The following is a 72,089-nucleotide window of genomic DNA, read 5'->3' on the forward strand; positions in this document are numbered from 1 at the left end:
GCAAAACCTTTCATTCCAAATTTTTCTCCTTCCTTCCCCATATGCCCCTCACCTAGACAGCAAGTATATGTTAAACATGTACAATTCTTCTAAACATATTTCCATTCTCATCATGTTGTGCAGGAAAAATCATATCAAACGGGGAAAAAATGAAAAAGAAAAAACAAGAAAGCAAATGACCATCACAACAACAACAAAAAAAAAAAGTTGAAAATACTATGTTGTGATCCCCAGTCAGTTCCCATAGTCTTCTCTCTGGATGCATATAGCTCTCTCCATCACAAGTCTATTGGAATTACACTGAATTACCTTATTGTTGAAAAGAGCGAGCCCAGTCCATCACAGCTGATCATCATATAATCTTGTTGTCGCTGTCCACAATGTTCTCAATGTTCTACTCACTTCACTTAGCATCAGTTCACATGAGTCTCTCCAGCCCTTTCTGAAATTAGCCTGCTGACCATTTCTTATAGAACAATAATATTCTATTACATACATACATATACCATAATTTAATCAATAATTTCCCAACTGATAGGCATCCACTCAGTTTCCAGTTTCTTGCCACTACAAAAAGGATTAGTTGCACATGTGGGTTCTTTTCCTTTTTTATGATCTTTTTGGGATACAGATCCAGTAGAGACACTGTTGGATCAAAGGGTATGGATAGTTTGACAGCTGTTTTGGCATAGTTCCAAATTGTTCTCCAAAATGCTTGAATCACTTCGCAACTCCACCAAAATGTATATGCATCCCAGTTTTCCCACAACCCTTCCAACATTTATTATTATATTTTCCTAACATATTAGCAGGTCTGAGAGGTGTGAAGTGATACTTGAGAGTTGTCTTAATTTGCATTTCTTTAACATATAGTGATTTAGAGCATTTCTTTTTCATATGGCTACAAATGGTTTTAATTTATTCATCTGAAAATTGTTTATATCCTTTGGCCATTTATCAGTTGGAAAATGGCTTGTATTCTTATAAATTTAAGTCAACTCTCTACATAATTTAGAAATGATGCCTTTATCAGCTTGGATGTAAAATTTTTCTCCCAGTGCTTCCCTTCTAATCTTAGCTGCATTGGTTTTGTTTATAACAAAACTTTTTAAATTTAATATACCCAAAATTATCCATTTTGCACTCATGATATTCTCTGGTTCTTCTTTGGCCATAGATTTCTTCCTTCTCTACAGATCTAAGAGGTAGACTATCCCTTTTTTTCCCCTAATTTGCTTAGAGTATTGCCATTTATGATCCCATTTTATGAACCCATTTTGACCTTATCTTGATATGAGGTAGTTTCTCCCATACTATTTTCCAATTGTTCCAGTAATTTTTAATCAAGTAATGAGTTCTTATCTCAAAAGCTAGAGTCTTTAAGTCTACCAAACACTACACTACAATAGCCATCAACTATTGTGTCTTGTGAGTCTAACTTATTCTGCTGATCCACTACTCTTTTTCTTAGATGATTTTGATGACCCTGCTTTATAATATAATTTTATTTCTGTTCCAGATAAGCCCCATTCATTTTCATTATTTTCATTAATTCCATTGAAATTTTTGACTTTTTGTTCTTGCAGATGAATTGTTTTTTTGTTTTGTTTTGTTTGTTTGTTTTTTCTAGCTCTATAAAACAATTTCTTGGCAGTTCGATTGGTATGGCGCTGAATTAGTGATTAATTTAGGTAAAATTGTCACTATTATATTAGCTTTACCTATCCATGAGCACTTTATATTCTTCCAATTGTTTAGATCCCACTTTATTTGTGGGAAAATATTTTGTAATCGTGTTCATATGGTTCCTGGTTTTGTCTTGTCAGGTCGACTCCCAAATATTTTATATTATCTATAATTATTTTAAATGGGATTTCTCTTTCTATATCTCTTTGCTGGTCTTTTTTGGTAATATATAGAAATGCCAATGATTTATGTGGGGTTTTTTTATGTTCTGCAACTTTTACTAAAGTTGTTAATTATTTCAAGTAGTTTTTAGTTGATTCTCTAAGTATACCATCATATCTGCAAAGAGTGATAATTTTGTTTTCTCATTACCTACTCTGATTCTTTTCATTTCTTTTTTCTTTTCTTATTGCTAAAAATAGCATTTCTAAAACAATATTGAATAGCAATGGTGATGATGGGCAACATTGTTTTATCCCTGATCTTATTGGCAATGTTTCTAGTTTATCCTCATTACAAATGATGCTTGCTAATGGTTTTAGATACATGCTACTTATCATTTTAAGAGAAACTTCATTTATTCCTATACTCTAGTGATTGTAATAGGAGCAGATATTGTATTTTGTCAAATGCTTTTTCTGCATCTATTGATATAATAATATGATTTGTTATAGTTTGGTTATTTATAGTTAATTATGTTAATAGTTTTCCTGATATTGAATCAGCCTTGCATTCCTGGTATAAATTCTACTTGCTCATAATGTATTATCCTGTTGATATGTTGCTGTCATCTCTTTGCTAATAGTTTATTTAAAATTTTTGAATCAATATTTATTAAGGAAATTAGTCTATACTTTTCTTTCTCTGTTTTGGCCCTTCTGGTTTTAGATATCAGCACTATATCTGTGTCATAAAAGAAATTTGGTAGAATTCCTTCCCCTATTTTCCCAAATGGTTTGTATAATATTTAGAATTAATTGTTCTTTAGATGTTTGACAGAATTAACTTGTAAATCCATCTACAGCTAGACAGTCTTATCAGAGATACATAAAAGAATAATGAATTAGGAACAAACTTTTGCTTACTACTTATCTCTTTTCTAAGATTCATTTAAGCATTAGTTTTGATTAGATTTTTTTTTATGAACACAGATAAAATCACAAATAAGGGGTTTACCACAAAACACTAAAATATGAAAGGTACTTGGAATGCTTTGTATTATTTGTGGCAATTCAAACAACAGCTTAGAATCCAGTGAGCAAGAATAATTAGCAAAAATAAGAAGTTTCCTAGTCCTGCAGATTTCTCTCTTAGTCATTCAGCTCTTTAACCCTATCCATCAAGGTCCTAGAAATGTCTCTTTTCCTTTCAGGTGTTGTGCCTTCTGAGCCTTGTGTCTCTAGGGCTGAAGTTGCTGTCTATGGTCTCCTTTCAGTCATTATCATGCAGGCTCAAGATCTTTCCCATGACCCTCCTCTCATCACTTGAGTTTTCCTCCGGTGCCTTAGTTGCTAATTCCAAATGACCCAACTTCATTTAATGAGCCAAGAAAAATGATAAAGCAATTTTAATTCTTTATATCAAACTCAGTGTCCAGGTTTCAATTAAGAAAATAAAGTTGAGAGACAAGAAATAAATCAGGGGAAAAACTGTAGAATCAAAAGATATGAAATTTATAATGCACCTAAAATTATTCGCCTAATTGTTTCTGGTTTCTTTTTTTTTTTTTTTTTTTTTCAGAACTTCTATGTCTAAAGCCTGAAAGATAAATATGAATTCTTCAAAAATTATTTTTTTTATTATATATATATATTTTATAATATTATCCCTTGTATTCATTTTTTCCAAATTACCCCCCCTCCCTCTATTCCCTCCCCCCGACGACAGGCAATACCATACATTTTACATGTGTTACAATATAGTCTAGATACAATACATGTGTGTGAATATCATTTTCTTGTTGCACAATAAACATTAGAATCCGAAGGTACATGCAACCTGGGCAGACAGATATTAGTGCTAACAATTTTCATTCCCCTCCCAGTGTTTCTTCTCTGGGTGTAGCTACCCCTGTCCATCATTGATCAACTGGAAGTGAGTTGGATCTTCTTTATGTTGAAGATTTCCACTTCCATCAGAATACATCCCCATACAGTATTGTTGTTGAAGTGTACAGTGATCTTCTGGTTCTGCTCATTTCACTCAGCATCAGTTGATTTAAGTCTCTCCAGGCCTCTCTATATTCCTCCTGCTGGTCATTTCTTACCGAGCAATAATATTCCATAACCTTCATATACCACAATTTACCCAACCATTCTCCAACTGATGGACATCCATTCATCTTCCAGCTTCTAGCTACAACAAAAAGAGCTGCCACAAACATTTTGGCACATATATGTCTCTTTCCGCTCTTTAGTATTTCTTTGGGATATAATCCCAGTAGTAGCGCTGCTGGGTCAAAGGGTATGCACAGTTTGATAACTTTTTGGGCATAATTCCAGATTGCTCTCCAGAATGGCTGGATTCTTTCACAACTCCACCAGCAATGTATTAGTGTCCCAATTTCCCCACATCCCCTCCAACATTTGTCATTATTTGTTCCTGTCATCTTAGCCAATCTGACAGGTGTGTAGTGGTATCTCAGAGTGGTCTTAATTTGCATTTCTCTGATCAGTAGTGATTTGGAACACTCTTTCATGTGAGTGGATATAGTTTCAATTTCTTCTTCTGATAATTGTCTGTTCATATCCTTTGACCATTTATCAATTGGAGAATGGTTCGGTTTCTTATAAATTATGGTCAGTTCTCTATATATTTTGGAAATGAGACCTTTGTCAGAACCTTTGTTTTTAAAAATATTTTCCCAATTTGTTACTTCCCTTCTAATCTTGTTTGCATTAGTATTATTTGTACAGAAACTTTTTAGTTTGATGTAATCAAAATCTTCTATTTTGTGATCAATAATGATCTCTAGTTCTCCTCTGGTCATAAATTCCTTCCTCCTCCACAAGTCTGAGAGGTAGATTATCCTCTGTTCCTCTAATCTATTTATTATCTCCCTCTTTATGCCTAAATCATGGACCCATTTTGATCTTATCTTGGTATATGGTGTTAAGTGTGGATCCATATCTAATTTCTGCCATACTAATTTCCAGTTTTCCCAACAGTTTTTTCCGAATAATGAATTTTTATCCCTAATGTTGGAATCTTTGGGTTTGTCAAAGATTAGATTGCTATAGATGTACCCTTTTTTGTCCTTTGTATCTAATCTGTTCCACTGATCTACCGGTCTATTTCGTAGCCAATACCAAATGGTTTTGGTGACTGCTGCTATATAATATAGCTTTAGATCAGGTACACTTAGACCACCTTCCTCTGAGTTTTTTTTCATTAGTTCCCTTGCAATTCTTGACCTTTTATTCTTCCATATGAATTGTTTCTGGTTTCTTTAAAAAAATTTTATTTTTTCCCCAAATTTATTTTATTTGAAGAAACAACATAAGAAAAAAGAAAAACAGAAAAGCAGTACAACATTAAACAAAACAAAAGAGAACATTTTATGTGCCCGGCAGAACATCAGAAAGGATTCAAAATATATAACAACAAATACCAATTTAAGAAAGTATATATATATATATATATATATATATATATATATATATATATATATATATATATAGGTAGATAGATAGATTCATGAGTATCTGACTTTTTTTTTACTTACTTGTAAATTATTCTTTTATTCTCTGCTGTGTACCTTATTTACTTTATTCTTTCCCCCATTTTATTCCCCTCACCTTTAAGCTAGCTATAGTTAAGAAATGATGTACACATACACACACACACACACACACACACACACACACACACACACACACACAATTTCCCTTTCATCTCCCTACCACCCCTAAGAAAGCTACAGTTAAGAAAATATATATTTATGAATATATATACATACCCCCCCACACACACACACACTCACAGACATACTCCACATATACACATCTTTTCTATCCCTTGTGACTCTCATTAAATTCTGCTCTGTAATTTTCACCTCCCCCTACCCAGAAATCCCTCCCTTGTCTTTTTCTCTCACCCTTTGCTTTCTCATCCATCTATTCCTATGCTCTTATTTCTTTAAAGATTTTGGAGAGTGCTATATCCTTCATGGTACATATAGTGTTGCCTATTGAACCTATTCCAGATGTAAGTAGATTTTCAGAACTATGAGCCTTCCTCCCCTATCTAATACCTATGTCTATTCTTCTTCTATACCTCATTTGTATAATGATTACTATTTTTACCTTTACTCTGCCAAATCTTAAACATAAAATATACATTTCTCATCTTAAAAAAAAAACCCATAAACAATTTGTCCATGTTTAAACAGTTTGTCCATGTTGAGTTCCTTTTCTGCCAAGTTCTGGTTTGGTTGAAAGTTCTGAAAATCTGTGAGTTGGTTGAATGTCCATTTTTCCTCATTAAAAATTATAGATAATTTTGCTGGATGTGATTTTTGGCTCCAGGCCTAGTCTTTTTGCTTGTGTGTAATATGATTTCAAGAATTGTAGTCTTTTGTTATAGCTGCTGCTAAGTCTTATATGATTCTAATTGCAGTTCTAGTATATCTGAATTGATTTTTCCCCTTATTTCTTGCAAAATTTCTTCTTTGATCTGAGGGCTTGAAATTTGGCAATAATATTCCTATATGTTTTCCACAAAGGATCTCTTTGAGGTGGTGATTGGTGGATTTTTTTTCTATTTCTTTTTTCCCCTCAACTTCTATGACACCAGTACAATTTTCTAGGATTAATTCCTGAATTATTGTGTGAGGTTCTCTTTTTGAACACAAGTTTCTGGCAGTCCAGTTATTCTTATATTTTCTCTTCTTGATCTGTTCTCCAGATGTGTTATTTTATAAGAAAAATATATAAGATGTTTCACAATTCTATTCTGTTTTCTCATTCTTTATAATTTGTTTTGTTATTTGTTGGTCTCTTATAGCTTCACTGGCTTCCTTGCCCAATTCTAATTTTAAAAGTTATTTTCATCTTTAAGATTCTGTACCTCCTTTTCTAATTGGTTAACTTTTTTTCATAAACTTCTTATTTTTCATGGATATATTTTTTTCCTTTAATGTTTCTTCAATGTCTCTCATTTGATTTTTGAATTTTTTGGGGAGTTCTTCTATAAAGTCTCTCTGGGCAAGGAGTCATTTCACTTTACTCTTTGGGGCAGATGATTTTGGTTTTTACTAAAGTTTCCTTTTCTGAAGATGAATCCTGATCTTCCCTGTTCATATAATATGTTTCAACGGTGGAGTTCTTTCTTTGCCAATTCATTTTTTAAAAATAAAAAGTATTAGTGTAAGCACCTCTAATTGTGGAGGGGGGAATGGTGCCTCAAGCTTCCCTTCAGCTCTCCACTCTGACCAGGAATCCCAAACCCAAGAGCTCCACCCTCCTGCAAGTGCCCATAGCCAACAGTGCCCCACTGCTTCTGCACTCACCAGGTGCTGGTTCCTTCTCATCCAGGGCCACATCTCAGCAGCATAGCTGGTTCTGCTGTTCCCAATCATCTGAGGTTCACTTTATTTTTGCAGAATAGTCCATGAGGTGAAAGTGTTTGTGGTTTCAGCTGATGCCCTAGCCACAACCAGCTAGCCTGAGGCGTCCCCAGTTGTTGTGGAACTAACCTGGAGGTATTTGCTTTTAAGACAGGTTATTCCTGGCCCAGGGTCTTTCTTCAGATGTTGTTGGGTTGTATCAGGAGGATCTCTGTTTTGTCCCAAGTCTTCTTGATTTTTCACCAGCCTGTATTTGTCCTCAGGCATAAATTTGTTCTATTTGTGGGGCAAATCTGGAGAGCTTGAAATCTACTAACCTATTCTGCCATCTTCCCAGAATCCTCCCCCTTGTCTCTGATTTCTTAGAGAAAATTTGATGACTAGGTTTTTAAGGCAATAACAACCAGCTCAGCATGGCTTAGCTAATACAAAAAAAGATAGGAGATTTTGGTCTCAAAACCTGAATTGGGCAGATTTCTATCCTACTTTTAAAGTTGTGTGTGTGTGTGTGTGTGTGTGTGTGTGTGTGTGTGTGTGTGTCTTTATGGGCTTCTATGGAGACTCCTGTGGTTCTTGTTGATGCGTTCTCTTGGTTACCTGTCTGTGTAAGTTCTTGTTCTTTCTCTTGAGCATTTTAACAGTTTAGCATTTGAAAATAGTCCAAGCAGCTGGTTAAATAGGTCAAAAAGAGGTAAGAATGGAAGTATGTGTGGAAATAAGTAACAGCTGTGTTTAAAAAAAAAAAAAAAGAGAGAGAATCTTGGGAAAGGCAATTTAAAGTAGGAGTGGGTTTATATGCTTTTTCTTTAAAGGGATTTGGGATAGGAATGAGTAATAATTGTAAAAAAAAAAAAAAGATAGGGCTAGGAATAATTCTGATTATTATAGATGAAAAAATTTTGAGATTTTAAAAATATATGAATATGGCATTTCTTTGATTAAGAAGAAGTAGACAACCTTTTCTGAACTTGATCTTCAAAACCTCCTTTCTTTGCCCTAAGTTATATATGACTTTCTACTCAAATCACCCTGGGAGAATGCTGAGGTTGTGTGGTTTCACACTGATAAGTTGCTGAAATTCTAACTATAGCTAAGGACTGATTTCTCCTAGAGGCAATTGGCCATATTTCTAGTAATTCTTAGAGAAACCTATTATTATTTTCACTGTTCTTGAAGGAGGGAATTGAGTATACTATTGACTTTTGCCAGTCTTGTAAAGATAAGTAACTTTGAAAGACTTAAGAACTCTGATCATCACTGCACTGACAAACCATGAGCAGACTAATGATGAAGTATGCTACCCAACTCTTAGCAGAGAATTGATAGACTCAGAGTGCAAAATGAGACATAAATTTTTTGCAGGAATTTGTTTTTCTTGATTGTGCATATTTAATTTAAAAAACAAATCTTTTCTTTCTTTTATTTTATTTTTTTAATTCAATGGGAGGGATAGGTGGAAACAAGAGAAAAGAGACTTTTGTTGATAGAAAATTATACTTAAGAAAAAGAAATTCTTTTTTGTAGGTAGGCACAATATAAATAATATTCCTTTGTGTTTCTGTTGTATATTGAACTTTTAAAATATCACCAAGAACATTGTGAGGAAGATCGTGAAATGAAAATTGCTCCCATTGGTCTGAGATGATGAAATGGATATTTGGAGAATTTGTTAATATAGATTTACTTAGCCCCTTACATGAAAGCAGTCTAATGGTATTTAGAAAGTCAGTTTATATTTTAATGAGCTTCTGAGAAGTTTGACTATTTCCTATTGCTTGTATGTACATTTCTCCCCAGTGAAATTTTCCTTGATACACTTCCTACATGTCCCAAGACATCTCAATTTCAACCTGTTAAAAATGTAATTCATTATCTTTCCCTACTTCAAACATGCCACTCCTGTAAACATCTTTGTTTCTACTGAGGGTACTACCATTTTTCTCAATACTCAAATTCTTAACTTCAGAGTTATGTTTAACTCAGCAACAAGTGGGCAGTAGAAGAGTAGCTAGAATGCTGATTTTAAAATTAGTAAAACTTGAGTTCAAATTCAGCCTTAGACACTTACCTGTGTGATTCTGAGCAAATCTCTGAAGGTAATAAATGGGGATAATAATAGCATCTATTTGACAGGATTGTTGTGAAGATCAAATGAAATACCATAAAAAAACAAAACCAAAACCACCTGGCACAAAGTGAGGCACGACAAAAATGCTTATAAAAGTAACAACTTTACTTCTTCATATTTTCCATATCCAATCAGTTTCCAAGTCTTTCAATTTTATCTTTGATGAGATATCTTACACATCTTTTTCTTCACTATTCATCCCATCTTTCACTACTCCCACTGCCTGAATTATTGCAGTAGAACCAAAATGGTTTTACTACTTCTAGTCTCTTTCCTTTCAAATCCATGCTCTATATAGATTCTAAAATAACATTCTTACATATGGCTTTGCCCATATGATCACTCTATTTTAGAATATTCAATGGCTCCCCACTGCCTCTTAGAAAAAAATAGAAACTCCTTGATTTGTAAGTTATAGTCCTTCACATTCTAACTTCTATTTACCTTTACAAACTTATCCACAATGATTCCCCCTTAGGTATTTTGTGTTTTAGCCAAAGTGGTCTTGTTTTTCACTTATTTGCATTCAGCATGATGCTTTCGTGGAGTATATTCTTTACTCACCTCCACCTCTTGGAATTCTCACTTTTCTTCAAGGCTCCATTAGTCATATTTAAAAGCCATTCTTTCCTCCTACCCTATACAAGCACAGGAGTTTTGGATCCCAGGCCATGGTTTACCAACTGGTTCAAAGGAAAGCGTTGGCCTTTGCCAGTTCTCCTCTAATGAGTCCCCCCTCCTCAAATAATCTTGTTTTTAACCTATTTTATATGTGCTATATCCCCTAAAGGAAATGTAAACTCCTTGAGAACAGGCATCTCTCTTTTTTAAAAATTTGTCTTATTTCTATGATTCTGATGCTGTGCCTTTCATGTAACAGCTGTTCAATGCACATTTGTTGAACTGAATTAACTTGAATTTGTTCTCTTTAAATAAGTAGATAGTAATAACCCTTTTATCTTTTGGTAGTTATTTGCATTTTTTGAAGGGGAAATGCCCATACCATCAAGTTGTTTCTAAGTTCATACTGATAGTATCAGATCAATACTAATTTGCAGTATTGAAGTACTTTTATCACATGCTACAGTATTTCTTGAGGGCCACTGAATGCTCACAGTCTAACCAACCTCTGCTTTGGAGTGTGGGGAACAGAATAGAACAAACAAGGCAAATGACCAAGAGGATACTTGTATTTCTTCAGTACTACTGTTTTTATGGTATCCTGTTTATTTTCTCTTTTGTGATTCTTAACTTCTTATTGAGAGAGCCTCACAATCAACTATCATTTTATTTATTGAACAATAGCATTTCCTTTATTGAACCTAATTTAGTCTCCTTCAATGCTTAGTCCATTTGCCATGCCCTCTGAGAAGCCTTTCCTGATTCCCTTAGTTATGACTATATTTCCTTCTCAAATTATTATGCCTATACCATCCTTGCTTACGTGTAGCAGTAAAATGGGAACTTTCTGAGGGCAGGGATTCGTTTTCCTTATATCATTATATTCCTAGCATCAGACAATCCCTTTCACATAGTAGGCACTTAATGAATGCTTATTGGATTGGAAAATAGAATGATTTGGCTCTATTTATCTTCTCTTCCCTGCCAAGGAGGATGATTTTTGAAATAAAGATAGCTTTAAAATGGTGAAATAGGAAACTGAAATCTAAGCTTCCTATACCTAAGCACACCTGAGGTATTATCTCTTAGAAAGCCTCTAGTTGTTATTGCTATCACCTTTTTGAAATCACTGTGTATTATATTGTTTATACTTTATACATTCCTCCACACAACAGAATATGATTTTTTTCCTTGAGGCATTTGGGGTTAAATGACTTGCCCTGGATCTCACAGCCAGGAAGTGTTGTGTCTAAGACCACATTTGAACTCAAGTCCTCCTGACTTCAGGGCTGGTGCTCTATTCAATGTGCCACCTAGCTACCCCTAGAATATAATATTCCTGAGGGCAGGGGCTATTTTATTTTGTCTTTGTGCCTAGCATAGAGGCCTGTATATACTAAGTGCTTAATAAATGCTTGCTAAATTTAATTGAATAGCAACCTCAATTTTTCAGGTGCTTTGTTTATTTTGATGTGTACACATTGTAATTTGGAATGGATTTTATTATTCTTCATAGGTTTACTTATATTCTCTTGAGCAATCTTACAATTTATACATTAATCATAGCTAATATTTTTATAGTACAATTGACTCTTATAACAACCTAGATAGATAGCTAGATAGACAAATAGATGCTATTATTATTTCCATTTTAATAATGAGGCAACTTTGGTTGGGAGAACTTACATATTTACACAACTAATAAGTGACTGAGGTAATATTTGAACCTGTTTTCTTGACTACTAGAGATGCATTCTATTCATTATACCAAACTGCTTCTCATTGATTCTATCATCCCCCAAACTCTTTATATATTTTTAATAACTAGTTACCGATGAGATGGATTGATTTCAGCCTAATGTATATTTCTGTGAGTTGCTTCAGACCAATGTCTGTTTGCATGCATTCCACCAGAGAATTTTATAGATTTTATAATTTCATGAATTTTTTGTCCCTGTTATTTGCTTCCAGGTAACAGGAGCCAAGTTATCATTGTTTCTCAAGCATCACATATAAATTTTAAGTATCCATAGGTTGAGGACATCCCAAAATATATTAGAAAGAATATTTCAATAGCCCCTCTCTCCACTAATTTGAAGTTGTACTCATTTACCAAAATACTCATTTTCAGAGATTTCTAAAGTATATGAAACTTTGTCCCTTGCTGAAGGTCAATTATTCATGGGGATCTCATTTGAATGTAGAAACCATTATGATTTAATTTCATAACACAACAAAACCAAATTGTATGAATATTCCTGAGCAAGAGAGGTTATTTGAGTAGGTTTCCTCTAGGAATAAGGTACTTGGGTAGAAAATCTGGGTCCCTTCTTCACAGCTAATCTCCTGGATTAGGTTGGCCAGCTAGAACGTTGTAAGATCATGACCAATTTTGGATACGACATTTTAGAAAGTACACTAATAAGATAGAAAAGGTTTGTGGGAAGGCAGAATGGTGAAGAGCCTCCAGATTAAGAAATGTGAGAGTCACTTGAAATTATGGCTATCTTTAGATGTCATGTGGAAATGGGAATAGACTTTGGCCTCTGATGAATGAAGATGATAGAAGTTGAAAAGAGGGAGATAGTGGGTAACCCTCACTGAAAGGGAGTGTGTTATTGAGGATATATTTTTCTTTGTTACAAGTTGCTCTAGATCCTAGATTTTTAAACTTGTATCATGACCCCATATGCTCATAACTGAATTGGAGTTGTGAAATTATTATTTATTACCAGTAAATGTTTGATATTCTATTTTATATACTTTTATACCCAGGATCACATAAAAATTTTCCTATTGATAAGGGGTCATGAGAGAAAAAAAGTTTAAGAAGCTCTGGTCTAAATGACTTGTGTGGTTCCTTGGAAAATGGACACTGTGATCTTTGTCCCTTTGTCTCCTTATAGCTCCATGAATTAATTTGAAATTATTTTTTCCACTGTTGCTCTTTGATTTTATTTTCCTTTGATGTTAAATTATTATATTTGAGAAATTTTCTTCTCTTACTGCAAATTAATGTTTTCTAAAGTGGTTGGAAATATTTTAAAATCTCTTCCCCAAATGGCTGACGGTCTTCTTACCACATCTCTCTGGTTCACCTCGTGGGCAGGGTTCCATAAACTGTCTTCAAGGGCCTATAAAATAAGATGAGATTTACTGCAATGGCAGGTTTAAATGGAGCTAAAAATCACAGGCATGATGGGGGAACTTAATTCAAGGGAAGCAAAAGAGGGCCTGAAAGAGGGCAAAGGTCAGAATGAACTTGAATTACACTGTTCAGTGTAATTCGTAGCTAACATTTAAAAAATACTAAAAGTTTTAATGTGATTCAGCTCTTGATTAGGAAATGAAAGGCACGAATATCCATTTATAACTGTGAAGGTCTTTTCTTAATACTTAACCTCGAAAATACGTTTTGATCAAAGACGTCACTTGGATTTTCTCTTGCCCATCAGAAAGTAGCAATGGAGGTGATATTTTGGCATTACTGCAAGGTTGCCTGAATAGCATAGTAGGTTTGAAAAAAAGTCTTTTGTTTTGTTTTACTTTTTTTTTTTATTTACTGGTATTTGATTTGAGGGGGAGAGCAAGGAAGGAAGGGAGGCAGGAAGGAGAGAAAGAAGAAAAAAGGAAAGGAAGAAAAATTTAAAAAGGAAGGAAAGAGGAAGAAAAGATAGAATAAATAAAGGGAAGCAGGGAAGAGATAGAGAAGGAGAGAAAGAAAGGATGTACAGGAGAAAGCAAAGAAAAAAAGCAGGAAAGAAAAGATTCTTGTTCAGGAAAACAAATTCCGGCATCCATTTCAAAACATTGGAGGTGATCAGTGAACAGTTTTAGAGGGGAAAACTTTACAAAAACCTGCTTCTTTACCCCTTGTCCAGTTCTAAATATTCTCTATCCCTTAGTGTTCTAAAATCATCTGTATGCTTTTGATAATAGTACACTGTGCAGCCTTATAAATATTTCTCTTCTGAGCAATCATTTTTTAATTCATATCAGATCCATAGAAAGCCACATCAGACTTAGCCACTTTATTGCCTAACTAGATTTAAATCCCCCCCTCCCTTTTTTCCCCCTTTTTCTTTGTCATGGGCCTCCTGAAAAACCTCTCTAAGAGAAAAACAACAACAGGGTGTGCCTGTTGCCTGGGTTAAATGCTTATAAATAAATAACGGCTGCTCAGGCTTAGACTTCCCTTCCCCCTCTAACTCTATCTCACAACACTCTCCCTACCCCCCCCCCCCCATCCCCACTCCACCCCAGTGACATTTGAACAAAAGGAGAGGCTGTAGATTAAGGTCACATGTAATCCGTAACCTGAAGAATGGAGTTTCCTCCTAAATTGTACATCCTTGGTCTGGCTTATAAGGAGAGGCAAACCTTCAAAGGTTTCTGCTTCAAAAATAAATAAATAAATAAAAGTAAAAACCATAAGTAACCACTTAAGGAGGCTGCATAAATAATTTGCCATTTGTGAGCAATAGACACGGATGATAGGACTGTGAGGACTGTCTTCCATGGAAAAGCTTCTAACCATTTAAACTGCCATCCTAGTGTTTATTACCTGAATCACCTCCGGGAGCCAGATAAACACCTGTGATCTGCTGGTAATTGAGGAAAGGAAGCAACACTCCACACGTCCTGCTTGGTTCTTTTAAGTCGTCCCAGCATAGTAAACAAAGTATTCCAATTCTGGATTTGCAAAGGAGATATCTCCCTAAATTTAGTCTCCCACTTCCCACTCTACACCCCGCAGACAAAGCTAATGGCAGGAAGGTCATGCTTTAGCACCTCAATATAGTGTACTTAAAGATGCAAGCAGACACCTAGAGACAATAGAGACCAGTGGCACTTGGAAGGCAATTCAGCAATTTGGTTTAAAAATGAAAGTAAATGATGCATGTTTGGAAGAGCAAAAAATGTTTAAGCTAAATGTTTAAGCCAGGACATGACCATCGGAGTAATAATCTCCTGGAAAGCAATATTTAAATGTATCCATCATCATTTAGGTTTTAGACACACAGTTAAATATTATTGATCATTTGCAATTGTGTGCATCCGTGTGTACATATATTAAAGTGAAAAGTAACAGTAGCATGTAAAGTGTAGAAGATGAAGTGGAAAAATAGGACTTGAGTTTCTAATTACCAGTTTTTAATTAAGAAAGCCACAAGCAAATTATAAACACCCAGTTTATAGCATTGCAATCTTAGAGGCTTACACTCATGAATATGGTAATTTTTTATTTTATGCCCTCTTGAGATGTCTTGTTAAAAACATTTTATTGGTGATCCTAAAATTCAGTAAATTTGAAGCCCTTGGCACCTTGTAGATAGTTAAAGTTCTTCAAAAAAAATGTCAGCAATAAATATTTGGCAAATATGAAGAATATGCACATTTTCCCCAAGTGGGTGGTTGATTTTTTTTTTTCAGTTCTTATATTCAAGTGTTGACACTGAAGTTCAGAATGTGAATGCATATTGCTATTTTCTTCCAGAAACTGCATGTGTTGCTGGGAGAATGCTGTTCTCACAGAGTTATTTTTATGCTGGCACCTGGAAGTGGTTACATACTTGCTCTGGCTTGCAGACTTGTTTTGGACAATCAGGTGTACATATGAGCAAGTGGTCTTTATTTAGAGCAATTAAAATTCTAACATTCTCCTCTCTTGACATGCAATTACTAGGGCTCTGCTGTTTCCACTAATTGCTCTTGCTGGGGACATTGGTGAGAAGCCAATGATTTTGAGGGGTAGCGGATTATCATTTTTACTCTGCTACCTGAGAAAAAAAATCATTTGCAAAATCCCATGTGTAATTAGCAAGACTCATGATTAATTGTCCTGCAAAATTAGCTTCACTGTTGCTTTTATTTTACTGCTTCAAATATTAATTAATGTTAACTCCTTTCCTTCAGTTCCGGCTTTTGAATATTCAACATGGCTTTGAAAAATTATCAAGGCTTCTCCTTGCATTAGCATGCTATAGCTTTGATTTCAGGAATAAGTATTCTGATTTAAAAGATCACACTTGGGTCATAAATAATTTTTATAGGAGGACAAACAAAGCATCAAAGCATCATGGGAAGGCATTCATGCACTAACTGAGAGTAAATTGTTTCAATAATGATTCATTCCCCCGGTGCTTTTGGGGGAGACATCAGCAAATATGCAAACCACTACATGATGTGGGGTAAAAACTATTCTCCAGTGTAAAGCAATCGAGAGAAACGTTTCTCTCCTTGCAATCATGTGATAATGTAGGGCTGAGAAGGAGCTCCACCCCTATCTTATTGCCTATCATTTCTGTTTCTTTAAAATCACAGGTTGTTAATTTTAATGGTGGAAGGTTGTAAGTGCCAAGTATCTGTATGGGGATACCATCTGTCTTTGTGCCATCAAACTCGTGGCATCAGACTGATAGGTTCAAGTTCCTGTTAATCTTGATACTAAAAATGGCTTTGGTATCTATTGCAGTGGTACAGCAAGAGTTAAATTCTGTGCGGAAAAAAGAAACCAGCATCTGCCCTTTCCCTGCCAGACACTTTCCAAACCTCCATATAGCCCTTGACTTCAGAGGGATGCTATTGACCAAAGGTCCTGACATTCCAGGCCCTGTTCTTAAGCGTTATTGCCTTGGTCATGTGCTCAGCCCACTTTAATACCTCTGTTATTAGGCCTGCTTTCTTTCTGTGATCACCTAGACCTGTTGCAATAGCTCTTGCAGACCTTGTGGAAAAAGAGCCCTGAATTAGTGTGTGAGTGTTTTTAAATAGCTGTTCACTGCTGAGATCTGTTTGGGCACAAGATGCTCCTTCAGCAATCTGGGGTCAAGGAGCCACGAGCGAGACTTTCTGTTTTGTGTCTTCTCTACTCCTTACCTTCAGGGGGCCTGCAGGTGTGAGTATTAAGGATCACCTTCCTTTCCTTCTGTAGTCTCTGCCCTTACCACATAACCCACATGTTGAGCATTCAAAGGAAAGCAGCTAAGAAATGGCAGTCTTTTGGAATACAGCCTGGTTAATTCATACTACTGTTCCATAGAGCCATTCTGAGAAAGGGAAGTTCAGAAAGGATAGCAATGATCCTGTGACTGTTTCCTCTGAAAATCAGTTAAAGAAAGAACAAAAGGACTTCTTACATATTCCAAAATTTTATTTATAAGACTTCAGGGATGGTTTTCATGAAATAACATGCTGTGGTTCAGATTTTTTGCAAAATAAATAAATAAGGAGCATACTCAAAATATTTTTATTCTTCTTCAAGAAGCAAGGTGAGCTCTGAGAGCTCTTAGCAGTCAGGAATTGAAGGAACCCCGGAGGTAAACACTTATCATTTCTTTTATCAATGTGTTCACCTTCCTTGGCTTAAAGGAAGCAAATTGAGACAGTGTTACGTAATAGATATACTGAATCTGGATTTGAATCCTACCTCAGAGCCCAACTTGCTGTGTGACCACGGAAAAATCACTTATCTTCCCAGAACCCTAGTTTCTTCTGTAAAATTAAAGTAATAATTCTTATTTGGAATTACAGGAATGTTTTATGTAATTATTATTTGGGGCATATTGCCTGATATGCATAAGAAAGTCAAGAACACAGACCAGCTTTGGAGGAAAAGGACTTTGCCTTATTTTCAGTATTATTTGCTTTTACTTGACTTGTTTTTTAATAAGCCAATTCCACAGAAAGTCTGTCAAGTCTTTCAGATAGAGTCTCAGAAAAGGATTTTGGAGAACATAGTGTTCTTAAATGGTTTATGATGGGGTTATAAGAAACATTTTAACCTTAAATCAGATAATTTTCTGGGTCCATGTACAGCTTAATCTAGAGTCTGTAAATTCATTTATTTTGCATTTTAATAACTATATTTCAAAATTATTTCCTTTGTAACCCTCCATATTTTGTTTAATGCATGTAAAAACATTATTCTGATAAGGGGTCAGTAGACTTCACGAGACTGCTAAAGAGGTCCAAAACAAAAAAGATTAAGAAACCCTCATGTGCTTCAAATTAGCACTAGAAAAATGTAATCAGAAAAATAGACAGTTTTAGGTAGGCTGACTATTATTGAGCCAAGTGTAGTGGCTTATAGCTACAAACTAAAAGAATACAACTCTCCTTTGCTGGGAGTGGGGGGGGGGGGGTCCTTATACCTTAGTAGAAGGGAGCAAAGTGAATAGATGATCTCCAGTTAAAGGTAGACAGTAGGTGGTAGCAGAAAACAGCTTGGCAACCAGAAACCACCTAACAAAGATAACACAGTACTCTGTAGATTGACACTCAAAAAAAAGAAATGCCCTTCAAAGGTGACAAGCAACTTAGAAGCAATATACCCACTGGAGAGTAATAGATCTATGAAGAGATTACCAGGGACTGGCAGAGTGGCAGCAGTGGACTGTGAGCTGCCTTGACCACATGTGGGTCCTGGTTATATATATTAACTAAATATCTGTATTCTATCTGCATTTGTTACTCATACTGGTTCTTGATATGTGCACACCAATGTGTATTCCCTGGTCATTCCTGTCTTGAACAGGTGTGGCCTCTCCCACTAGTGGTTGAACCTATAGAAAATTGTACTTTATATTACCATGGGGAGAGCTTTTCTATCTTTTCTTTTTACTTCATTGCACCTCTTGATTATCTTTTGTTTTGAAATGGCTGAATGGTAAAAATGAATAAATCTATTAGAGCTCATGTAACCCACAGAAAGCTTCAAACCTTATGTGAAATAGCTTCAAATCGAAAGTACAACAGATAGAAACAATTAGCAGGGGGAAAAACTCCTATAAACATAAAACAGTATTTCAAAATCCACTAAATATCTACTCTACATACCCTTACTTAACTTAAAGGTGGTTTTGAAGTATATTTTCCTAAAGTTGAGAAGTTAGACCTCATAGACAGTGTTAAATCCATCTATATTTGGTTTATTCGATATCATCAATATAAAAAAAAGGAATATGAGTAAACCAAAGAAAGGAACTGTTTGGACATGAAAAAAATCTTCTTACCTTCTGATTATATAATTTACTGAGGTAGCATATTCCCATGTTAGGAAATAACTCACATCTGATATGTGCTTTTTTCCCTGATCAAGTGAAAACTTTTCTTATATTAAGAGTTAGATTTCTTAGTTTAAAGGAATGGCTGAGATTTTATTTTATTGATGAGAAAACCAAAGCCCAAAGACTCAAAGTGATATCTAAGATAAAAGAATTACTTCATGGGAACGCTGGACCAGAATCTATGTCTTCTGATTATCAATTCGACTCTTTCTCCAGGGCACCATGGTAGTCTTCTGAGCCCTTGCTATGGTCATGAACTGCTATATTTCCCAAATGTATTAAAAAACAACTCAGGATAATATAAAGAACTAGCTTTGGAAAAAAAAAAAATGGTGCTAAGAAATATGTCTCGGGCTAATTGGGCAAAATAGGGAAGATGAATGGATATCAACACCACTAAGATCTGAGTGGGGCAGAACATATATGGTTAATTTTGATGTGGCCACACAGCTGCTTTAGCTTACACAGCCGAGTCTTCTAGTAATTGTGATAAGACATAAAGCAGAGATCTTTAACTATCTGTGGTCATTAAAGGATCCAGCACCCCTTCTTGTAGTAAGGGAGTGTTAAGAGTGTTCTGGCCAAGTTGCAACTGAGGCAATTACATTCAGCCTGTCAAAATGCCTTCCCCTTCCAATCCAGAGCCTTCAACTGGAGAAGCCATTCAGGACTTCCTGTCTGGCCCATGGGTAATGAAAGGTCAGAAGGTGGGTCAGTTCAAGAACTATCTCTAATGCCTGGCAAAAACAAGGGGGTGGAAACTGAGCTTCACCAAGCAGAAAATGAATATTGGTTGAGTGGAATCATTTTATTGATTGAGTGGAAACATTTATTGTCACTGCTTCCTTTTAAGCTGAAGGTACATCTATATGCATGGTAGGGATAAATTTATACCATCTGCATTTACTAAGGTTGAACCCATGCTTTTTACCGCTCTAACTATTCAATATAGTCAATTTAGCAATTGTCCATTAGGTAAGTAAAGGCAGTTGCTAGATATTGGCAAATGGTCAAGAAGAAAAAAAATGCAGAACAAAGGATACACAGGATTTCTAGAAAGTGACTCAAAATTCTGTTATTTCACTTTGCCCTAATGACATACCAGAAGAGAGGACAGACTTTTATGAAGAAGAAATAGGGGCTACCAACTAATGGCCCCTATTTTGGGGGAGGGGGTGAAAGAGTTGAAGCAATAGGGGTTAAGTGACTTGCCCAATGTTAAATATTCAAATTTGAACTCAGATTCTCCTAACTCCAGGACCTATGCTCTATCCACTGCACCGCCTAGCTGCCCATGATACATTCTTTCTTAGTCCAGTCATTGCCATGGAAGAAGAAGAGAAAGAAAAAGAAAGAAGATAATGTGGCTTCTGTCATTACAATTTGGGGTCTGGATCACAGAGGGAATGATTTTTTAAATCAAATTATATATAATGGTAATAGAAGATTAATATGAGGAGAATTTTGTTTCTTACAAATTTTTAAATCCCCAAAGAAATCAGATGTGATGATAGAAAATATGCACAATTGATTGAGAAAAAGGGATCTTAAATAATACTTCCTTCTAATATTATACATTTGTGTGTATATGTGTGTGTGTATCTATATATATCCATATATATATATATATATATGGCTACTGATGCTTGTTACACACATATACACACACATACACATATATAAGTATATGCATGTGTAAATCCACGTAAATATGCATATATGTAATGACAGTGATTTTCAAAGATAACAAATTTGTTTTATATTTGTAAAATATGGCAGCCACCAGAAGCAACATGTTGGCTTCTTGCTTTGAGTTTGGGTTTTGCCCAAAAGTTGCACTGGGTCTAAAGTATCTTGTAGATGACATTTTGGCCAGGGAATTGTTCATTTTTGAAATGACTTTGACATTATATTTATCATCAGACTAAAGTACAAAAGACCAGTTATTAATATAGAGAAATATAGGCAGGAGACAATCTTAACATGGCCCTAACGGGAAGGTAAGACCAGTAAGAACACTTCATAAATAGTGTGCTGCTTCTATTATGTTAATTTTTAGAAGAAGCTCATCCCAACATTTTATCTCAGCACTCATCTGTATATGATAGTGGTATTAGGTTGCTTCCTTTTCACAGAGAAATATGTTCTTCACGTCTGGAACTGCCAAAGTAAATAGAAATCAATGAAAGCTGCAAAAGTGCTGAAGTCATTCCAATAAGGGAAGTGCTTGTTAATTTAAATTTTGCACTTGACATTGGTAAGGGCTAATAGGAAAAAATAATGTCCTGGGCTGACTTCTAAAGCCCTTGTAGTCATCACTTATCTTGCATTTCTTTGTTGTGACAAAGACATTGCCATAAATAAGAAATGCATTTGATTGCAAAAGATAATTGCAATTGCTTGGGGGAGGGGGAAAGGGGAAAGGAAGTGTTGAATTTCGGAGGGTTCAGGTCACCACATGATCCTATTTCTAGGAAAGCTTGTGCACCCAGAGATTGGTAGAATGTTGCATGTAAACCAAATGACCCTAGGACCCCTCTGTGTGTGTATATGTGTGTGTGTATTTCAAGAACTTCAAAAAAAACCTCCTACTGCTTGCAAACCTAGACAAATATGTTTGAAGCCTGTTGGTAATTTAAAATAGGAAGATATACAAAGAGCTGACATTGGTTACACAGGAAATGAGAAAAGCCTTCTATGCTCCCTGTAATGTGAGTGTGCTGTTATACCACAAAATAATTGCAAGGCTGTTGCTATGCTGTTGATGTCAAGCAGGTATCCATAAATTAGAATAAAGGCTTGTAATGACTTGTTATTGGTATTAATAAGAACGTTTGAAGCAAGCCAACTTATTTTTCCTTTGTTAATTAATGCCTTTTACATTTTAGTTCTCGTTATTGCCAACCAAGAGAGGTTGGAAAGTTCCTGTTTTCCTTTGGCATTTTAGGCTGATACATAGATGTTCAGGAACTGATAGCCATTGTCTTCTTGTTTAACCAGATTGAGGCACTCCACTCTCCACATGTCCGTCAAAGAGTAGACTTGAAAGTTGAGTATGGCAATCTGTAACCCTATTTTAACAGATCAGCCATGTCCAAGAAAATGAAATAGAAAAAGAAAATTCCATTTCTGTCTGAGTCTTCAGTTTAAGCTCCTGTTTTTTGCTTTTGCTTTGTTTTTCTCCCCTTGTTAGCTCCTTCGCTATTGCGCTGAAACCTGATGTAAAGGGGCTCAGAAAATATCTTTCATTCACCTTGTTCTCCTTCAAAGTTTTTAAGTAATAACACAACATTTATAGATGAGGAAACTGAGGCACAAAAAACCCAAAGTAATATATTAATGTAGCTAGTCTGCAGAAAAGCTGGACCTAGATTTTATGTCTTATGTAGGGCAGGAAAGAAAGGAAAAGCATTTATACAGCACCTACTAAGTGCCAGGAATTGTGTTATGCATTTTTTATTATTATTCTCTTACTTGATTTTCATAATAATCTGGTGAAGTAGGTATTATTATTTTTATTATTATCTTTATTTTACTGTGGAGAAAACTGAGGCAAACATAGAGGTTAAGTAATTTGTCCAGAATCAAATAGCTAGTAAGTGTTTGAGACCAGATTTGAACTTTTATTTTCCTGAATCCACTTCCTAGAGCTCTATCTGCTAAGCATATGGTATCCACAGCCCTTCTAGAAGGATAGTTCCCTGTATTTTTGGAGGGGGAACTTGTGACTTGAGATCTATTAAGATGTTCTATCTTTTTCCCAGACCTCTCAAAATATTGTTTTAAATGGATATTTATGCATTTAAAATTGAATTTAGGAGTTCAAATTCAGCTTTAGACACTTGCCTAGGCAAGTAATTCAACCTTTCAGCCTTAGTTTCAATTTCTGTAAAATGGTAGTTTTAAAGCTATACTTCACTTTTTTGAGAGATAAGGAAACAATGAGATAACACATATAAAGCTCTTTGCAAACCTTCGATGCTTAATAAAAACCTACTATGTAGATGATGAAAATTGGATTGAGAATATTTGAGGCAGGCCCTGAATTTACCAAGTGCTGTATAAGAACTGATACCTTGGAAAGTTTTTGGAAGGATAAAATTTTTCTATATGAGATACAATTTTCAGCAGTAACTTGGAGAATGAGGAAAAGAAAAAAAAAAAAAAAAGGATAGAAGATCGAACCATATGCAAGGCTTAACCAAACACTATTGAGCAGAATAGCTTTCATCATGGACAGTCAAAAAGAAAGCTACCAAAGAGTAAGACCAAGAAATGCTACAGTCTTTCAGAAGTAGCAGGAAATACTTCTTAAAAAGATAGAGGAGGGAGTAGAACATTTTATTAATTATCAAGAATAAAAGATAAACAAAGGAAATAATCTGTAGGAATTTTAAAAATTACACAAATTAGTAATTTTTGCTATTTTACAATTACAATAATGATGATAATAAAACTAATCCTGGAGTCTGTGGATATAGGTTCAAATTCTGCCTCTGGTGCTTATTATCTTTGTGACTTTGGGTTTCGTGAAATCTCCTTAGATTTTGTCATCTGAAAAACTCAGAATTTCTTTTTTTAACTTTCTTGCCCATATAATCAGAGCCCTAGGGCCACATACTGTGTTTGTTGTTGTGTGGTACGGAAATGGTGAGGGATCACCATATAATAAAAAAAAACTGGAGAGAGCTCTAAAGAAAAGCAAAGTTTATTGTACATCCTCGAGGGAATCTGGCGTCCCACTCTTGGAGCAGACAATGGAAGAGAGGAAGCACCTCCCGTGGGCAGGACAGCACCTTTAATCCCTAAAGCAAAACGCCCCCTCCCACCACTGACTCTCATCCTCATTGGCTGAGAGTCTTACATTCTAAATGCGAGATCTACCCATGAAATTGAACTTGACCAATAAGTACATAGTTGCCCATATTTGGATGAAATAGGGGAGATGACATCATAGGAGGGGAACGCAATTATGCCCTTTGCTCAAACTTCAGAGTCCTTCAGGCCTACTCGAACTCTGAAGTAGATGAAGCCTTACTCGATTTTCGCAACTGTCTTGAGAGATCTCACCTCATCTCATTCATTGTGAATCATATATTATAGTCTAAGAAAAAACAAACAAACAAAAAACCTGAGTCCTCTGAGGTCCATTCAGTCTAGACTGATGAGTCTATGAATAAAATTGATAAAGTGAGAACAGAAACGATATAAGATGGGGAGAAACCAAACCGTGGTGGAACATGGCCTGAGATCTACAAATTGACATAGACAGAATTGGAACTAGCAATTTCTGCAAAAATTAACCTTGGAGTAAGTAAGCAGCCTCAAATGTGCCCTGAGAAGATCTCCCTAGAATAGGAGACAAAGCCATAGAGGAGTTCAACTAGATCTTGTTTGTAATCTCTTTCAGTTGATAATTAGAGATAAAAACAAATTAAACTCAGCTGTTTCCAAGCTGCAGATGGGATTAGTGCCTTTTAGCACTCAGAGGCAATTCCTCTACTCTTAATTCCAAATTAATGCAATTATATTTGTTTGATATGCAAAGCAGAATTGTCTTTAGTCAAGACATTGCCCCTAGCCAACACTTTAGAGAACTTTTAGAGAACTTGGAAAGTATCTAAGGAATGGAAGAGTCAATTCCATGTCTGTGGTTTCTTTTCTCACAGTAGTGGTTCTCATACTTTTTGGTCACAGAACTGAGTAAATTAACATGTATACACTTGAAAATTATTGAGTACTTCAAAGAACTTTCTTTTTCCTTCATGTCTTATCTATTAGTAGTTACCATATTAGAAATTAAAATGGCAGTATTATTATGAAAATTGTTTTGACCTTATGGGCTCTCTGAAAAGGTCTTGAGCACTGTCAGGAGGCTTTGGACTACACTTTGAGATCCACTGAAAAAGTAAAAGGAGTGATTGGTAAGCATTTATAAAGTTCTTATTATGTGCCAGACATTATGCTAAGGGCAGCTAGGTGGAGCCATAGGGCATGTGTGGTCCGGAAATGGTGAGAGGTCACCATTTAATAAAAAAGCTGGAGAGATCTCTAGAGTAAAGCAAAGTTTATTGTACATTCTCTCAATCGGGAGTCCCACCTTTCGAGCAGACAAGGGAAGAGAGGAAGCACCTCCTGTGGGCAGGACAGCACCTTTAATCCTTAATGCAAAACACCCCCTCCCACCACTGACCCTCATCCTCATTGGCTGAGAGTCTCACATTCTAAACGCCAGATCTACCCTCGAAATTGAACTTGACCAATAAGTACATAGTTCCCGTATTTGACTGAAATAGGGAGGAAATTGTGTCATGGGAGGAGAGCAGGAAGGGGACTCAAGTATGCCCTTGACTCAATGCTCAAAGTCCTTCAGGCCTACTCAAACTCTGAAGTAGATGAAGCCTTACTCGATTTTCACAACTGTCTTGGAAGATCTCACCTCATCTCATTCAGGCATAAAGTCTGGACTCAGGACAACTCATCTTCATGAGTTCAAATCTGTTTTCAGACCCTTAGGCAGCTGTGTGACCCTAGTCAAGTCCTATTTACTTCAGTTTCTTCAACTGTAAAATGAGCTGTAGAAGGAAATGTCAAACCAGTGTCTTTCCCAGGAGAACCCCCAATGGGGTCATGAAAAGTCAGACCTGACTGAACAACAATTAAGGATACAAAGAAAAAGCAAAAAAATAATCCCTTCCATCAAGGAGCTTACATTTTAATGGAGGAGACAATCCTTAGGCAGATAGATACCCAGAAGATACAAACATATTAGATGAAAGGTAACCTTTGAAGAGAAAGCACAAGTCTTGGAATGGAGGCAAGTGGAAATAGGGGAAAGCCTCCTATGGAAGGTAGCATTTTGAACTGTCTTGAAGTCAAGGATCTCGAGATGGGAGGTAAAGAGGGAAAGAATTCCATGAATGAAAGATAATTGTTGTAGAAGCATGGTGAAGAGATGGCGTGTGTATGAGGAATGACAAGCAGGGCAGTAGGACTGGACCATATAGTGTTTCAAGGGGAATAATAGGTAAGAAAACTAGAAATGTAGGAAATAGTCAGGTTATGGAGAGTTTTAATGACAAACAGAAGTCTTTTTATTTGATCCTGGAGGTAACAAAGAGCCACTGGAGTTTATTAAGTAAAAGGTATCATGGTCAGACCTTTATGTTGTTATTAAGTGGTTTTCAGTCATAAACAACTTTTTTATAACCCCATTTGGGTTTTGTTTTTTTTGTTTTGTTTTTTTTTTTTTAGCAAAGTGATTTGCCATTTCTTTCTCTAGATCATTTTACACACGAGGAAACTGAGGCAAAAAGGTTTAAGTGATGTGCCCAGGGTCACAAAGCTAGTAAGTGTTCTAAGGTCAGATTTGAACACATAAAGATGAATTTTTCTGATTTCTGGCAAGCTGATCTATTCACTGAGCCACCTAGCTATCCCTAGTCATATTTATGCCTTAGGGAATTCACTTTGCCAGCTCTGTGAAGGATGGATAGAATCTGAGGTAGTGAGAAAAATGATAAAGTTATTATCATAGACAATGCAAGAAGGGAGGAGTCACTAAATTAAGGTAGCGGTATGAATGGAAAGAAGGAACACATTTGAAGGGTATTGTGTATAGATAGAAACATCTAGATGTAGTATGTTGACAAGTAATTGGATTAGGGATCAGAAGACCTGGATTTTGTTCCCAATGCTGACTCCCAAGAGCCTTAGGACAAATCACATTTTTTCCTAGGCCTTATTTTTCTTATAAGTCAAATATGGTCTGTCTATAACTTAGAGAGGTAGACATGTGGTAGAAATCATCTTTTTCTCCCTGACGATTGTCAGATTTAGTGACATGAATAGGGGTTGAGCAAACTAAATTCAGGAAAAAAAAAAAAAAAAAAACTGTTAAGCTCTAATAAAGATAATCTCCCACAATCTATTTCCGTTAAAGGTTTTTAAAAATGCATTCATGTCCCATAGAATGCTACATTTATTTCTAAGCCCCCATAGAAAATTCAAATAGGAAAAATGAAAACATATGTGTGAAAGCATATTGAAAAATTTGCACAGTGCTCTACAAAGGTAAATGCATGTTATTATCATTATTAGTCCAGCGTTATAAAATTCCAAAAACAATGAGAGTAATAAAAATCTTGCAAATAGCTTTAAGAGCTTAAAGTAAGAGGCAGCAGGGCCTTGTAAAAAACAAAAATAAACAACCACTAAGAGCAAATCCCCTCAGACCAAACTCTCCTGCTGCTATTACAGAATGACAGGTTTGTTAGATGAAGAAGAAGCAATTGATGCAATCTATCTTGACTTTAACATGGCTTTTGATTTTATCCCACATGACACACTCATCAATAAACTGGGAAAATTATGGTTTAGGCCAACCAGCATTAGGCAGATAGACACTCAGCTATAGAGTTATGTAGAGTTGGGTCTGATAATGTTGAATTTGAAAGAGACCCATATTTGGAGCTGCAGAGAGGGTTTGAATGTAGGCTGTATTATTTAGTTTCTATGTGATCTTGGGAATGTCACCTAACTTTCTCTTGACTGTAAAAATGAGAGGATTGGAGATTTTAATGATCCTTTCAGCTTTAAATTCTATCATCTCAATGTATCCAGATGAAGATTCCCCAAAAGATATAAATGAGGGAGATTTGTCAGGCCTGAATATGAACTCAGTCAGTTAAACATTTGACCTGGATGATATAAGGGAAGAGGCTCAATCAAATTTCCAACTGACACATATAAGGAGAAAGGAGGGAGAAATAGAGAAAAGAAGCATATGATAATGGAAAGAAAGGTGACTTTTGGAAAATTAAACAAGTTGTCAGAAATAGATAAAATGAAATACAAAGATATTTGGGCAAAAAATGTAAAAACCTACACACTGGATGGGGATTGGCTGACTTTTTTGTAAATACAGCAGAACAAAATATCATTATCACCTTGATAATGAGTTAGCAACATAGCAACACCACCATAGCAAGAAACCACCTTCTGATAAAGATGTATAAAAAGATATCTAGCATGTAAGAGATAGGCCTTTACTCTGTTGTGTTGTTAAAAAAGACATCATTGAGGGACTACTGTAGACATACATTGCATTGGGTGCTGATGTTGAATAAAATGGAGAAATGGATTCAGCTGGGAGAGAAATAATTGTAGAATAATAGCTGTAGACCTGAAAGGAACTTAAGAGAAATCCATTCCTCACCCAGATGCTAAGATGATTTTCCTAAAGTCTAAGTCTGATTATGTTACCCTACCATTCAATAAAATCCAATGGCCTTGCTATTGCTTTGAGACTCAAATAGAAACTCTTTCAATATTTAAATCTCTTTACAGCCTGACCCCTTCATACCTTTCTAGTTTTCTTATGCTTTATTTCCTTTCTAACACTTGGCATTCTCCATGGCTTTGGTTATCTTCCACATCTGAATTCTATTTGGTATTCTTCAAAATTCTATTCAAATGTCTGCTTCTTTATAAAACTTTTTTTGGTCTTGTTCTCAACTGTCACTGTCTATCTTGACTACTCTCTCTCTTTTTCTCTGACTTTTTACCAAGGCATCTTCTTCTGAAACTGCCTTGTAATCATTTTGCGTATAAGTATAGGTATGTGTATTTTCTCTTCTATTAGAATGTAAGCCACTAGAAATCAAAGACAATTTCACCTTTTTTTTTTCTTTGTATCCTCAGTGCTTAGCATAGAGTCTGACACATAATAAATGCTAAATATACACTTGATTGATCACAAACTCAGACTCCTTTTGAATTGACTCCAGGGAAGATGCCAAGTCTAGCCCCTGTCTATGAGATTCTTGGTATGGATAAGGAGGAAATACAGATATGCCACAATTATTTTCAATATCACCTCACTTCCTATCAATTCAGCTGTGTGCCTCAGATCATAGAGAGCTGCTACATCCCAGGTTCTTTTATCTAAAATTATTCATCATTCATTGGCTCTTCATCTCATACCAATGTCCTGCTTGACCAAGACTAATTAGTTTTCACTCATTGCTCAATATTCTAGTTAAAGAAACAATTTAATTAGACTAGAGGAAAGCATAGCAAAAATAATAAAGTAGAATTATATAGACTACTCACTTCCTGTCCTATCCACTAAAGGCAGAAAAGCCCTGTCCATGGTGGACTCCAATTTTCCCAACTATTCACAACAAAGTCAGTATCTACCTGATCATAAATGTCCTGACTCTTTAGCGTAAATTAGAGTATAGAAAGACGGTCTTCTGCAGTCCCACAAGAACTAGGAAGTTCTGAATGAGCTGTGATTCTTCTGGTCTTAGCTACATAAATTAATAGAAATACAAGATCACTTGCAGGGGCTCTGTATGTGTATATGTGTATGTGACTGTTTCATGCATTGGTTTGAATTTTCTTTTACCAGAAAGGAGAAATGCATAAACTCTTCTTGAACCAATGCTGTCCAGAGTACAACTACCATGGATCTAATGCCAATAAGGTAATGGGTGCTGTCACTTTAGGAGGTATCATATCTCTCTTTCCTCCTTTATAGCTCCATATCCAAACATCATGTTTGTTTTCTCAACAGTATAGCTCTTGCAGGCAATAATCCCTCCAGAGAATGTTCTAATCCTGACAGTCCTCTGGAGACATTCTCCGCAAAGATCACATTCCCTATATCAGTAAAGAAATGTTGCTTATTTTATTTATAAATGTGAGGTAAGTCCTTTTGAAATATTCCTATTGGCACCATCCCCTCCCAAGACAAGATGGCTCAGACTTGGCAGAAATAATTTACAGAGGCTAACAATGGACATCTTTCCTTTCTTAGACATAGATTGGTGATAGCTATATCATGTTGTTGCTTGTCCTTCATTCTCGAAGAAGACCCTGACATCAGGGAGGTGAGACATGACATGCAGGTGAATTGGATTTAAATGAGGGAAGGGCTGCACAAGGTCACCTGCGCAAGATAAAGATCAAGATGACTGGTGTCCTGAAATAGCCTGCAACAAACACCAGCAGAGGGCTCCCCTTCTCCATCAAAAGAATTACCCTCCCTATAGGGTAGTACCTTCAAACTGCTTGTCACAAAAATCATTCACACTCTGGTCAATAGCAAAGGTTTTAGGCTGAGTTTTAGGCAGTTATTTAGATGAACCCAAAAGGCCCCATGCTCTCTCCCACAACTTTTTAAATAGGGAAAGAGATGCCATAACAAACTCAGACAAGGCTAAGTTTTCACCCATTTGTAATAATGACAGGCAGTGGCCACAGTGACACAAATGGGGAGATTTTTGATACAATTTCACTCTAGTGGTCATTTATGCAAATTATGCAAGCACTACCTGAATTTGTGAGCAATTTTTAGTGACCTTCCAGGAGGCATAGGGATAGAATAGTGTTTTCCATAAGACCTATAGCATGAGAACTTCAGGAATTCTCACATATATCCTTACAGGTATCTCTAGTCAATCACCTTTGCATATAGGTCGTCTGGATCCTTTATCAGTCATGTTGACAGCAGCATGATTTGACTTTTTGTACTTTTAATCCATTGCTTATTTTCATGAGCTGGAGTATCCAAAGTAAGGCAAAGAGGCAACCAGTATAGTGAAGGAGCTTAAATATATGTCATATAAAGATTGTCTGAAATGAGCCCAAAAAAGTGATTGGGGACAGGTGTACACTTTGACTGACCTCCAACTATTTGAAGGGCTACCATATGCAAAAAGGATTGTGTCTATTCCTTCCATGAGTTGATTCACCCTACAACTTCTCCACGTCTAAATCTATAAGTCTAGAACTAGAATGTACCTTAGATATCATTTTATTTTGATCCACTCATTTTTAATGGATAAAGAAATCAAGTTAGGAGAGGTAAAACAACTTTTTCCACATCACACAGGTGCTAAATAAAATAGCTAGATTTTGAACTCAGAACCCCTGACTCTGTAGTTTTTCTATTATACCATGCCTATACCTGTCCTCTAGGTGGAGAAGAAGGAAATAAGCATCAGCTATCACTTCTGTGCTGGGCACTATGGCACAAAATTTTTTCTGGGGGGCACATGCAATGGTTGTTCTCTCTCTCTTTCCAGACTATTAGCACAAAACAATGAAACATTCATTGTAGAGAAGACTCCTTCGATTGCTCCCTTAACAGTTCCCTTTTCTGTACGCTATCAGCTTATTCTTCTTTCCAATGGTAAACTAATTCTGTCCAAAGGCAACATGACTGAAGTCAGTCTTAAATTTACTGACAGCATTCATGACAATAATCATGAGTTAAAATGTCCAAAACAAGGCATTGAGGCAATCAGGATAATGAAGGGGGCAAAAACATGTCATCTAAGTCCTGGCTGAAGGATTGAGGCACAATTAGCCCAGAGAAGTGAAGATTTTGGAGCATTTGGGCACTTTAACTGACATCAAGTATTTGAAAGGTTGCCAAATGCGAAAGGATGGGGCTTGTTTTATTTGGCTCCAAAGGGCAAAACCAGAAGCAATGGGCAGAAGATACAAAGAGGAAAATTTAAGAGGAGATAGTTAGAAAATTAGGACTGTCTAGAAGTGGAATGGGCTTCCTCAAGTTATAGCAGATTCCCCTTCTTCAGAAGACTTTCAGTAATAACTGCACAACTACTCATCAGATATGTTTTAATGATGAATACTTTCATTAAAGAATGGTATTGGATGGCCACTGAGATCCCTTCTAATTTCTGAATTTTATGACATATATATATATATATATATATATATGTATATATGTATGTATGTATGTATACACACACTGATGACTATGACAGTGTGCTTCCTGCTTTATGGCTGGTAAATAATTACAGAGGAAGGTAGAGAAATTATAACCTAAAAATAATAGAAGGAAGCATTAGTTAGGAATTGGTAACTCACTCAATGTCAGACTGCTTTCAAGGCTAGCTATAATATGACAGGGTTGTTCATTCATTTCAGACTCTCTATGACCCTATTTGGGGTTTTCTTGGTGAAGATACTGGACTGGTTTGCCATTTCCTTCTCCAGCTTACTTTATAGATGAGGAAACTGAGGCAAACAGGATAAACTGACTTGCCTAGAGTCACACAGCTAAGCAAGTATCTGCTGCCAGTTTTAAATTTATCAATATGGTCTTCCTAATTTGAAACCCAGTGTTCTATCTACTGTTCCTCCTCACTGCTTTTTATGACAAGATGCTTCCTGCTTTATGGATGGTAAATAACTACAGAGTCCCAACTTTGTTACCCATCTTTCAGTTGTGGTCATAGATTTGCTGCATGTTAAATCAGTATTGGAATGGTTCATCAGACAAATGTATGTGCCCTGTCTACCCTCCCTCTCAAATATTCAGTTAATATAAGAACTGGTGACCTCTAGATACTCTAGGTCAGAGTAATATGGGATCAGTACTGTGATTTCATAGTTAGTTTATACTCTAGGTTTTTCAGCAATTTTTTGTAAAACATTTGGAAGAATCACTTGCCACAGACCTGATTCCTAGCAATATATTGGTTTGTCATCATTTGTACTGGAAGCTTAGGCATTAAGACCACTTGGAGCCAGACTTTAGACAGATTTGTCTCCAAGGAATAACTATTTCATATTATACTGTTCTGTTTCATCATTCTTTTTAAGCTACTGTAAATTCTCTGCATAAATCTTCCAGAAAACTTCATCTTCTACATCAAACTCTTATAAGGACCTGCTTTTGCTCTTGTTTTCAAGTCTCCAGACTAACAAGCAAAGGATAATGGGATGCAGACCAAGATATCCAGACACCAATGGGTTAAGCCATACATCAAAGGTATAGCCAGAACACATTGCAAGCTTTTCATCGGATAATAATATCACTGAGGGAAAAATATTTGGGGCTGCCTTTCTGATTCATTTCTGGCACAAAATGGGAACAATTTGAATATCTGGGCCTTGTTGTATCAATTGAGGGAATCCTGACTTCTCTTTGAGGAATCTTTTAAGAGATTATTACTATTTTTTTTCCACTATTGGGGCATCAGGGAGTCCTTTTCTTCCCCTTGGAATACTCTGTCCTTTCTCTGTGTGTCTGGGTTTAGAGGGCATACTGTGACGTGTAAATCTGGCAGTTATCTGTCCATTTTGATCAATGGAGTCACTCAATCTGGATAATTCAATTCAAAAAGAATTTATTGAATAGCTACAAGGTGCCTATAGCTACTAGGTGCCTAAGCAATGGATCTAGTGGCCATGGGTGATACAAAAGAAGAAAGAAGACATGTCCTGTGGGAACTGACAGTTTAGATTGAAAGATAAGATAAACAGTACGTACATGAAACAATTAGAAAACAGTTCTAAGGCAGGATATGCTAGTAGATATATAATGTTTGTTCTACTATCCACTCCTATGCATGAGTGGAACATAAGCCCCTTTGGGGGACAGGAAACTGTTTCATTTTTATATATTTAGCTTCAGCAGTTAGAAAAGTGACTGAAAGTCAATAGTAAATATTAGATACTAAATACTAAATAAATCTTTATGGGTATGAAGGTGTGCTCAGGAGGAGCTCTTTGAATAGTATGTGAATTTGCCTGACTGACCATGGATGTGGTTCTTATCCTTTCAACATCATATTGAGGATAATAATTTGATTTAAGGCAACTCTATAGAACTGGTCTATTTTTTTTTTTTTTAGAATTGGAATATAAGAGAATAGAAATAGGTGAATGGGGAACTTTAAGAAATGCTGAAGATAAGATGGACTACACACAGAGACTTAAATTCTTGTAGAAAGAACCTTCTCATGTCCCTCCAGAGGGAACCACATGGACCAAAGAAATTCCTGGATAAACATCTTTGATGCAGTGGAGGGACTTCTGGAACAAGCTTAAAGCAAGAAGGAACTGGACAGGAGGGCAAGGAGCACTAAAAAACAGAGATGCAACATGAAGAGTGAAATGGGATTTTGCCCTTCTTACTGGTTCTGGGAATCAGGCAGATTTGTAGGTGCAGACAAAATCAGCTTTCTAGTGATGTCCAGTGGTTTAATGGGATCTTTAACCCTAGGGTAACCTTGTAAGACAGGAGGACTACATAGATATGAGAGAGAGAGAGAGAGAGAGAGAGAGAGAGAGAGAGAGAGAGAGAGAGAGAGAGAGAGAGAGAGAGAGATAAAGAGACAGAGAAAGAGAGACAGAGACAGAGAGACATAGAAACAGAGAGAGAGACAAAGAAAGAGAGAGACAGGGAGAGAAACAGAGAAAGAGAGAGAAAGAAGGACAGAGAGACAGAAAGACAGAGAGAAAGAGAGACACAGAGAGAGACAGAAACAGGAAGAGAGATAGAGAAAGACAGACAGACAGATTCAGAGAGAGACAGACAGACAGACAGAGAGAAAGAGACAGAGAGACAGAAAGAAACAGAGACAGAAACAGAGAGAGAGACAGAGAAATAGACACAGACACAGAGACAGAGACAGAGTGAATGCTGGAGAAATACTAAAACTAGAGGAATAGAAAAGGTTTAGCAAGCACTTTGACCCAGTGACTCCAGTCTTCTTGCTGTTCCATGACTCCATCTTTTCACTGTCTGTGCCCCATGCCTAGAATGCTTTCCTCCTAGCTAACCTGGCTTCCTTTAAATACCAAACAGAAACCCAATCACCCAGTCTTGCATCTAGCCATCATCCCTATTCCTCCCTCTCTGTTATCACCCATAAAGGAATCTTGGCTGAAGTGTTCCTTTCCTCAAGAAGCTTTTCCCAGTCCTCTTTAATCCCTATGGTACCAGTACCTCACAATTTATCTTGTCTCTATCTTGTTTGTACATAATTATTTCCCTATTGTCTTCCTTGTGAGATCCTTGGCAAAAGAGATGTTGGTGGGGGGTTGGGATTTTTGTTTGTTTCTCCTGCACTTAAAACACTGCCTGGTACATAGTAGGTGTTCAAGAAATGACTATTGCCATCACAATTACAGACAAATAAACACAGTGAATTGAAAGGACGTTTACAGTCTAGGGGATCAAGACAGGTTTTGTGTAGAAAGTATTACTTGGAAAGGAGAAGAATTCTATGAGTTGGAGATAGTGCATTCTGGGAGCATGGAATGACAGGTACAGAGAAAAAAGATGGAGTGTGTGAGGAACTAAGAGAAGGCTAGTTGGCTGAATTGAAGGTTTTGTAATATTCAGTGGTACTGGAAAGATAGATTGGGTTAAGCTGTGTAGGTTTTTAAGGATAAAAAAAGAATTTGTATTTGATCCTAAAAATAATAATTTAAAAGAATAAAATTGAAGTTTAATGAGTAGGGTAGTGACATGGGTAGGTTTACATTTGAGGAAAAATCACTCTGAAAATGATATGTAGGATGGCCTAAAGTGGCTAGAGACTTGAAAAGAAAGTAATCAAAAAATTCCTATGAAGATGAGAGATAGGGAGGATGAAAAATGAAAAAGAAAAAGTCACTTTGGATTTAGCTAGGATAAGTTCTCATGAGGTCTCATGGAGATTAACCAGAGAGTCATTTCAGTGAAACAAGGGCACTGCAAAAGATTAAAGGGGGATGTTGGTCGTAAGTGAAGGCAATGAATATAGACCGTTTGGCTGAGGAATGAGTCTCAAAGTTACAAATCTTTTATGAAAATTAGTGGGCAAATGCCAAAGTCTCACAGTCAATGTCACTCACTAAGAATGTGCTTATGCCTTTATTATATGTGTGTTCTGCACTGTGCTAGGTTCTGTTCAGGGTAAGTAATACAAGAAAGTGTAGGACATACTTCCTGTGCTAAAGGAGCTCACAGGTAAACTCAGGGAAACAAAACGTGGATCCATCCAATGTCTTTTTTACTTATTGTTCCAGACAAACTGTGTATATTCTATTCCTTACTTGCAACATTCTATCTCCTGGCCCTGATAGATCCTTTCCCTCTAAGAATCCTCAACCTCCTTCAAAGATCTTCTATATGAGGTCTTCTATATAAGCCTCCCTCAGAACACCTTCTATATAAGGCCTTTCCTCAACCTGTAGTTGCAAGTCCCCATAATCCCCTTAGAAATTAATTGTATTTTTTTCAAATATATTTTGTACATATTAATATGCACACATTATATTTCCTTTTCCCCTCTCAAAACAAACAAACAAAAAAGAATATAAGCTTCTTGATGGCAGGGCCTGTTTTGTTTTTGGTTTTTGTACCTCTAGACGTAGGTCATAATATACTCGAAATGACTGACAATGAATGTAGTAGTTTGTGATCAAGTGCTCAAACAGTTGGTACAATTTTATAATATAACAGTTCAAGGAAACAAGAGAGAAATATGAGTTCAAATCCCATATTTGTACCTTTCTCCCTGTTTGACCTTAGTCAGTCACATATTACCCCAATTTATTTATCTGTAAGATAAAGAGATGACTAGATGAGGGTGCAGTATGAAACATATCATTTGAGCATAAATTCAATGAGAGAATTTATTTTGACCATGTATATTTGTTTGAGGGAATATGCTTTTTTTGTTTGTTTGTTTGTTTGTTTTGTTTTTCTCATTCCTGCATGGGACGAGGGGTGGGAGGAACAAAAAATTGATTTCTTTTAATTAAGAATTTTTTCAATTTTGTCCAACTCTTCATGATCCTATTTAGGTTTTTTTGTTTTTGTTTTTGTTTTGCTTTTTTTTTTTTTTTGCAAAGATGCTGAATTATTATTATTATTATTTTTGCCATTTCCCTCTCCAGCTCATTTTTATAGATGAGGAAATTAAAATAAGTAGGGTTAAGTGACTTGCCTAGGATCACACAGCTACTAAGTGTCTGAGGCCACCTTTGAACCTAGGGAAATGAATCTTCCTGACTCCATGCCCAGAATTCTATCCACTGTACCACTCAACTGCATGAAAATTGTGAAAAAATTATTTAACAAATAAAATTTAATTTAAAAAAAAGACGGGAGGAAGCTTATTAAAGAAGAGGAAATTTGAAAGGAACCTTGAAGGATGAGAGGAATTGATGGAGAGGATGGAGAAGGCATTCCTGACAGGAGGGTCAGAATAAACTGTGAGTAGATAAGCTTCTTTAGCACAATTTTTGAGTTGGGGCTTTTATCAAAAAGTAAAAGGGTTGCATAAGTGAGGGTCAAATTTTGAAGGAACTCTGAGAAACAACTGGGAAGTGTTTACATTATTTTCAAAGTAATGGCAAATAATGGAGTCAGGAAATCATTCAGTAAATAGGATATTTTGGGAAAATTTATCTGGAAGATTTGTGGGAGGGAATGGAGAGCAAGAGAGTGACAGGGTGGGGATGGTGGGGATGCCTTTTTTTTTCAGCCGTCCTGTGTGAGGGTTCTGACAATAGTTATGGGCTTTTTTTGGAAAGACTAAGTTGAAAATTAGGCTTCTAGGCACCATAGTGCATAGAATGCTGGGTCTGAGTCAGAAAGACATCTTCATGAGTTCAAATCTGACCTCAAACACTTCTTAGACGTATGACCCTGTACAAGTTACTTAACTTTGTTTGCCTCAGTTTCCTCATTTGTAAAATGAACTGGAGAAGGAAATGGCAAAACACTCCAATATCTTTGCCAAGAAAACTCCAAATGAGGCTACAGAGAGTTGGATTTGACTGAAACAATCAACAATATAAAAGCTCAAAATTGGAAATACACTGTTTAGTAGCAGTAGTCTCGTTATTTGCACACATATTATGAAGAGTGGCCTTCTATCAAAGATTCTTGGCATCTAAAATGCTCCAGATAGAGAACAGAGATTCCTTGAAATCTACTGCTAGGAGCACAGGTATCTTAGTACTACTTCAGTACTACTCCCAATGAACTGTTGCAGATCTTCTCATATAATCATTGTTTTTATTCCAACAGGAAACCACATTTCCATTGGATAGCAAAGTCAGCTTCAAGTATTGATATATACCATTTGTTAAATGTCAAATGGACTAATATTCTACTTTTGCCTTTCTTTTTAAATCTTTGAAGAGAAAGATATTTCTTTATGTCTACCATTAAGGAAAGAGAAAGAAATAAACATTTCTTTAGTTCCTACACTGGGTTGGGTACTATGCTAAGCATTTTTGCAAAATTACCCCATTTGACCCTCACAGCCACCCTGCAAAGTAAGTGCTACTGTTAACTCTATTTTTCAGTTCAGGAAACTGAGGCAGAGAGAGTAAATGACTTGTTTAGAGTTACACAACCACTAAATGTCTGAGACCATATTTGAACTCAGGTCTTCCTGACTCCAGGTCTGGTGTTCTATCCTTTGTACCATCAACTACTGTTAAATTAGTAGTAGCTAATTAAAGTGGTAGAAGTAGCTGAAGCTGTAGCTAACATTTATATAGGGTTTACTTTGTACAAGGTACTGTGCTAAGCACTTGACAATTATCTCATTTGGTCCTCAAAACAATCCTGGGAAATATGAGTTATCATTATCCCCATTTTACTAATGAAGACACTGAAGTGAACACAGAGTTTAAATGACTTGCCCAGATTTCTATCTACCACATCACTTAATTGCATTACACAAAAGCCCTGTTTTGCTTGATCCCACTAGGGAATGGAATAGTCAGCTAGGTTATATTTTAACCCATCACAAACTCTATTTCGAGCTTTTTGCCTTGCCATCCAGTTATTTTTGTACATGTTCATTAACTTTGAATCCATGCAGATTTAAAGGTAGATTTTATCTGCATCTTTTACCATCGAAACCTAACCAACCCAGTATTAAAAGAATTTTGCAAATAGGCCTTTGAAGTCTTGAAACTATGAAGCCCCATTTTATATGAAGGAGATGGGGCCCAAACTTAACCTTGGGAGGGAGATTTCCATAATTAGAATCAAGGAAATGAGATAAGACCCCTTGCCTGTGACTAAAAACATTCCTCCTTTTGTCCTGGGAACAAGCCTTTCTCATTTGGTAATATAGTAGTACTCACTGCAGCCATCCCACCCACACTCTGAAGATTCTTCCAGCAGGAAGTGTTCTGAATCAATCATGGCCTGTCAGCTATTGGCCAATCTGCCATAGAAACCTTCTAAATATAAAAGTGGGCAGAGCAGTATACAAGAAAAGAGCCCCTGGGTGCTATTTCAGGGAAGTGACTTATAAGGGTTGACCTTATATTACCTCTTGGGACCTTAGTTCCTTGATCTGTAAAATTAAAATTTGAATTCTTGCCATCTACCTGCCTCCCGGAGGACTATCTCTGATTTTGTAAGATTTATTTATTTGTGGAGGAGCAGGTGGAAAAGGGGAAGCAATCTGGCAAAGGTGAAAAGGGTTGTGAAGAGTTGGTCAAGATCTTTGTGAGAAGGAATCACGAAAAATTATTATTTTATGAAATTTGTCTAAAAGAGAGCAATATAGTGGATAGATAGAGATGACTTTGAAGCCAGGAATAATAACCATAATATTAAAAACAATAATAGCTAGTGTTGTACACCATTATTTCATTTTATTTTCATAACAACCCTGAGAGGTATGGGCTATTCTTTTCCCTATTTTATAGATGAGGAAACTGAAGGAGAAAACAATTAAGTGACTTGCCCATGTCATACAAATAGTAAGTTTCTGAAACTGGATTTGAAATCATGGTTTCCTTATTACAGATCCAGTGCTCTATCTATTGTGCTCCCTAAATGCTTATAGGAAGATTTGAACTCAGATCCTGTCTCCGATCCCTGCTGGCTATGTGAACTTGAGCAAGTCACTTAACTTCTTATTAATCTAACCAAAAACAGTACAGGTGTTTTCTATACCTATGAATTTTCTATACCAATTTCCTATTTCCTATACCAATGAATCCACAGTTCCAGTTACTATTTCTATCCCTAGATATTTGTTTTTAAAAATCTATGTCTTAACTTAATAATCATTGCCTGCCTTAAAACTTCTATTTCTGTTGTCGTGAAGTAGATCGATTTCCTTTTACCAGATGAAACAAATAGTTAAAAAAAAAATTTATTCATTTATTTATTATTTGTATGGGGGGGTATACATGTTCATTTTTTTTCCCACATTTCTTTATGAATCATGTTGGGAGAGAAAAATCAGAACAAAAAGGAAAAACCATGAGAGAGAAAAAAAAAACAGAAGAAAAAAGAGGGGAAAATGAACACAGCATATGTTGATTTTACATTCAGTCTGCATAGTTCTCTTCTCTGGTTGCGGATGTTGTTTTACATCCAAAATTTATGGCTTGGATCATTGAATTGCTGAGATGAACCAAATCTGTCATAGTTGATCATCGTACAATCTTGCTGTTATTGTGTATGATATATTCCTGGTTCTACTTGTTTTGCTCATCATCAGTTTATGTAGATGAAACATTTTCTGCTAAATCTGAGAGTATCACTCCATCTATATTCATAATCTGAGTGACCTTCCTCGCTCAGTCACTAATGGGATCATGAATTTGGAGCTGGAATTAGAGGTCCTCATGTCCCAGATGAAGAAAATTAGGAGCAGAAATGATACATGTGTTACTTGGGATTACACCACTAATAAGTATCTGAAATGGGATTTGAACTTGGATCTTTTTTATTTCAGGTTCAGAACTATACCATAGGGACTGTCCTATGTTCTCTATATCTTAAATTTTAAAGAATCAGTCATTTTCTGGTGTTGAGGTATTGGTAGTGGGAGGAGGAATACAGATGGAAGAAGCAGAGTGATCAATTATAAACCTTCCTTAATTTGGAGAAAGAACGACCTTCTCCAGCAGAAGCTGGACCTACATGGAACAAGTCCTACATCATTTTTCAGTCACCATTGTCTTGCCAGCCCCCAGCTATAGGAGTCTGAGAAGAAACTGTGTTTGGAACTGATTTCTAGCCTATAAAAAATATGGGATTTTTGGAGGGCAGCAAAGTCCCTGAGGCAAAGGTAGATGAACTCCTTGACTTCTTGTCCCTTCTCTAGCCAGAGAAGGCCCTTACAGCAGTTATAGGATCTGGAAGCTTCAGGGACATAAAACTTGGGCAACTATGCCTATTGTTGTTTGCAGAGTCAATACTCTTTTCCTCACTCCTACAGAATTTCTCGGGATCTGGAGGGAGAAGATAAAAAAGGGACTTCAGGTTCTTTGTCCTCAGTTTCAGACTGTCCTTTTCCTCCAAATAGCAGCAAGCCCCGGGCCTTTCTGCCAAACGATGAACTGGACACTCTGTCTTTCAAATCCCTATCTTCTTACCCTATCTTCCCCATTCATTTCATTCCCCATTTTTCCTCCCTCTTTCCCCCTCAACAAGGCCTTGGAGATTATTTCAGGATTATTTGAAGAATGAATTCACTTTTTTTGGTTCCTCAGTTTTCTCTTCTTTTTTCACTCTTAATATTTTTTCAGAGACTGGTCCTGAAAGTCATCTACTAAATAGCAAGTACCCAATACTCTTACTTAAAGCTAAATTGCCAGGAGAAAAGTATCAAGAGAAATATCTTTATTGGTGACATTAGCAAATACTTACTAAATTTCTATTTTATTGTATTCTGTGTATGGGGAAACAGGGGCATTATAAGAACAAGTTTAATCCATGGCTTCTGCCCTCAAGGAGTATTATTTTTATTAGGAATAGCTACACAGAGGACTGAGTGCTTCCTCCAAAAGAGAAAGAACATTGAAGCATATGACTGTGCAAGCTATTTGGAGGTGATCAGATTTCTCAGATACTTCTCCAATTTTCCATAGGGATAGCTTGCTTGTTGAATAATTTGTGCTTAAATCTAGCCTGGCATAGAAGGAGGAATTCAGTGTGTTCTTTCCTTCTGTATAGGGGAGCATAATGAAATGAGCATTTGAACATTGGATGGGAACTAGATTTTAATCCTAGCTGTACCACAAACAGGGTTGTTAATTAGTTAGAAACTACATCCTAGAATAAATGTGTTTTAAACTAGTATTTAATATCTATCCCCTCCATTGTGTTTCAGTAAAATATGATAACCAATGTCAGATGCTGTCAGTATGATGTTGTAGGAGTTTGCTCTTGTTGACCTCTTCAATGACAGAAGTTATATCCGTTCAGCATCCAGAAATGAGTCCTGTTTTGTTTTAATGCTATTGTTTCCATGAATAAGAAAGGAACCAGATTGCAAAAACTGGTCACCAGATTGGCCGAACTAGTGGAGAAAGAATAACATGAGAGTGAACATGTGTCACTTGGAAGAGGTCAGGAAGCTAAAGAGCACACTGGATTTCATCAGGAAATACTAGTTCTGCTCTAATTCCATTTGTTTTGGATGACATCTGGCCTTTGCATTCTCTCAGCAAATCTAATTGGATGGAAACTTAAAAAATCAACTTCTAACAATGTCTGATACTAAAAAATAAGATGTTAACAACCCAAAGGGTGCACATTTGGGAGAAATAAATCTTTTTTCTTCTACTGTAAACTTGATTTAGTATCTTCAGTTGACTTTTGTGGGGAGGGCTGATTTTTATAAGGAGATAAACTTGCAGATGGAAATTCTTTTAGGCCATAAATACCACTGATTCTCTTGTGCCAAAGAAGTTCAAATGAAGACTCTGGGCTGTTAACAACCACTGAAGCACATTCTTTCTTTCCCTTGTTGGCTAAGAAGAAAGTCTTCACCATTATTAGTGGCTTTACTGAGATAGGCCTGATTCTTTCTTGAATATAAGATTTCCTATCAGGTAGGGTATAGAGAATGACAAAATAACAGCATTTGACCTGAAAAGGGGAAACTTCATCTTATACAACAAGCTCTGAATTTCTCCTAATCTGCTTTTTTTCGCTCATAAGCATTTTTTATTAGACTGGGATTTTCTTGAAAGGAGGGATTATTTTTTCTTTCTCAATATCCCAAACACTTGGCGTGGTCCTGGAACATAGGAGGTGTTTCATAAATGCTTGTTGCCTATCCTTTGTTATTCCTCCTCAACAAGGCCTTGGAGATTATTTCAGGATTATCTGAAGAATTAATTCACTTTTTTTTTTTTTGGTTCCCCACTTTTTTCTTTATTCTTTTTTCCCACTTAATATTTTTTAAGAGGCTGGTCCTGAAAGCCATCTACTAATGGCAAATTCCTTGAGGACAGGAACTTGGGTTTTTGAATGATAAATCATAACTAACCTTACCATTCCGCCATCTCACTAGATGCTTACTATCTTTTTGTGGAATGACCTACCGATTATGAGGCAAGATAAAGAAGAAGCTTTGGAACTCGATTTGGAGCCAAAGGTCCTAAGCTTGTGTCATTGGCTCAGGCACATGTTTCCTGTGTAATCTTGGGAAAAATAATTCATGTTTTTGGGTCTCTCTTTCCTTATGTGTAAAAAGCAGAAGGTTGAAGTAGATGCTTTCTAAAATCCCTTTTGGATCTAAAAACTGTGTTCAATTCCTTTGATTAACATAATGATATTTTAGTTAACCAATGTTTGGATTACTTTGGAAAAGTTGTGGTGTTTAAAAAGTTCAACAGATAGTTTCTGGATAATTAATCATTTTATTAATAATGCTGGCATTTTTTTAAATAAAAGGAATGATCATTTCATTGTTTCTTTCTTGGATCAAAGATAATCATGGTGGTGGGCTCACTCATATGCTCTTGAAAATGATAATCAACTCTGGTTAACAGCTAACGATAAGTGGAGCTGTTTTAATGAGGGTCTGGGAAGGTGATATCATGCCACTTTTGGACCACTCATAGCATTGGGCAGTCTAGAAGAGAGGATCTACCTTTATCCAAATTAGCTTGAGAGAAACAAAATGGTCAGAAATTCATTTTAGAATAGAAATCTGATCTAATTGGATGGAGAAACAATACCTAGAATGAGGAGAAAGTTAATCCTATTTCCTATAAGCCTAGTCTTTGAGAGACTGGGCTTTGGATAAAGAAATAGGACAGGGCAAAAAAAAAATCTTGAATCTCCCTAATTTAATAATTGGCTACAATATAAGAGAGAATAATCATTTCTCTCAAAGATAACACTAAGAGAAATGAAGAGGCTTTGTCACCTTCTTCAGTCAGATGCTGTTGCTTCCACCAAATGTCTACATCAAGGCAGGAAGATCCAAGGGCAGCTCACCTAGTTAACTGTGCTCCAATTATGGAACATCAAGAATGAAAAAAAAAAAAAAAATAACCTTAGAATTCTTTGAAATAGTTACCAAGCAGGTAAAATGCTGTGGCTACTGGCCTGGCACTATGGGGTTCATGGCACATAAAGAAAATTTTGAGATCTTTGTGAATTTGTCTCAGAATCCCAAAAGCCAAAAACAAATGCTTATTAATTGATTTTTTAAAATAAAATTGTTTAGCAATGGAAAAAAAATCTGCCATCTTGGGGAAGTGAGAATCAACATGAGTAATAAGATATATAATAATAATAATAATAATAATAATAATAATAATAATAATAATAATAATAATAAGTAATGCTAGCTATGGGATTTTTGGAGGAGGGTAAAAGAGGGTAGAAAGGAAAAAGAAGAATGACATTACAAATGAATGGATAAATCAAAGCTCTGACCAGCATCATCCCAATTGCACATTTATAGATCTAGAACAAAATAGAGCAAGAGGCCTAACAATGGGAACTGGTGTACCTTTCCTTAAATTCTTTTCTCTTTTTCCCCACATGCTCAATCTGGTAGTTTGCTTGCTGTGAGAAGAGAATTAGAGGAAAGGTCACTACATTCCAGAGGGACGAGAAGAAATGGACTCTAAATGGACATAAATGTTAGCTTCTAGAGGATCTACTCATTTGTATGCTAGTTTAAGGTCTAGGACAAGAGATTTTCATTTTTTTGTGTCTGTGTCATGGGTCCATTTCGTGATCTGGTGAAACCTATGGACTCCTCGGAATAATATTTTTCAAAAAATAATAATCAAAGGAAACATGTTTCAATCCATATTCTCATATCCTCTGAATCCTAGAGGGTCTGTAGAACCCCTGATTAAGAACTCTTGATCTAGAAGTAAAAGAGAAGTATATATTCCAAGTCTATTTATGTCTTCAGGAATCTAATTAGTGATATTGACTTTGCCTGGATTTCTTTATTCATCTATTATAATATATATATTTAAAGCTATGGCATTTAGAGTTCTGGGGAAATATTGCCCCTTCCCCAAAAGGAAGAAAAATGGGGTAGGAAATTCAAATGTCTTAAAAAATAATTTACAACCATGGACTACTAGGAAGGCAGTATTAGGAAACTCTACTTTTTGACTGACCTACATGTTTGTTTCTCACAGGAGCCCAGGTATTGATTTCTTTTCTTATTCTCCATATCATCTCCTTAAACATTCATCTTCACTCCTTCCCTCTCACACACATATACATTTCTCACTCTCAGCAAATGACTTTGTGTGGTAAGAAATGATCTCGTTTTCATAAGTGAGAAAAAATTGGTGAATAGAGGAGTTTCAGCAGGTAGAAATGAGGGTTAGCACTTAACAAAAATAATTAGTGAAAATTGCCAAGTAGCACAATGGAATGCTGGTCTCTGATACAGAAAGGTCTGAGTTCAAATCCTGCCTCCAATGCATACTAGATGTGTGTCCTGGAACATCATTTAGATTTTCTCTGCTTCAGTTTTCTCATTTGTAAAATAGGAATATAATAGCATCTACTCCTCACTGTTGTGAGGTTCAGATAAGTAAAAACAATTTGAAAATTTTAAAAATTAGTTAAATTAAGAAGCAATCAAATCTTACTTTACCTTTACCAGCAGCAATGTCCCAAGTAAATTCTTCTATGATTTAGCCCTTTTTCCCCCATGGTGGCAGCCTCATAATAATGGATTCCAAGTATCCTGAAACTTGTCTCACCAATAGACCTTGTGACTTAAAGACTAAGAACTTCCCCACCTCCTCAACTGAATTATAATTTATTTAGGGGTATCTTTTATGTTTTTTGTCTATAGCTCTATATACTAATAATATGTACTTTATGCCTCATTTTGTCTGTGTTGTGTGGATCTGTTTTTTATTATGAAATCTACAGCCTACAAATGAGCCACTCCTAAAAATATGAAATATCCGGACAACATTTACCAATCCTATTTAGGTGAGTAAGCTTAAATAGAAATGGCACCTCTAAGCCCTGCCATATATTGACTTAGAAAAATCACATATTAACATTATCTATGTTCTATGGTACTTTTATTTATTTTGTTAAATATTTATCGATTAAATTTTAATCGTTTAGCTATATTCCAGAGTGTTAGGTTAGGTTACAACCCTCACTCTGAGATGATTGGTATTTCATGGTATAAATCATCCTGCCCTATATAGCTCAGTGGATGATATTGTCATAGCTAACATGATGTACTGGTATAGGCTTTCTTCTTCATGTCCTATAATTTACTGACCACTTCACTCCTATGCAAAGTGATTGTGAGTTATTAAAAATAAAGGCTTATCAGAGATGGGGATTTTTGTATCCAGAGTCATGTAGAGTGGGATTTATTGTATATGTACCATTTACTTCCTACTCAATAAACCATAGTGGCTCCCCATTACTTTGGGGGTCGAAAAAGTTTTCTGTTTGACATTCAAAGTCTTTCATAACTTGTTTTCTTCCTAACTTTCCATCCTTATTTTTTAATTCCCCTCTATATACTCTATAATTCAAGTTGCATTCACCTACTTGCTGTTTTCCACATATAGCACTCTCTCTCTTGATACCATACCTTTTTTTACTGGCCATTCCTTATGCTTTAATACTTTTCCTTTTTATTTTGATCTCTTAGCTTCCAAAATCTGCTCAAAACCTATCAAGAGACCTTTACAAATAACACCTTTACCATTCCAGGGATATATTGTTCCTTCTGAGACCATGGAGTTGTATTTGACTACATGACCCCATTTGGTACTGGAGTGGTTTTCCATTTCCTTCTCCAGCTTATTTTACAAATGAGGCAACTGAGGCAAACAGAGTTAAGTAATTTGCTCAAGGTTATATAGCTAGTGTGACACAGGTGACATAGTTAAATAGCTAAGGCCAAATTTGAACTCAGGAACATGAGTCTTCTTGATTCCAAGCTCAGTGCCATCTCCAATGCACCCTCTCCTTGCCCACAGAGATTCCATTTATACTATATGTACATAGTCATTTGCATATTGTCTGCCCCAATAGAACGGGTGCATCTTGAGGGTAGGGACTATTTTTGTGTTTTCTTTACCTGGCATATAGTAAATGTGTCATGAATGTTTGTTAACTGACTGATTTGGGGAAAACTCCCTAACTACAGTTGTGCTTCCTAAAACCTCTTTATAGTTCTCTGACTATATTCGTTTTGTCAATTTAGAATTGAAATTAGTCTAGGACATAAATAAATATTTAATAATTAATATTAGTAAATAAATTACTCTATTTGGCCTGCAAGTATAGGCATTGACATAAACCCTTTGATAGAAGTTATGAGTCTGTGTTCATTTTTAGGGAAGAGGCAAGAAATTGGTGCTTATAAAAAGCACTGCAAGAGAGAAAAGAGGTTTTAAAAGATAACTTGTGTTTATACCCAGAGGGAGTATCTCTATATATCTTTATTGATCTATAGCTATATCTGTTTAAAGGGTATAGAAAGCTTTAACATTTCTTCAATGGGTAGAAACAATGAGAGTTAGCCAAAAATAATTAATGAAGACAGCTAGGTAGCAGAATAGAGTGTTGATTCTTGAAATCAAAAAGATCTGAGCTTAAATCTTGCTTCAGATACTTAATACCACATTTGATCCTCACAACAGAAATGAGAAGTAGATGCTATTATATTCTTATTTTTACAGAAGAGAAAACTGAGGCAGAGAAAAGTTAAGTGACCTTCTATGATACACCTCTCTCTCTCTCTCTCTCTCTCTCTCTCTCTCTCTCTCTCTCTCTCTCTCTCTCTCTCTCTCTCACTTTCTGCTTCGTCTATCTTTGTCTCTCTCTTTATATATATATATATATGTATATATTTATCTATATCTATATCTATCTATCTATCTATCTATCTATCTATCTATCTATATCTTTATTTCTATATCTGTAGACATAATATCCTGAGTTTCAGAGGGAGGTATAAATTAAGAGGAAAGACTAAAAAAAAATAAACAAATAAAAACAAAACGTAAAAACCTGATTGACTGTCATGACTTCAAATGTGATCTCTCTGCTCATCATGCCCACATTGATATTTCTAGCCCTGATCTTTCTCCTGAACTCTTAACATCACTAATGTACTTTTCTAATCATAAATCAGTATAATCATAGATCATACTCCTATGAAATTCTGCTAAGAGAACCTAGAATATACATTTTTCTCAGAATATATTCCATAAGAACTTTCCTACCTCCCTGTTTTTGCTCTGTTCCCTAGTGTTGGAATGCCTTACTCTTTATACAACTGGTTGAAATCCTACTTATTTTTTAAGACTCCAGCCAGAAATCATCTCCTTCATGAAGTCTTAACCATAAAATTTCTCCTGCTCTTAAATTCTCTTTAAACTTTGCTTCTAGCTCTTTTATGCTATTATCACACTCATTTTTATATTATCTTAATGTACAAGTGAGGATAAAATAACCCCCATATTTTTTTCCCCTCACTATACCTAGCACTGTATCTTGCATATTGTAGGCATTTAATGAGTTCTTATTGAATGAATGAATAAATGAATCAATGCTGAACTGACATACAGAGAGTAAATAGTTAAATCAAGTACTATAGTACAAAATTGCTCTTTCTTCTAGTATTTTAATGGTATTTAATTCATATTAGAATAAGAAGTTATTATTAAAATTGAACTTAAATCTTTTAAGTAATAATTAGTCCTATGTATTGTTGCTTCTCCAATGAAATTACATGCTAAAAATAAAGTGGTTGCTGAACATCTCATTTTTCTATTACTTTCCCATTCATTTCAGTGATTTTGATTATGTTCTGAAAAAGACCTATTTTTCCATTCCAGGGTCTGATGATTCATGTTCTTATCAGAGAATCCTTTGCTACTGAGATGTCAGTTTTTGCCACCATGCAGGCTTTATTTAGGACTTGGATTGCCACACCAATCTTCTCTTAAGAAATCTCCTCAATCTCTCCTTTCTTATGCTAGAAAGCTTTTTGCTTGAGAAACAAAGGCTCACACTTCATCTACTGAGACTCAGACACCTTCTGCTGTTGTTCCCATGCATTGTTAATTGTTGTTAATTTCTAACACATCATTAATTATTTGCTATTAAAGATGTGGGAGAGGGAAATGCCCTTCACCCATGGGTAGTCACAAGAATGAACCATTAATAATTACAAAAAAAATGTTTTACTTTTAAAGTGGAAAGTGAATTTGAGCCATCTGATGAAAGTCACTTTGTAGTGGCAAAGATGAGCTGCTCCCTATTTTGACAGCTTGTGTGTGTGTGTGTGTGTGTGTGTGTGTGTGTGTGTGTGTGTGTGTGGCCTTTAAAGTAAAATGGTCAAAAGACCTCATTCTCTTCACTTCCACCCCCTTTAGTAGTGATGACATTTGGTCTCTTGAACACTTTGTACCTTTCTAAAGAGCTTTACAATGTGTCAAGTTACATTGTGCCATATTCCTCTTTGTCATCTCCATCTCAGTGATGAAGAACCCGGCAGTAGAATGAGTTCTTCCAAGGTCAGTCATACAATTAATACTTAACATGGAGTTCCTGACTCCCACTCCTCCCTATCAGTCCACTAGACCATGCAGTGAAGTCGACTTTCATGATGTGTGGAAGGTCCCCTCCCACCTTGAGCTGTCATTGAGCCATGTCTGACTGTGGACACTTGTAACTGAAAAAAATTAATCACTTTCTGATCAGTTTAGAAAAATCTTATTCATTGTTTCTCTTGAAAACCAGACAGAAGAACTTTTTATTAACTTTGTAGAAGCACTGGGTATCATCCATTGCTTTACATGATGAGCTGTGGTTATTTTCTTTAATTTAATCCACCTATTTGAATACTTAGATTTACTCAATTATCAAATAAAGGGAAGAGTGATATTCTGAAATTATTTCCAGAAAAGAAGGGATAAGGGGCCAGGAAACAAAGAAATGACTTAGATTTCAAAAAGAATGTAGCTAGGTTAGAGAAGGTGAAATTCTGTTTGAAAGGGTTGGGAATCTCCCAATTTGTGAGTGTGGGAAGGGTAATCATTTTAGACATTTGAAAATTGGGTCCAGAAGTGAATTTGCTTAAGGTTATATGTGGTAGAGAGCAGGATAAGAACTCTGGTCTGCTGACTCCAAATTTAGTACCCTTTCTACTTGACCAAAGTGACTACCAGCTGGCAGACTTTTCAAGGGCAAAAACTACTTTTTGTTCATTATGTTGTGTTCTTATTACTTCCAGTAAAGTTTTTCCTTCTGTTCCCTATCATGTCAAAGAGATGAACTTTGGTTCTCAAAAGATATGCTAGCAGAGAAACAAGCTCTGGGAAAGCCTGGCCAACTTGGAAGTGCCTGAGCTCCAAAGACCTATGTAAGTAAGTTCAGAGACCCTTGCTATGAGAACACTGGCTACCAGATGATAATTTTGAAATCATCATCCTCATTATTTTTTGCCACAGCAAATTACAGAGGGTCTATGATCTATACTGGTGGAAAGAAAAGTCATATTAAGGAAAAAAAATAATATGTTTCTGGAGTGCTTATTAGCTATGTGACCCTGGACAAGTCTTTTAACCTATTTGCCTAAATATCATTGTTCCCTAATGGAAAAGGGGCTTATTATATAATTCAATGAAACCATGAGCTATGTGATGCAAAGTTATCCAAGATGGCCATATCATAGTGAAGAGATGTGACCAAAAAAAAAAAAAAGAAAAAAAAAAGGTGGGGGTGGGCGTAGGGAGAGGTCCCTTGGAAAAGGAAATGGTAAATCTATTTGGCAAACCTAAGTATAGTTCTTCATAAGGAAAATAGATATTTAGTGAAATAGAGCACTTTCAAGCATTCATAATGAAAAGATCAGAGCTGAATAAAAATTTTTTATTTTCAAAAACAAGACACAAGAGAAGCACAAAAAAGAAATCACAAAGGATTCAATAAGGTTAAACTGTTTATATTTCTACATGGGAAGAAGATAGTTGTAATCCTAATAACTTTAATATTATTAGGGTAGCTTGAAGGAGTCTACATAAACAGAGGACATGGGTGTGAGTTAACTACAATGGGATGATATCTTTAAAAAATACAAAAAGTTAAGGGATAAGAAATAGTGATGAATCTGGAGAAGGAGAAAAGGAGTGGTAGAATGGGATAAGTTATCTTATGTGGACACTTGTAACTGAAAAAACTTGGTCACCTTCTAATAAGTTTAGAAAAGTCTTGTTCATTGCTTCTCTTGAAAATCAGACAGAAGAACTTTTCATTAACTTTTTAGAAGCACTGGGAATCATCCATTGCTTTGCAAGATGAAAAAGTTTTTACAGTGGAAGGAAAGATTAGGTGGGATAGCAGACAATGCTTTAACCTCACTCCCAATCAGAATTGACTCAAAGAGGGAATAACACACAGTCAGTTGGCTACAGAAATCTATCTTAATCTATGGGGAAGTGAGGATGCAGGGGAAAGAAAATTTAAAAAGGGAGGAGCTAATAAAGGGGAAGACAATATAGGGGAGATGGTGGTCAGAAGCAAGATGTTTTTGAGGAGATACAGAAGTAAAAGGAGAGGAGGAGGAGGAAGAGAGGAGGAGGAACAAAAGGAGAAGGGGGGAAGAGAGAGGGGGGGCAATAAATAAGGAAAAACAGTATGAAGGGAAATATACAGTAATCATAAGTGAAAATAATTTATAGCAAATTACTCTGAAAAAAGGCCTCATTTCTCAAATAGAGAATTAAGTCAAATTTATAAGAATACATGTTGTTCCCTAATTAATAAATGGTTGAAGATATGAAGAAACACTTTTCAATGAAGAAATCAAAGCAACCTATAATCATATGAAAAAGAGCTCCAAATCACTATTAATTATAGAAATTCAAATTAAAATAACTCTGAAATGTCATCTCACATCTATCAAATTGTGTAATATGACAGAGAAGGAATATTGCAAGTGTTGAAGAGGATGTGGGAAAATTGGGCCACTAAAGCTTTGTTGATGGAGTTGTGAACTGATCCAGTCATTCTGGAGAGCAATTCGGGACTATCCCCAAAGGGATATAAAACCATGTGTATCCTTTGACTCCACCACTAGGTCTGTACCTAAAGAGATCCAAAGGAAAACGGAAAGAAAAGAACAAAGAACAAGTTATGGTACATGATTATGATGGAATAATGTTGTTCTATAAGAAATGAAGAGCAAGATGTTTTCAGAAAAATCTGTAAACACTTTTATGAACTGATGCATAATGAAGTAAGCAGAACCAGGATAAGATTATATGCAGTAAGAGAATTGTACAACAATGATATTAATCAATGATCAACTGTGAATGATTTAGCTATTTTCAGCAAAGGAATGAGCTAAGACAATTTTTTAAGTTCTTATGATGAAAAATGCTATTTGCTTCAAGAGAAAGAACTGATGGAGTCTGAATGCAGACTGGAATATACTTTTTTAAACTTTATTTTTCTTGGGGTTTTGGGGTTTGTTTTTTCTTTTACTTTGTGACCAATATGGAAATATATTTTGTGTGACTGCCCATGTATAAACTATCTCAATAAAGGGGAATGGAAATGAGGAAAGGAGAGAATCTGGAACTCAAAAAAATTTTAAATGAATTTTTAAATTTATTTTTAAAATTGTTTTTACATGTATTTAGAAAGAAAATAACATATTTTAAAAGTTTTAAAACTATTTGCCTCCAGTTTCTTTAGATCTGGTTTCTATTGACTTTCTTTTTCATCAAATAGGTTGTAAATTTGGTTGTAAATTTCAGGGAAGGTAAAATAGGATTTTTACCCCTGAGGTCACTTGGTATCTATGTTGCTACATGAACTCAAGTAGATGCTGCCCCAAATCCTATATCCAAGGCTATGTTGAGCTGACATCAGTGACTGGGATTGGGATTCTTCACATTTTTGTGTGTCATATTGGAATCCTTTGTAGGTAGAGGGAAGCCTCAGGACTTTTCATAATGTTTTTAAATGCATAAAATAAAATATGCATAATTACAAAAGAAAGCAATTATGTTGAAATACAATGAAAAAAAAAAAAAAACAAGTTCATGAACCCCAGGTTTAGAACCGCTGGCAGTAGATGCTGCAGGTGGTAACAATCTACTGTTCCCAGTCATATCTCCACATTGATCACCATCATACCTTGTGGGAATGCTTACTGCTGTGGGTCTCCCAGTGTTGCCAAACTTCTCCCCCCACATTCCATCAACTCCGGGACTAAAGGGCTTATCGTACCTCTTCACATATCACCACCTCAGCTTTGGTAAAAAATAATAATAATAATAACAACAACAAGGGCACCTTCTTAAACAAGGGTTCTTCTTTTTGAGTTATTAATGTCCTGTTTCTTGGAAAAGAATTTATTGCTCTGACCACCTATTAAACTTTAAAAAAAGATTCTGCTTTTGGGGTACAAATAGATTTCCAACTATTTTTCTTTTTTTACAGATTCAGAAAAAGAGCTTTAGATAGGATAAATGACTTGTTTTACATAGGCTAGATGACTTACAGAAAGTGACTAGAAGACTTAGGATTTGAACCTAGAGTTTTGGTTATATCTGGATCTCTTTTCCTTATGCCATGTTGCCTTCTGCTCAACTTTTCATGACAGGGATATGTGTTTTGACAATCTATGTATAAGCATAAATAAGAAAAGAAAAAAGGATAATATGAAATGTGAAACAAAACAAAACAATAAAACCCAAAAGATTATAAATTATTATAAACCTGCATATCTCTACTGTTTACCAATTTTTATTGCTATTCTAAAAGATGGGCTTGTTGACTTTAATATAGTTGAACCCGCATCATTGTTCTTTTTTTGTGGTTCTTTTTGAACTTTTAAGGATGTATATTCCATGAATTTGTTGCTATTACTGTTGTAATTAACTGTATAGATGTAGTCAATATTTATATTGTTCTTTTGCTTTTTCCCTCTGTATCACTTCATATCAGTCTTCTCATATTTCTTTGAATTTTTGTCTAGTCTGTCACTTCTGATTCTATTATTCATATACCTTAAATTGTTCAATCATTCCTCAATCGATAGACACCTAATTTATTTACAGGTTTTTGCTATTATATGGACAGTGTTGCTAGGAATATTTTGGTAAAAATAGGATTTTTCTTATTAATTTCTTTGATGGAATCATTCCAAGAATGAGACTACTAGGTCAAAGGTCATACATTTATCTATCTATCTATCTATCTATCTATTTATTTATTTATATTTTATTTTATAATTATAATTTTTTGACAGTATATATGCGTGAGTAATTTTTTAAAATAACATTATCCCTTGTATTCATTTTTCCAAATTATCCCCTCCCTCCCTCTACTCCCTCCCCTAGATGACAGGCAATCCCATACATTTTACATGTGTTACAGTATAACCTAGATATAATATATGTGTGAAATCCAATTTTCTTGTTGCACATTAAGTATTAGATTCCGAAGGTATAAGTAACCTGGGTAGATAGACAGTAGTGCTAACAATTTACATTCACTTCCCAGTGTTCCTTCTCTGGGTTGTTTCTGTCCATCATTGATCAACTGGAAGTGAGTTGGATCTTCTTTGTGTTGAAGATATCCACTTCCATCAGAATACATCTTCATGCAACATTGAAGTGTACAGCGATCTTCTGGTTCTGCTAGTTTCACTCAGCATCAGTTGATAAGTCTCTCCAAGCCTCTCTGTATTCCTCCTGCTGGTCATTTCTTACAGAGAAATAATATTCCATAACCTTCATATACCATAATTTACCCAACCATTCTCCAATTGATGGACATCCATTCATCTTCGAGTTTCTAGTCACTACAAAAAGAGCTGCCACAAACATTTTGGCACATACAGGTCCCTTTCCCCTCCTCAGTATTTCTTTGGGAATAGCAAAAAAGCCCCAATAGCAGCAATGCTGGATCAAAGGGTAGGGCATACATTTATTTGTAACTCACTGTGCAATTCCTTACAGCTTCCCAATTTTGACATTGCTTGAAAATGGATCAAACTTACTATTTTCATATTCATAGATTAGGTTGGCAGCATAACACTTCCCTGACCCCCATTTCATTTAGAAAACCACAGAGAATAAGTAAAGAAAATAATTGAGGTGATAACATATTCCATAAATTTGGATATAAAATAAATCCACAAAATCACCAACATTTTTATAGAGTACTAACAAAAATAAAGACTAGGAGAAAATGATAATCATTTCATTCAAAATATCTAAAAAAATGAATTAAAAATCTGAGAATCCACAAAGATATTCTCAGGGATAAAATTATATATTTAGAACCATGTAACATTTTTCAAGTTCATTTATATAATGTAAATAAAATCAATTTGTGCTGATAAATGTGCTGTCCTTCCTGGTTCTTCCCAAGCATTAGTGGAAGGGCATTGCCAAGGGTTAGGTGTGAAAACCTTCCCTGGTTCAGAATGAATGAGGTCTAACCAAGGGGAAGCTGTTAAAGCTCTGATAATGCAGAATTCAAATAAACTGATAGGGTTATGGAATGAGAGTTAAAGTGAAGGGACAGAGGAGAGCAGAATAACTACGGTGGGGCTTTGCCCCAGTTAATGAAGTTCAAAGAGTCCTAGCAGCTGTTCTTGGATAGCTTGGTGGTACAATGGATAGAATGAGGAAGAACCTTCCTGAGTTCAGATCTAGCCTCAGACACTTCCTAGCTGAGTGACCCTGCCACATAACACTGATTGCCTCAATTTCTTTGTCTGTGAAATGAACTGGAGAAGGAATTGGCAAACCATTCCAGTAGTTTTGGCAAGAAAACCCCAAGTGGATTCATGAAAAGTTGGGAATAAAATAAAATCAATAAATAGTTTTTCTTGGTGATTTATTCTCCCCACCCCCATACTAGTGTCCTCATTCCCAAACTATACTTAACTGCTTTGTATTTATTCTTTCTTCCTGTCTCTCTTTTTCCAGTTATATACAACATGCACATATATAAACTTACATAGAAATTGAACAGCATAGTGAATAGTCAGTTGTCTTGCTCCAGACATAAACCAAGTGACTCTAATCAAATTTCAGTGTCTAGACAATATTCAAAGACCATTAGCTGTCAGTCTGCTTTGGGAGAAGGAGCTTCCTCATCTGGGAATTCCTTATATCAATACAATCCTAGGTAAATTTCTTATCCATACTCATAAATGTACATCAGAGGCCATATGGCACTGGAATCAGCTTAAAATGTAATTGAAAAGTATTTCATAAAATAAATAAATATAATAGAACAAAGATAATGCTAAAAAGTGGTTTTCTAAGTCAGTATGTAGCCTAGAGAGATCCCTATGTGTAGATTCATTACAGTTTGACACTACTGACCTACATGTTTGGAAAGTACTCCTTTTTTGTTTCATGGAACCCTTCTCCCTCTTTAAGATGAAGTTTAGGTACCATCTTCTACAAGAAACCTTTCCAGAGCCTCCATCTCTCCAACCTGCAAATGCTAGTGTCCTTTCTCCCTAACTACTTTGCATATATTTGCGTTTTTAATTTTGCATTTATGTGGTATATATTTTAATATGTACTTGGTTAGCCATTGGAGTGTAAGTTATTATTTACATTTATGAGTAGGGATTATTTCATTCTTTATATTAGTTTATTCAGCACCTAGCCCAGTCCCTGACCCCATAGGAGGTGCATAAAAAAAGCGTGTTGATTAATTGGTTGGTGATGCATTCCATTCCACCTGATAAAATGCAAGTTCTTTGAAAGAAAGGATTATTTCATTCTATGTCCTTATTTTTCAATGCCTTGCAAAGTACCTAGTAACTACCATTTATATAGTACCTACTATATGCTTGGCACTGTGCTAAGTGCTTTACAATTACTATCTCCTTTGATCTTATTATCCCTATTTTTACAGATGAGTAAACCAAAGTAAGTGACTTGCCCAGGTCACTGGTAAGAATCCGAGGTTGAATTTAAGGGCAGTTCTTTTTGACTCCAGGCCCAGGTTCTATCCACTGTTGTCACCTAGTTTCCCATAATAGACATTTAGGAATATTTGTCAATTGATTGCGTACATAGGAACAAACTAAGATTGGTATCTGGTTAGTAAGAATGATAGCTGAAATAGCAATTAGTCAGATGGTGACTTGAAATATTTTTATCTAAAGAACTTTGCATCCTGAAGTATGAGATCTTTCTACCCCAACACAGTGAAGTTGATTTTTAATGGGTACCTTACTGCTTCCTCTGTTTTGTGATCTGTATTCTTGGCACCAAAATTTCTGGTTGTGATCCAGGAGCAGCAGTGAAAAATGGTGTTCAAATCAAGAGCAACAATGATCTTAAGAGTAAGTGTAAATGAATCTGGACAAAAACCAGAGCAAATAAGTTCTAAGAAGCTGCTATCATCTGGATTTCAGGCTAAAGGCTTTGTAGGATAACACTGAAGGCCTATTTGTTCTTAGATTCCAGGTCCCCAGCTTCACTGTATTTTTCAAGTTCAAGGGCTATCCTTGGGTTCTCTGACTCTGTTTTTGTTAGTCGGCATCTTTGGAACTCTTGACATTTCTCCTATAGCTCCCTTTGGGGCTGCTTCTAGTTTCTCATTCCCTCATTTATTAATTTGGCAAGTATGTATAGGGGAAAAGGCATACAAAGTTGAAAAATGAAAAGTATTCTTATTAAAGTAAGCAGGAGGAGGGTCTACTTATTTTGGTAGTATGCACAAAATAGAGAAGTTGAAATGACTAAGAAATAAAATGGCACTCTTGATCATTTATTATATTATAATAAAAGTTATTATATATAAAAGCTATTATATAACTTTGGGGTTTGTTGGAGTTACACCAGGTCCTCATGAAACAATTGGATTAAGATGATATGCTGGACTGCTTTCCAAGTAATAGTGCCAGTATTCAAATATTAACTTAACTGTTAGTATCTCTTTCTCTTATGTTGTAATTTTCTCTCTCTCTCTCTCTCTCTCTCTCTCTCTCTCTCTCTCTCTCTCTCTCTCTCTCTCTCTCTCAATTAAGTGACTTGCTCAGGGTCACACAGCTAGTGTCTGAGGTCATATTTGAACTCAGGTCCTCCTGACTTTAAGGCTGGTGCTCTATCCACTGCGCCACCTAGCTGCCCCTGAGCTTGTAATTTTCTTTAAAAATATATACAGAAGTGGAGGATGTTGGAGAGTGAAGAGGATCTGCTAATCTGGAATAGTATAGCTACTACTGTAATATTAGAGATATCTTTCTCTGCCTCACATGGTTTCCTTGGGTCTGGGAATTATGGCATGAGGTTCTGAGATGAATCAGTCAATCCATAAAGTTAATTTCTATATTGAGGATTCACAAAAATTATATTGTGTGCCTGTATAAATCCAATGGGGGCCAAAAAAAGTAGTAAGAGCCCCTAAAGTTGCCATAGTTTTGTTTTTGTTTTGTTTTTATATAAGCTATGTCACTCATCCGTTGAAAGGCTGCTTCTGCTATTCCTAAGTTTATCTTTTTTCTCCCTTAACTCACCATGTGTCCCATAAATGTCCTTTCCCCTCCTATTTATAATGTATTATAGATTTAGATCTAGAAGAAAGAATTTAGAAGTTATCTGATACAATTATTTTGCAGATTAGTCTTACACTGAGAGGATTAGAGAGATTCAGTGAATTGTTCAAAGCCACAAAAGTAAGTGGTAGAGGTGGCATTTGAACCCAAATCCCCTGATTTCTGATATATCACTCTGTCCACTACGTATGGTGGCAGAGTAGACAGCTGATTATCTTGGGATGGTTCAGACCTGAATTCAGATTTGTCCTTAGACATGAACTATGTAGCCCTAAGCAGGTCACTTAACCTCTGTTTACTTCAGTTTCCTTTTCTGTAAAATGGAGATAATAATAGCACCTGCCTTGCAGGGTTATTATGAGGATATAATGAGGTAATATTTGTAAAGCACTTAGCATAGTCCCTGGCACATACATATTATCTATGTGTGTGTTAGCTACTTTTATTATGTAGTATTGCCTCTAATTGGAATCTAATTTGCAACTAGATAGCTCAGGTATAACTATATGAGAAAAAAAATTTTTTTAACCAAGGTAAAATATTAGTCAAGGTCCAAGAGAAAATTAAAACATTGTTGACATATGCTACAGGCCCCCAGTTCAGGAGACTATAAAAGACAAAATTTACAAATAGCTAGAAAACTGATGATATCCCACAAGCTGCAAAACATTACTTATTAAATAAATTGTTGTATTTCTCCTAATTTGTAATCATGGATCCTACAGGACCACTTGGTGAAGGTACCTTTTTGATATGAAGTTGCCTGTCTGGCAAGTCAAGGATGAGAGTCAAAGGGCATTGACCCTGAACCATAGACCATAGACTCAGGTCTAAGCCTCCATTATTCACAATAACATAGGAATCCCTATGAAGCAAGCTAGTTAGAAAAATGAATTGAGTAATAGGAATTGCAGGAAGATCCACATACAAATCCTGCCTTAGATGTTTACCAGTTGTGTACTCTTGGATAAGTCACTTAGCTGCTCTCAGTCTCAGTTTCCACATTTGTAAAAGGGAGATAACAATGGCATCTATAACCTAGAGTTGTTGGGAGAAACAACTGAGATATTACATGTAAAGTGCTTTGCAAACCTTAAAACACTATAAATTTCATATTTTAAAAATCCCAGAGGGAGAGATGGAAGGACAGATGAATAATAATGACTATCATAACTACAGTAATAACCATAATATTAGCTAATATATGTGTGTATATAATTCACATTAAAATTTACAAAGCACTTTGCCTATTTCATTCAATAACACTGATGTAAGCACTAGTACTAGCCTTTTACAAATGAAGAGAGAGGTCTAGGACCCCTTAATCTATATTTCTCCTAGAAGCCCAAGAGTTATTTCTTTGGGGGATGGTCACAGCCATGACCCTGGGAAATGGGGATGTTGTTGTTTAGTTATGTCCAACTGTCTTGGCAAAGATACTGGAGTGGTTTGCCACTTCCTTCTCCAGCTCATTGTACAGATGAGGAAATTTAGGCAAACAGGGATAAGTGGCTTGCTCAGTCACACAGTCAGTAAGTGTCTGAGGCTGGATCTAGTCTTCCTGTCTCCAGCCCAGCACTCTATCCCTGTACTACTTGTCCAAAATGGGGATGGTGGGAATAAAAATAATTCTTTTGACCTAAACATTTTTGCCTTCATAACACTGTCCATGTCCTAGAACTGCTGATTAGCATTATGATTCTCCTTAGCACCCAAGGGTGCACAATATAAAGACCACTGGCTATGGAGTTGGGAGATTTGGGTTACTCTCTGCAAGAGCAAGACAAGTGGTCTAAACTCCTTCATTCCTCATCTTTAAAATGAGGGACATAGATCTGATGACCTCTGAGACCCCTTCCAGTCTAAGCCTGTGATACGACAGCCTCTCTTATAGTTTCAGTGACAGCATATGAAAAATTAAATCAAGCTCTCTTGAGCACGAAGCAATGTCCATATTATGCTGACCCAATGACCCAATCTTCAGCACCACCAGAAATATGGAAGACTGGATTCTGTGAAAATGATGTGACCACCATGTTCTCTAGCTAGCACCCCCATGTTTTAATTTCTTGAGTTACTAGCTCCAATACCAGGGTTATTTTTAAACAATCTCTACTTGCAGAATAGGGAAGCTAGGTGACACAGTGGACAGAGTATGGGGCCTGGAGTTTAGATCAGGTCTCAGACCCTTACTAGCTGGGATTATCTGAGCAAGTCACTTAACACCGTGTCTCTGCTTTCTCATCTGTCAAATGAGTTGGAGAAGGAAATGGCCATCCATTCCAATATCTTTGACAAAAAAAAAACCAAATAATCGAGATGACTGAACAATGACTGAACTGGGTCTGCACCATTATCTTCCATTGGACCAGTTAACTCCTCAAGCAGATAAAATTTATCTGGATCTACCAGGACCCAAAAGCATTCAGACCCTTAACAATTCCAAGTCAAGGGGCCTAAAGTCTTGTCTAGGTAGCAGCAAAGGGAAGGTCAGATTGGAGAGAAGCTCTCTTTCCATGGAACCCACGTGTTTTTTATACCCACCACATTCCCAGACTCTTGGCTGGGCACTTAGCTAAGCAATATTGTGGCATCTGAAGCATACAGAGGCCATCTCAGCAAGTTGCTAGGCTCATTTGGCTATTAGTTTGGACCAGGCCTTCCTCTCAAACAGCACGGTCTCTTCTGAATCAAGCATCTTCTGTGGCTGGCTCCAAGGCTGCACGTGGGCGAGTTGAGGCAAGTTTCTACTTGGGTCCTTTTGTTTGAGATTACCCAGGAGGGTTTCTCCCAACTGGGCAGATCACCACAGGGATAATACAGTAGCACCCAACTCTCAGGGTGATTGTGAGGATCAAATGAGATCATCTGTAAAGTGCTTCTCCCAGGGCACATCTCTGTGCTTGTTTCTTTCCAAAGATAATTGTCATGTCCCCAGAGTATCTTCTGTTCTCCAGGCTTCACTTCTCCATTTCCTTCAACCAGTCTTCATATGGAATGGAATCAAGGCCCTTTGTCATTCCATTATCAACTTCTGGATGTTCTCTCCTCAATGTCCTTCTTCAGCTGGAGCACCTAGAACTTAGCACAGATGATGTCTGATAGGGCAGAGAACATAGATCCAACCCAATTTTCTTCAGTTTCCTCATCTGTAAAATGAACTGGGGAAGGAAATATTACAGTATCTTTGCCAAGGAAACCCTAAATAGGGTCATGAGGAGTTGGATATGACTGAAAAAAATGACTAACAATAGCAAAATGCTTTTCTTAATGAATCCCAAATTCTTCTTTCTGGATGTTAAAATATATTGCCAGCTCATATTGAGATTTCAGTCCACTAAAACCCCTATGACTTTTACAGAACAATTGTGCTCTCCCCATAATGTCCACATCTTGCAATTGTGAAGATGATATTTTTTGTACTCAAGAGCAAAATCTTAAATTTATCTATTAAATCCCATTCATCTCATCTCCATCTCAATTCTCTAGTCTTGTTATGTCAAACTTAAGTAGAAATATCCCCCACTGGCCACATATTTGCTTTTAAAAAATCACAAATTAGCATTATCTACGTGGTATTATTTTAAAATTTATTTTGTTAAACATTTCTCAGTTACATCTTAATGAGGTTCCTGACATTCAGGAGTTTTTCTGGCTCACTTGCAAGTTATGAGTTTGACAACTTTGCTCTAATCTATAAAGGCCTTTTTGGATCTTGACTCTGTCATCTATTGTGCTAGCTTTCTATCCCTCTCAGCTTAGTGTCATCTGCAAATTTAATGAGCATTCCATCCATGTCTCTATCAAAATAATTGATATATGTGTTAAATAGCCCAAGGCCAAGCACAGATCCCCAGGGCTACTCTGCTGGATACTTGCTATCACATTGACATTGAACCATTAAGAATTCTTAATTCTGTCATCCAGCCAGTTCTGCATCCATCTAATTATATTATCATTTAGGCCATATTTTTCCAGAAGGAGAATATAAGATACTTTATCAAAAGTCTTTCTAAAATTCAAGTAAACTATATATATACAATTTTCTTCATGGATCATCCACTGCACCATTCAGTAGTTCCATTAATGACTGCTTTAATCTCTCTCTCTCTCTCTCTCTCTCTCTCTCTCTCTCTCTCTCTCTCTCTCTCTCTCCCCGTGTCTGTGTATCTGTCTTTGTCTATCTGTCTCTCCTCTGTCTCTCTCTCACACACACATAAATATATACATAGGTACATGCATACATGCACAGAAACTGGGTGAGACTTCCCTTTTCCCACCCCAATTTTAGGGTCTTGGGTCATTTCTAGATTTAAGCATTTAACACAGAATGAAAAAGTGTGGAAGCTTTTGGTTAAGGTACTCAGTTCAATAAATATTTATTGTATATCTCTGTTAAGCAGTGTTAGGTGGTGAAGGTACAAAAATGAAATGTCAAAGTCCACACTCCTAAGGACCTTATGCCTTAGTAGGGTAATTCAGCATGTACACAAATGATTGATTATGCGTTAGAATATGACTAAGCATATTTGAAAGAATAATAAAATGGTATGAGAGATTCAAGGAGAGAAAGATCACTAATAGCTAATAGCAATCACTAGACACCAGTATAACAGAGGGATCAGAGAAGACATAATGAGAGAGGTGATAGCTAATCTAGGCTTTAAAAGAAGAGAAAGATTTCAGCAAAAAGAAATGGAGAATGATGGGAGAGTGTTCCAAGCATGGGACATGTTTGGCATATTCAATAGAATAGAAAAGAGAGAAGGCTAAATAAAATAGGGTAACAGAATGGAGTTAAGCTTGGAATTCATGGCTGAACCATGTTACCAAATCTCTGTTAAAAGGAACTTCATAAGTCATATAAGCTGACCAACATATGAACAAGAAAACTCTTTTTAACATAAAGAGTTCCCAGCAAATAAATGGTTATCCAGTGTTTCCTTAGGAATGTCCAATGAGGGGAACTGAATCCCCTTAGATAGCCATTCTATTTTTAAAATGGACACTAATTTTAAGGTAACTAGATATTATAATAAAGGTATAATTATAGAACACCTGATCCTGAATCAGGAAGATTTGAATTCAAATTCTGCCTTAGTTGCTATCTCTGTGACCCTAGGAGAGATATTCAACTTCTGTTTCTCAATTTCTTTGTCTGTAAAAAAGGGTTGTTGTGAGGATCATTTGGAAAACATACGTAAAGTGCTTTTCAAACTTAAAGTGCTCTCTAAATGCTAGCTATGATAGCAATAATTATTATTATTATGAATGTTTGCAGTTACGTTACATATAAAATCGGCTCTCTTTAACTTTGACCTGATTCTGCTTTCCAGGGTCAATAAGAATGAGTTCAGTCATATCCTGGCCCTTTAAGACTCTGTGCACCATTGCCCATAGAAGAACTAGTGACAATCCTTCAAATACTTGAGGACCAACATCATATCTGTCCTACTTCATCAGCATTATCATGTTTTCTCTTCTTCAGATTAAGTATTCCCTTCTGTCTCTCATATAGAATATTCTTGAGGCCCTTCACCATCTTCTTTCTCTGTGTTTTCTCCACTTTATCAATGTCCATCCTAAAATATGATAGCCAGGACTGACACTCAATGTGGCCTTACAAGGACAGCCCACAGTGGCACTATCATGTTTTTAATTCTGAATAATATGTCTTTGTTATGAGATGCACAACATGAGTTCCACCAAAATAGCTCCATAGATGTATATGAGTTGTGCGAATGGAGAAAATGCAACTGGACCAAATCACTATTAAATAAATGCAAATTAAGACAACTCTGAGGTTCTATGTTTACACATCAAGCTAGAAAACTTGAAAAAAAGGAAAATGACAAATGTTGGAAGGGCTATGAGAAGACAAGGTTATGAATTTGTTGCTGGTGAAGGTTTAAAATTGATACAACCATTTGAGAATCATTCTAGAAGTACCACTTTGGATCAATGCCCCCCAAATTATGAAACTATACATATACATACCCTTTGATCCAATAATATTACTACTAGGTCTATACTACTAAGAGATCTAAGAAAAAGGAAAAGGTCTTCTAGGTATAAACAGGTTTTTGTTTGTTTGTTTGTTTGTTTTTGTAGTGACAACTAAAGGGATATTCATCAATTAGTGAATGACTGAATTGTTATATATGAATATAATAGAATAACATTGTGCTGGAAGAAACAGTGAAAAAACAGTGATTTCAGAAAGACCCTGAGAGACTTATAGGGATTGGAATCAGTGGAACAATTTGTATAAATAAACAAATCAGAATGATGTGAGAACTTTGATAAATTCATTGCTCAATCAGGATTCCAGAAGACTTATGTAGAAATATGCTGCTTACCTCCTGTCAGAGAGTTAATGAATAAAATATGCAGAATCAGGAACATGTTTTTGGACTTCACAAATATGGAAATTTGTTTTACTTGACAATGTATATTTGTTATGTAAGTTTTTTTTTCTTTTATTCTTTTCTCATTATGCATATGGGGTGGGGTGGGATGAACAGTGATAAGGAGAAAAATAATACACATAATTTTAAAAATGATTACTTTTTTAATATAAGAGAAGACACAGCTGGGATGGAGCATTTAAAAGGCCTAGTTTGAATTTTACCATTTCTTATTTATTTATTTATTTTAATACAAATTGCTTTATGAATCATTTTGGGAGAGAAAAATCAGAACAAAAAGGAAAAATCATAGGAGAGAAAAAAAAAGTAAACATAGTATGTGTTAATTTATATTCAAGTTCCATTTTCTTTTTTCTGTATGCAGATGGCATTTTCAGTCCAAAGTCTATTTGGATTGCTTTGAATCACTGAGAAGAACCAAGTCTTTCAGAGTTGATCTCTCACATTCTTGCTGTTATTGCTTAACAATGTATTGCTGGTTCTGCTTGTTTTGCTCATCATCAGTTCATGTAAATCTTTCCAGGCCTTTCTAAAATCAGCTTGTTCATCATTTTTTATAGAATGCCCTTCATATACCACAAGTTATTCAGATAATTGATCCAAGATTGAATTAAAAAAAATATATCAACACAATTCAAGGGGCTGAAACTGTATTCCCCTCTACTTGCCTGGTCCATAGAGTAGGTACTATTATAGTAGGTACTATACATACTATACATCAGGCCAAAGATGCAAATTAAGTAGCATCTGCTGATACCAAGGATTGATAGTCAGAGACCATAACTGCTGGACACCAAACCAACACCAGCTGCATTCGGCCTGTGGAGCCTTTGCCACCTGAAAGAAACCAACAGAAACACTCTGTATTCAGGTAGTCCCACCACATACTTATCTGTACAGGGGATGGGATTGTAAGGGAAAAGCTCTTTGTTGGCTCCCTCAGCGAGAAATCCTTAATTTTGCCCTGTCTGCCATAGAGGGAATTAATGCCTACTATAAGGAGAATAGGGGATCAATAAGGGTTGGAATGGGGCAAAAAATGCCCACAATGTGTCTATGGTCATTTGTTTTTTATTCATGTCTAATGACCTAATTAAAACATTGTAATGCCACTTTTTGTAAGTTACTTCAAATGAAAGGTATCAGAGATAGGATGGGGAAAAGGAATTTTTCCAAGTTGAATAAGGGTTATCACATGATCTGGCTAATCTTACACATTAGCCCTGACCTAGTGAATGAATCTGCTCCAACAAGAGGCAGAGCCAAGGTGCAAATCACAGCAGAGATCCCGTGGCCTCAGAGAGGTCCAGGAAGGAGGGCTAATGTCCCAGTGCACTGTCTGGTTCTGTGGGACATGTTACAGGTTACAAAAGTATGGTAAAGGGACTAAGAGATGATGAATCAGGCTTGTCTGAATTTGTAGCCATTAAACTCCCCATATCTTTTTCAGATAAATTTCTGAATAGCCACGCCTCCCCCATCTTGAATAAGTACAACTGATTTTTTGAACTAAGGGATTTGACTCTACATAGATCTCTATTGATTGAAGTATTAGATATGGTTTAATATTCTAATCTGACATGAACTTTTAGTGTCCTCATTCTGACATCTCATATATGGACTAACTCTTCTACCTTTGTGTCATCTGCAAAATTGGTCAAAATACCACCTGTTATTTTCCAGGTCACTGATAAAAATTTTAAGTAGTTCAGTTTTAGGCACAGAACCCTAGTGAGCAGTTAGATGGCATAATGGATAGAGTACTGTGCCTTGAGTCAAAGAGACTCATCTTCAAGAGTTCAAATTTGTCCTTGGACACTTAATTAGCTGTGTGACTCTAGTCACTTAACCCTGTTTAGTTACCTCATATGTAAAATGAATTGGAGAAGGAAATGTAAAATCACTTTAGTATCTTTGCCAAGAAAACTCCAAGTTGGATTATGAAAAGTCAGACACAACTGAAAAAATGACTGAAAAACAAAAGGCATAGAACCTTGATACCCTTCATTACAGGTTACTTACAAGTTGAATTTGATTCTTTAATGACTACACTGTAGGTCTGACAAACAGCTTCAAATCCCATTGTCCAAACTGTACCCATTTTGTTCACAAAAATTTCACAACAGACTTTGTCACATGTTTTGCTAAAATCTAGAAAAATTATACTTCCACCATTTCCTGGTTCAGTAGTCTCAACAGTGTATTAAAAATTCCATTTGGTTTGATGTATTCTTGGAGAAGCCATATTGGTTCATTATGATCATAATTTTCTTTTCTAGATGTTCTCTAACAATAACTTTAATAAGCAGTGCCAGGATTCAAAATCAGGATCACTAGCCTATAATTTCCAGTTCCCATTCTCTTTAGTTTATTGGAAATCAGGATATGATTTGTTAATCTCCAGTTCTCTGATTAATCTTCCATTTTTATACCAGCTTTTGGTGATCAGTGGCACTGGTTAGCAATCTAACCCACCATTTCTTTCATTTGTTGTAGCTATGTTGGAGTTCATTTTAACATGATGACTTGAACTTGCCAAGGATAATGAAGGACTTTCTTAATAATTCTATTTATATTGGCTATCAACTCTGTATGCGTTATTTATTTTTCCCTTTCCAAAGATCTACTCCCTTAGCATAAACAACCCCATAGAAATAAAATAAAAAATTCAGCAGTTCTGCCTTCACCCTATTTTCTATTATTACTAGCATATATACTGTAAGCAGTAAGCCTCTCACTTCTTTGATAGCTCTCTTTCCCCCAGTAGGGCTAAAAACAAAACAAAACAAGTCACCTTTGTTGTTATATTTGACTTTTCTTACCATTTTTAACTTATTCTAAGCTTTAACATTCTTGATGCTATTTTTATGGGATTTTGCCATCCTTTTGTATTTATCCTCCATTTCTTGTTCCTTCCATCTTTTAAAAAAAGTCTAAATGATTGAAAGTTTCCTTATATATCTATATGTCTTTCTAGACAAACTCTCCATTTTCATTTTTTGTTAGAATTGTTCTATTGTGTCTTTAGAATTTCATTTATTTATTTATTTTTGGTGATGAGGGTTAAGTGACTTGCCCCGGGGCCACACAGCTAGGAAGTATTAAATGTTTGAGGATGATTTGAACTGAGGTCCTCCTGACTTCAAGGCTGGTACTCTATCCGCTGTGCCATCTAGCTGCCCCAGAATTGTATTTTTAAGAAGTTCCCTTCCCTTTTGGTTGACTTTCCTTGTAGAATTTTAAGTCATGTAATCATGGCCTTCCTTTGAACCCATTGAAATCTACTCTTCTAAAATCTAGAATTGCTTCTATTGCTGGTTTTTCTTTCTTCTATCACGAATTTTAAGATGCCATTGATCTTATAAAATTTTCTATAATTTTCATTCCACAAACTTATTCTTCTTCACTAGTGAAAATCATAGCCAGAAGAGAAGTTCCCCTTTTGTTGTTTCCTTTCAGTTGTTCCTGGCTTTGTGGCCTCATTTAGGGTTTTCTTGGCAGAGAAACTGGAGTGATTTCTCGTTTTCTTCTCCAGATTATTTTACTGATGAGGAAACTGAGGAAAAGAGAATTTAGTAACTTGCCCAGGGTCATATAGCTAATAAGTATCTGAGGCTATATTTGAACTCAGGAAGATGAATCTTCTTGACTCCTGGACCAATATTCTATCTATTGTGCCATCCAGCTGTTCTTACTGGCTCCCCTTGAAGGATAAAATTATCACTGCAGGAATAAATAGATTCCCTTTATTGAAAAAGAAAGATACACACACACACACACACACACACACACACACGAGTGAGAAAGAGAAATGTAGAGGGTCACAGTCTGAGGAAGGTATAAGACCCTTCAGCCCAGAGGGAACCTGCTGACAATGTCTGGATCCGCTCCCCATCTCCCCTAAGGGCTCTCGACCTTCCTGAGAAGTAAAGGGTCGGTGACAACCTGTGTTGAGATTGAACCAAAGTGATAGCAGGTGGAAGAATGATACAAGGTGGCAAATTACAAAGAGTAGCAAGTTGTTTGTGTGGTTCCATGTGCACAGTACTGTTTTTGTTACATTATATGAAGGGGAAAGCCCTTGAAATCAATAGACTCCATTTCCCCACCATTCTTGGGAGTCCTACCTCATCACTTCTCCACTAGGAAGATATATTTTAATCACCCTGGTGTGGGGGTTCTAGAAAGCAATGGTATGTTTTGTCACTCCAACTTGGAGGCTGTAGAAAGCAGGACACAACAGACAGAGAGAAAAAGAGAGAGAGAGAGAGAGAGAGAGAGAGAGAGAGAGAGAGAGAGAGAGAGAGAGAGAAAGCATGAGTGCGAGCATACTCTATATGATACCAAAATAATTGGTATCCCCATTCATTACTATATCAGGCTTTTGTATTTGTTTCCCACGTCTATCATCTATTTCCTCCTTCTGTCTAGGTGGTACATACTCACACAACAATATTTTAACAATATTGTTGCCATTTCTACCTCCTTTCTTATTTACCCAAATTAACCTGCTCTTAATCCTGTAATTCTTTGAGTTTGTCTCCTTAACAAATAATGCTATTGAGTTTTCTTCCCTACCTTCTCTTTTCCCCCTTCACTTATTCTGTTCCTTTTGAATAAAACATAGCCTTCTAGGACTCCATTCTAGCCATGGGTCTTATTATATCATGCCTTAGTGACATCTATGAGGTGAAATTTGTTCCTGTGTTATTGGTATGACATTAGGCAAGCTGCTTAAACTGTCTCCTCTTCAGTTTACTCATCTGTAAAATGAAGGGTTTGGACTCATTTGCCTCTGAGGTCTCTTTCAGCTTTTAATATATGATCCCATCATCTTATGATCCTTAGAGGCAAATGAATCCAAAACCTTCATTTTTCTATCAACATCTGAGGACATGGATTTTATTGCTGGCTCCTTTCTTGGATACTTTTTTTTTTCTCCTGTGAATTTCTTTACACTCCTGTGACTGTGCCCAGTGCTATTTTTCTTCCTATATTTCATCTTCTCTCTATGGTTATCTAGCTTGGAGGACATCTGTAGGCTGTTTTCTCCCTCCCCTTATTTTTTCAGCTTCTTTGATTAGATTGGCAAGACTCCAGACATACTTACCAGACCTTATTAGGTGCACTCCACCCCAGCTAGTGCAGAGAGTTCAAAGAGAAGTACCATAAAATAAGGCTGGAAAGGTAGGTTGGAGCCAGATTGTGGTGGTCCTTGACTGCTAGGGTAAACAGTTTATATTTTATCCTACAGACATACAGAAACCACTGAAGGTTTTTGATCAGAGCAGGATGTGTATGTATAACATGAGCAGACCTGTGCATTTGGAGCATAAAAATAAAGGGCTGATGAGAAATTACAGAACCATTACTACTGTTGGAAAAAAATAGCTCAAAATATATTCCCATTGACAGTATATTAGTATTATCATCTTTTTGCTTGAAGGGCAGTACATTTTTAAAAATCCCCTCTCTGGGAGGCAATGAAATGCCTGTCATAAGTTGTTCCAAGATAAGAAGGTCATCCCTAAAGCTAAATAGTTGTCTTTAGTTTTCTCCTTTCATTAAAGGAGGTTTTGGGGTTTGGGAGACTCATGTCATTAGGAAATTTGGTTTCTGGTGAAACTGTTCCCAGAATAACAGAATGGGGAATGAAGCAGCCAGGAGGTTAGGAAGGAAAGGATGGTAAACAGCTCTGCTATAGTGATATCACAGAAGTGACTTCATGAGATAGTATACATGAACCCTGTTCACCTCCATTCACACACCTCAGACTCTAAAGGGGAAATAAATCACCTCATCAAATGTATGTGTGGACATGTTTTAAAGGGTTCTTTATAGTATCTTTGCATTTTGCTCTGGGAGGTTTCAGACAAGAGACTTTTGGATTGCAAAGTCAATGCCAAGTCTTTATTTCTCTTCTGAAAGATCTAAGTCATAGTGATAGCTTGTTCCTTCACCCATTCCAATTCCTTCCCATACTCACCTTACAGGGTGAACTGAGTTTGGCCTTTGTTGGGCTGAGTTCATTACTGAAAGCTGGGAAAAAGAGGGAGAATCAGCAGCTGGAAATAAAGGGGCCATTACAATGGAAATAGTGTGACTTCTGGATCTTTTTGCTTTATAAGGTTAAGTCCAAAACAGAAACTGAGTCATCCCTAAGAGAAGGGAAAGTGGGAAAAGATTACACGACTGTTTACAAAGTTCCTGGCACAAACCACAAAGCTTTTTCCAAAAAGATAAGCATTTGGCTTGGACTTGTGGTTCAGTAGTGCATCCTTGTACATGCTATCTTTGTATGTGGGCATGGACATGCTCATTTTTCTTCCTCTGTGGAGTGAAGAAAATATGCTGAATAAGGCTAGTTTTATTTAGTCAGGTAACTGTATGCAGAAACACTTAAGGATGTAACAAAATTCTGGGAGTTAGTATTAAGCTATAAGAGATAGAGCTAGGTGGTGCAGTGGATAGGGAGGACCAGGCAGGAAGATCTGAATTCAAATTCAGCTCCAGGAACGAATTAGCTTTATGATTCTAGGCGAGTTACATAACTTGTCCCAACCTCAGTTTCCTGCCTTGTAAAATGAGGAGATTGGGCTCCCTACTCTTTTCGGCTCCTTCTAATTCTAAAACTATGATCTAATGACTTCCAGAAAAAAAAAAAAGTTTTAGTTTAGCAGGCTTTGAATATTCCTGAAGGTCCTTATGTCTGATATCAAGGCATTGTTGCATGCCAGTAAATGAATTCATGACTTGCTTTTTCATTTTTTAGAATGCTACTTTTTAAAAATTCTGAACATGACAAATACCATATAAAATCAGTATTTTTGTATATATAGTAGAAGTACATAAGTAGCCCTGTGCTTACATGGAACTGCACATCTCTATTTTTCAGAACTATTTTTCTTGTCTATGATTCTTTCTAGAGTTCCTTTTGTTCTTTTTGGTGCATCTAAAATGTCTTAATGACCTTTTCTTTTT

This window comes from Sminthopsis crassicaudata, chromosome 3, assembly GCF_048593235.1.
Source record: "Sminthopsis crassicaudata isolate SCR6 chromosome 3, ASM4859323v1, whole genome shotgun sequence".
Lineage (NCBI taxonomy): Eukaryota > Metazoa > Chordata > Mammalia > Dasyuromorphia > Dasyuridae > Sminthopsis > Sminthopsis crassicaudata.